Source organism: Enhydra lutris, unplaced genomic scaffold, assembly GCF_002288905.1.
Source record: "Enhydra lutris kenyoni isolate GAN:26980312 unplaced genomic scaffold, ASM228890v2 scaffoldscaffold17, whole genome shotgun sequence".
Classification (NCBI taxonomy): Eukaryota; Metazoa; Chordata; class Mammalia; order Carnivora; family Mustelidae; genus Enhydra; species Enhydra lutris.
In genome coordinates, this window is record NW_019154101.1 from 44,333,868 (window position 1) to 44,405,956 (window position 72,089).

A 72,089-nucleotide genomic window follows, 5' to 3' on the forward strand; every position below is an offset into this window, starting at 1 on the left:
ATCCCTCTCTCTCTTTGCCTGCCTCTCTGCCTACTTGTGATCTCTCTCTGTCAAATAAATAAATAAAATCTTTAAAAAATTATTCTATAATTCTTAAATTATTTTTTTAAGTTTTTAACCTATGTCTCATAGGGCTGAAGGAGTTAGGATGATGGATCAGGGGTAACCTTCAGACTTCCTCATAACTATGTTTTATGTAGTTATGGTTTTTGAACCATGTAAAGGTATGAGCAATTCAGAGACAATTAAAAATAAATACAAATGAAGAGGTTTTCTCAAATGTATTCTTTAGCTGCTCTCCAAATTTTGCTCAAAGACATTCTTGTGGCAAATGATGCAATAATACGCACTTATTAGAAGGAAAAGTGTATACACACACACACACACACACACACACACACACACACCCTCTATGTATATAATGAACAAAGTAACATCAAATGAAAAGATTTATGTAGAGTCTGTGACAGAAAGTATACAAGTCTTGGATTCTTACAATGAAACACCAAAATGAAGTTTCTATTGCTACTGTTTGTGAAGTGCAAAAGTACATTGCCTTCTATGCCAACAATAGTTTAGAGATAATATAAATGCTTTGCCTTAATTAGACTCTCCTAACAAATGTTCAGTGAATGAGTCAGTGTTGTCATTCTCTGCCTCTCCTTCACAGACCTCAGATGGCCTGTTCCAATAGAAAGGAAAGAGGGATGGAGTGTATTATTTTTGTTTTGAAGGGGGCGTGGTTGGTATGGTTTTATGGCAGCCTTTTCTTAGGCTAAAATACACTTCGAGTACATGAACTAATGAATTCGAGGAAACAAATTGGAGGGACCCAATGACCATAACAATCTCTCTATGTTTATTTCCTAAAATTACATTTCCATGTTTCGCTGAGAATTCAGTGGCAAGCATGAGGTTCTGAGTCTGCAGATTTGCATTTAGTCAATTGTACAGAATACTGAAATATTTCCTTTTACTTGGGTGAGCCATTGCATGCTAACTGCACTCTACTATGTGACTGAAGTTCAGATTTTAAAATCTGACCGTATGTACTAGTGAGGTTTTGCTGTTAACAGGGATACTAAGGTGCTTGTGTGCTTGGTATCTCTTCTGTGATCACAGACTGCTGCTCTATTTCTCTGCCATTCAGCAGGCAATGGTATCTTTATAGTACACTTTTTTGGTATTCTGACCATCTCATTTTACATGAATTTAAAATCCATTTGCCTCCCAAAAAAATGAAGTAAGATACTTCATTTTCCTGTCTTATACAATTATTCCATGTGCTTAGTGAAAACTGCAGTCACAATTTAGGCTAACTCACATATCTTTAGTGCCAGGGTACTTAAGGGCCATGATTTGCTCTGTGACTTTGTCAATACCCAAATCTACCTCTGCTCTCCTCAAGTTTGACTATAAAGCTGGGTTCTGTCAGCTCTTTATAAAACTCTAACTTCCTTCTGTAGATTTATAGACTGATTTCTGACACAGGGTTATGGAAATAGCAAATGTTTTTTGATCAGTATTTCTCACACTGTAAAGATTATTTGACTGGATCATTCCATCTGATTTTTTTTTAAGACACTTATTTATTTACTTACTTACTTACTTAGTTACTTACAAGAGAACAGGGGGATGGGCACAGAACCCAACAATGGCCTGAATCCCAGGTCCCTGAGATCATGACCTGAGCTGAAGTCAAGAGTCAGATGCTTAACCAACTGAGCCACCCAGGTTCTCCTGATATGTTCTTTTTCTTAATCTTGAATGAGAAGTTCTAGATCAAAATGATGATTTCTCTGGTGGGAAAATTTTACTCTTCTCCCAAATTTGTGTCCTTTCTATTCTTTTTAGACTACATTTCATCATGTCTTGGTCTCTTTGTGTCCTTAGTGAAAAGGCATTTTTTTCCTAGATGTTTTATTTGGTGTGTTTGTTATTGTTGTTATTGTATTTGCTTTTGTGTGAGAACATTTGTGTTGAATTCTTTGTATCGCTAAGTAAGAACTGAAAGATGAAGGATTCCTGAGTACTTTGAATCTCATATGTAAATTTGGTTATCTTTTGGACGTAATATTTTATTAATATCAGGATGTTGAGTTTACAACAGACCTAAATGAAATGAAATTTAAATATTTAAATATTCATTTTAATGGAGCTTCAGGAGCCCTGGTCCCACATGTCTACTTGAGTGCTGAGGAACGTCCTGTGGCCCGGACCTTCCCTACTCAGCTGTAACATTTTCACAACACACTTTTTGGGAGGCTCTGGTTTTGTATTCCCATCTATTAGTTAATTTTCAAGCATCAGTGGATGTGAGACATTTCGATGTTCCTATTAAAAATGCTGGTTCATTCACAGAAAACGACCTCAACCAATCAGAACAGACAATCTCGCAGGAGCAGGGTTTTGGAGGCCCACTGAGGCACTCTGGAGAGATCTCAGGATGCCCTAGAGGAGGGTACTGAGTGGCTGTTGTAGGAGAGGACCCCACTCAGTGGGCTTAGATGAGAACTAGCATCTAATGTGGAAGTGTATCATATTTCATTCAATCTAAGAAGCCATCAGTGGTAAAATGAACCTTTATTTTATGTACCACTAAAAAAAAAAATGCTACTGATCAAATTGTTACAATCCTTTCTCATCATTTAGAATTTTTATATCATTCGATTGAAAGAGCTCTTTTATTGAACCATAGATTTTTTTTCATATGTCACTTTCACAAGTACATACAGATAACTAAAATTAACTTGTGAAGGTGTATTCCTGAAATCTCTTTACATTAAGAATCCCTGCCTTCTGAATCACTTTCGACATAGTCATCAATTTTCATATTGTCCCACACATCATGATCTGTGTCACTCAGAGCATTAGTAATATAATATTGTTTATAAGAGTGCTTCACTATTATCTCTGCTATGTTTCCCCAAAGCAGTACTTTACCAGCTTTTTCTCAAGATGCATAAAAATAGTATAAAAAGTGATAACCATAACTATACAATATACCAATAATTATAAAATATACAATAATCATAAAATACAGCCTTATTTCAGAGATGTGCAAATGTAAAAAAATTCGTTATTTTATCAATATTCAACTTGATAAAATATGATAAATTCAATGTTTGACAGATCACATGACTACCAGCAGCTTTGCCTGCATATTCATTACAGTTGGTGTTTACATATGCCTTTTGTGTAAGGATATCAGAATATTTTTCAAATATTAATAGTACATATACTATTCATAAATATTTAAAACCTGTAAGTGATATTATGGCTAGCTGAAAAGTTTGACAAAGATTAAAATTTCATTGTTTATCTGCAAAGAGCCAGAATAAATATTACAAAACAAGAGAAGTTAGATCTAGGGATACCTGGTTGGCTCACTGGGTAAGCATGTGACTCTTGATTTCAGGGTTGTGAGTCTGAGCCCCACATTGGCTTTAGAGATTGCTCAAAAAAATAAAACCTTTGAAAAAAAAGAGAAGTTATATCTAATTTGTACATTATTTTGTAAGTCTTAATTCTGGTAACCTTACTCCTTGAGAGTGAATTAGAAAAAAAAATACAAAATTTTTTGGATTTCTAACAACAACAAGAACTATTGTGATTAAATACAATAGCATAGAAAGGATTTGTTTGCAAGAAAAGGAAGACAATTTGAAAATTGCTAGATACATTCAAAGGACGTGTAACAGTGTGGAACTAAGGTGAGGGAGGGGTCAATGGAAGGAATGGTTTATTCTGAAGCCAGAGTTCCAAAGAGTTTTGAATGAGGAAAGAATATAAGGAAGCTTTAAAGATTGTATTTATTTATGAGAGAGAGAGAGGGAGAGAGAGAGAGCAAGCATGGGGAGGAGGCGGGACAGAAGGAGAAGGAGAAGCAAGCTTCCAGTGTGGGGCTTCTGTTGCTAGGTTCAGTACCAGGACTGGAAAACCATGACCTGAGCTGAAGGCAAAAGCTTAATGAACTGAGCCACCCAGACACCCCAAGAATGTAAGGAAGATTTAAAACATTAATACACGAATCTAATTAAGAAATTTTTAAAAAATCAATTAAGAGAATAAATTGAGTATCAGCACTCAAAACTAATTAAGAAAAAACAGCAATGCCACAGAATATTGAGTCAGTGATAAAAAGTACAGAAATTAAGAATACCATAGAATGTAGAAAAAAGAAGAAAGAGATGAAACAGTAAATAAAGATGATGAAGACCAATGGGTATTATGGAGAAAGACAGCAGAAGACACACAATAGTCAACAATACCTATGTAGAAAATGTCAATGCATAGAAGAGAATATAAGTGTACTTATTAAAAGTGCTTATAAATTCTGGACCAATTAATGATAAAGGACATACATATAAATACAGCCTATCATGTTTCTTTTATTTCTAGGATAATTTTTTATCATCCTGTAAGAACTGATGCAGAGAAAAATAAAACCTGTTACACTGAGCAAGGGGAACAGAGCAGCTAGATGTTTCTTTCTTCAGTATTTCATCACCCGAAGATGGTACCTGTCTGCAGAATTTCGAGAGAACAAGCGTTCCCAAACCAGATTTCTATACCCAGCCAAATTGCAATTCAACATTGTTATGTAAAAGAAAATGAAGACCATCTTAAATATGCAAGAAATTGTACATTTTAAAAGAATATCAAAGTTATATTCAACTGAAAGTTTTAGAAGAATATGTGCCAAAATGTTAACCATTGATATTCTTTGGGTGGCAGAATTACAAATGATTGTCACTTCTTTATTCTCCTTTGAACTTTTTTTTCATGTGAAAGTATGATTTGTTATAATTTCCAAAAATAAAAAATAAAGCTATTTTTATTTTTGGAAGATATTCATTAAGCACCTTACACAATGTAGTAATGACATTACTACATAGTCCTCATCCTCAGAATTTACGTAGTATTACATCATAAAGATATTATTTACAGGGGGAAAAAAATCAGTTCAAATTTAACAGTTGTTGAAATTACACTCTATTTTTTAACCCAGGGTAAAATCTGCATGCCAAAACATAACTGAAACTCTATTTAAGTAAAGAGTGCTTACATACAGATTATGCTGAAGTATCTAATTTGTAAGCTTTTTAAATGTCTAGAGGAAGTTTTCTCCTTATGTGGAAATTATAGCAAGCATATGGATGTAAACTGAGCAGAATTAGGTTTAGTTTATTCCCAAACATGGAAAACGTACCAAAATGACAATGTTAGCCTACAGAAGCACGTTTTAAACATGTTTCCTCTAGTAGACTATGAGCAAAACACTGATTATAACCTGGCTCAAATTTTAATATCTTTAGTAATGTTTGCTGTGCATCTATGGCCTTCTGATACTTTAAAAAAAAATTGTGTTTAGTAATTGTGGCATATCTTCTATGTGTAGTCTAGAAAATGTGCAGCTTAGAAAATGTTTCCAGAAAGAGTGGAATAATTTAAACACTACAGAATTCCACCATAATTTCATCCTCATACTGACTGCAAATTTGAAGGAAATATTTTACATCTCACAATAAAAACTAACATTTCTTAGAAATAAAATAGCAGCTTCTTCCAGATTTCCAATTTTCTGAATACTGTATTTAAAATCATAACAATACGTTATCTGTATTTGAATGTCATAGCTTACCCAAAATATTTTCAACCACTTTAGTCTCAAATCTGAAAAAAAATATTTTTGTATAAAGCCTTTCCCTCCCTGGCATATTTAATATGTTCTTGCCGATTTTATTGTTTTTATGGGGCAGTTTAAACTTCAGCAATAACTTATTATTTTGTAGTTGGATATTAATATTTACTAACAAAGCAGAAATTCTAAGCTTTATGGCTTTATGAGGATGGGTGTCATGATAATCCACTTTCACACCGTAGATTCAGGGCCCAGTGTGATGCTGGGACCATAGGTGAAAATTCAGTAAATATTTGTGTCATGAATCAACAACTATGCTAAAACGGAGTCAGGGGACATAAAATTGATACTTTCTTCTCTGAAGATGTTTTTTTTTTTAAGATTTTATTTATTTATTTATAGACAGAGATCACAAGTAGGCAGAGAGGCAGGCAGAGAGAGAGGGGGAAGCAGGCTCCCCGCTGAGCATAGAGCCCGATATAGGGCTCCATCCCAGGACCCTGGGATCATGACCTGAGCCGAAGGCAGAGGCTTTAACCCACTGAGCCACCCAGGTACCCCTCTTCTCTGGAGATCTTTATGAAGGTGTTTTAAAACTTAATATTTCTCATCTGTCATTACAAAATTCTTTTGACATATAAACAATATATTATGCACTTTCTGAATATTCTTATGTTTCCACATAGGTCTAAAGTCTTTTCATAACTTCTTGAAATGTATTTGGGCTTATCCAAATATATCATTATGCTAATTCTCCAGTTTAGATAAAAATACCATTACTATGTACTAATATCTATTTATTCTCCTAAAGGGAAGGTAGAACAATGCTAAAAAGAAAAAAAAAGAGAGAGATAGAGAGAAAAATCAAGATATTTAGCTTCTAGTTGGCCCTAGGGATATTTAATTTATTAGACAGTATTTGCTGATTGCCCACATGATATCCAGCCTCCCTTTTTCTTTATTAAGAGTAACCCTGGTTGATGTGTCCAACTGACAAAGTACATTTTCTTATCTCCTTTGTAGAGAAACAGAGTAATATAAAAGCAGAAATTCTTGGATGGAGTTTCTGGGATCCTATTTTATGATGAAGATGGCTGGGTTTCCTGACCCCATCTTGAGCAATGAGAGACGCTTGATCGTGGAGGCCTAATGCTAAGGCTGCTAAAGCAGCCAGAGCCTAGTTTCAAGTTGACTGTGAAACTGCCACTTCAGCCCTGAACTGCTTACCTCCAGACTTCTTCAACTTTAGTAGGTCACTGCTGTTTCCAGTCTCTCAACTTGAAGCTAAACACAATTCCTAACTTACCTAAGATATATAATCTTGAGCCTTAGTAAGTACAATATGATTATAGTCTAGTCATAAAATACTTTGGTTATAAATGTATTAGTCATAATGTTAATTCATCTCACAATCCTCCTCTAAGAGATAACTACTTATACATTTTGCCTCATTCTCAATATATTTTTCTGAGCAGCCAGTCATTAGGGCCTTAGAATTCACCAACATATATTTTGAAATGTGTATGTTAAACTAAGGTGCTAAATAATTTTTGATTAGCCATGTGTAATAAATCAACAATAATAAGAAAAACAGTATAATTAACAATTTTTGTACTCATGTGATTAATTCAATCATGTAGCTAAATATATACTGCAATGTTACGTAGAATTTCCTCCTTTAATAAAAATGCATATTTGAATATTATGAAGATTTGTTTCTCTACAGTTATGAAAGCAATACACATTGTGTAATTCTTTTGCTTTGGAGAAAGTTACAGGATTACCTCAGCAAATATATTCTTTGTTTTTGATGAAACAATTATTTATTAAGGACCCTAACACAGCAACAGATGTGAAAGTGCTAGTCCCAGACAAAGGGAATTCATGATGTTCTCTCCATATTATATAATAAAAAGTATATAACAACTGTTCTGATTGTATGTTTTAATTCTTTTTTTTGCTATCATCAATTTCTTTTCTTTTCTTTTTTTTTTTTTTTAAGATTTACTTATTTATTTGAGACAGAGCGTGTGCGAACAGGGGGAGGGGCTGAGGGAGAGAATCTTTCAAGCAGACTCTATGCTGAGCACAAAGCCCCAGGTGGGGGTCAATCCCATGACCTATGAGCTCATGAGATCATGACCTGAGCCGAAATCAAGCATGGAATGGTTAACAGACAGAGCCACCCAGGTGCCCTGATTATTAGTTTTTTTTTTTCTAAGACATGTCATTTTCAACTGTCCAGGTACTTTCTACCTGGAAAAAACAACGACAACCTGTGAAAGCCCAAAATCTACATGAACTAAAATCTTGGAAATGTGTGCTGAAGACAATTCAACAGCATTATTCATCATCTGGACTCTTAAATTTATCTAGACACTTAGTCAAGAATGCTATCAACTGGGATTTTCTTATTGGGACAGAAAAAAACCCTACAATTACCAAGTTCTTCCTACTTGAATTCAAAACTTTGCCTAGAATTGAATCCTTTAAAACATGATAAAGTAGTTTTGAATAAATATTTAAGAAATCTTTATTTTTGAGATCTTACAAAGAATAAGTAACTTTGAAAATGTTGGCATAAAACATGAGAATATTTCTTTCCGGCACATCCAGACATCTAAATCAATATATGAAGTTTGTTTCATTTTTAAAATATAGTTCAAAATTAACATACACCTAAGTTTTTTAAACTTCCTTTTCTGAAAATATTTTTTTTCTATTCAAGTTGTTAAGGTCAGAATCACCTTTGAAAAATTACCAGTTGGTTATCTCTACAGTAGAAGATCTTTGGTTTGGTGTGACATCTGTCCCTTAGGATGACAGTAATTTTACTCTGTCACTTTGTATTAAAAGAGTTTTCAATTTCAAGTGATCAGGAGAAATGACTTTCAGAAAAAATTAATAACTCACTTTTTGGCTAAAAGATGTTGGTTTAGCAACATTGTTTATTCTTAATTCTTGATTTCCAGTAAATATATATGCTACCTGCCATGGGTGGATATGAAATAGCTGCTGGTAAGCTCTATTTGAAGTATAAAGCTATCTTAGCATCAAAAAAAAGTTCTCCCTCTAGTGTTAGTCTCTTGACTTTAAGGAGACCAGTGACTCCTATTTGTCCCTTTGTTTCATTTAACAGTGTACACCGGAAGACTTTAGCATAGTTGAATTCAGCAAAAATAAAAAATAATAATTTTTACAAAAAATATACAAAAATGTTTTATATAAAATGTATGCAAAAATGTATTCTGTGACCTAAAGAACAAAAACACTTGCATAGTTCATTTGACCAAAATAAAACATACATTTGATATCTTAGTAATTCTTAAGGGGAAAAAAAAAAGCAGGCATCAGTTAAAAAGAAGTATGGGTGGCTCCGTTGGTTAAACATCTGCCTTCAGCTCAGGTCATGATCCTGGGGTCCTGGGATCCAGCCCTGCACCTGGGCTCCCTGCTCAGCAGGGAGTCTGCTTCGTCCTCTGCCCCTCCCCGACCCATGCTCTCTCTCTCGCTATTTCTCTCTCAAATAAATAAAATCTTAAAAAAAAATTATCAGATTAAAAGTTATAGAACAGAAAATAATGGCAAAGTTTGAAGTTTGCTGGTTGTGTTATTGTTTTGATGAAAATCTGAAGGAAATTCATAGCTATCACACACCACGTAAAATGTGCAAATATTTTCTCATTTTACTTATTCTTAGAGATATGTATACTCATGCTCTCTGGGAAGAAAATTCTCCCCAACTATGAAACTGCTCAATTCATCTGGAGAACAGTTTTACCTGTCTCCTTTTCCTTACCATTATGCACACTGCACTGTTTCCGTTATTAAGAGCTTTATCTGAACTTAAAAAAAAAGAGGTTTAGAATTAAAGTGGTTGCCAATTTCTCTTTCATCTTTTAAATATTGAATTTAAAGGCTGTTCTTGATCTTGTCTCTTTAAAATATGAATAAAATTATTAACTAGCTTTTAAAAAATAGTTTTAGTTCCACTCTGTGTGGCTTTGATTTTTAAAACCATTCACTATACAGATCGAATGAATATAGTCCTTCAGAATTCAACTAAGCTATTACAACAAAAACATGAATCAGAGGTGAATACTTCAGTTAATAATCAGGTTTTCAAAAAATTTTTACATGTCATAAGTAACTCCCAGACACTTTTTCCTTTATTAGAGACTGTTAGATTTTTACTTTCTACTATGTCTTTTGCACATTTTTCAATGCCCTCTACACATGTATTTTTCTCATAATTCAGATTTCATCCTGTAAGAATCAGAATCCCATACTGATTTGTGAAGATAGTTTGGATTTTACCTTCTTGAATATTATCTGTCCTGGCTCAATGGACCGAGATTAAGAAGAAAGAAAAACCCAAGTCCTAGGACTTCCTCTTTTCCATCATTTTTATAGTGTTTCAAATCACTTGACTGAAAATATGACCCCAAGAAGGAATACTTCCAGTTCAGAATCAGCTCAATGCTAAGATACAACTGACTCCTGAGTGACAACCCCAAACCCCACTTACCAAAGGGTTTCAAATCACTGAGATAATATTTATACCTATATTGACATATATGTTCCTGTACTACAATTTTTACACATGCATAATAACATTGAAACATTTATTAATGATGCTGAGAAGCCAATAACATTCCTAGGTGTTTTTTCCTTATCTATAAAAAGAACTATCTCCACCAAATTAGCAGTAAAATCTTTTTCATTGTTAATGTTCCATGAGGCAAAGTAGAGAACTAGAAAATTCATAAATTAGGCTTCCATTTAAAACTTTCTGTTAAGGCTGATTATTTGATTTAAGAAAACTGTTTACTTTAATAGTCAACGAATCAAAAATATTTGTTAATTATACTGCATGTGCTACAAAGTGACATTAGCTGTCATTATGACAGCTAAGCCTCCGTCACCCCGAGGCTGGGGAACAGCCTGAACTTGCTGATGCTCTTCACCTCCAAGAAGTCGCTGGTACTCACCAGTGATTGTTTCAATGCCATCCAGTACTAGCCTAGTATCAGACGTGCTTCAGGAGGGTGGCTCATCTGAATTTCCTATGATTTGAGGTCTCATATTAACAATTCTTCCATTTCACCTGAGGTCACATTCTTTCTCCTTCCTTTTTCCTAATCCATTTTTCCAAAGAATGAATTCCAGTGGTCATTTGGTCTTCCCATATTATTATATTCTTTTTTTTTTTTTAATTTTTTTTTTTTAAAGATTTTATTTATTTATTTGACAGAGAGAGATCACAAGCAGGCAGAGAGGCAGGTAGAGAGAGAGGAGGAAGCAGGCTCCCTGCTGAGCAGAGAGCCCGATGCGGGGCTCGATCCCAGGACCCTGAGATCATGACCTGAGCCGAAGGCAGCGGCTTAACCCACTGAGCCACCCAGGCGCCCCATATTATTATATTCTTATTACATGAACAATGATGTTCACAAAATCAGTTTTGTCTCCTCATTGCTGTCTTCAAATTCTTTCATCCAGTAGGTCTTCCCCCCCACCCCCCACCCAGCTTCATTTTATATGTGCAAGCCTCAAACCAAGGGTATGCTCATGAGTCAGGCACAGTACTTGCCCTCCGTGGTCTCGTCGGCTACAGGCAAGGGAGAAGATAGAAACTGCGTAGATCTCATTCACTGTCATATTTTTGTCTTAGTTTCCTCGGACTGCTGTAACAATTTACCACAAACTAGGTAGGTTAAAAGAATATAAATTTTTCTCTCACAATTTTGGAAGTCAAAAATCTGAAATCAAGAGGATGAAGGGCCATGTCTTCTTTGAAAACTCTAGGGAAGTGTTCTTCCTTTCCTCTTTCAGGTTCTGGCCGTCTCACATGTTCCTTGGCTTACAGCGGCATCACCCCCATGGCTACCTCTGCATTCAGATGGACTTCATTCCCGCATGTATCTGCGTGGCCTCTCCTCTCATAAAGACGCTGGTCATAGGACTTAGGGCTCGTCCTAATTACATCTGTGATGACCCTATTTCCAAATAAAGTCCCTTTCTGAAGTGTCAAGAGGACATGAATTTGCAGGGGATACTACAACGCACTACGGTCCCCAACTCCCAGAATACTTCTTAGAACTCATGTTTAACATAGAACACTTGGCAATATTTAATAAATATTTGTTCAATAATGAATGAATCACTGAAGGAATAACTAATAAAAGTGTTATGGGAGCCCATTTGAAGAGTACTGACTCCAGTCCAGACGTGTCAGAAAGGGCTCTCAGGAAGAAGTACCCTCCAAAGTAATCATTTTTAGGATGAGTGAGTATTAGGATAAAGGGAGGGATGAAGGAATGGGGATAAGAGCAAAGAGTGTCAGGCTGTGTGGGCAGCACATACAAAGACACTGCTTGTTAGAAAACATGGAGCATATGCAGACGGTGTGACTGCAGTATAGAACAGCCAGGTGGAAGTGATGAGGATTCATCTGTGAAAGGTCTCATAATGTTTTCTGTACACACACACACACACACACACACACACACACATACACAGATGTTGGCCTCTTGTCCTCCAGCAACAACCTTTTGGCAGTTCTAAAGTTAGAGCTGAAAGAAGCTTAAGACCAGAGGTTCTTGAACTATTGAAGAGATGACCAGTTGTTTTGAGAATCTGATAAAAGCTATAAATCTTTTCCTTAGAAAAATGCATATATTGGCAAATAGAAAACTTTGAGATGAAATATGGGTCTATGGTCTATGAGTTCCAGGATAATAATTCTTAGGCAAGACTAGCACTGGGCAACTGTTCCTCAGAACTGCTTTTGTGCAAATCACATGGTTCTAAGAAGGAACTTAACGAAGAAATTGAAATTCTAGGGAGAAACTGACTTGTCCTTGGTCGTCTATGAGAACCTAAAACACTAAGGATGAGATTTCCTTAAGAAATTTAGTATCTTGGGGCACCTGGGTAGCTCAGTCAGTTCAGTGTCCGAATCTTGATTTCTATTCAGTTCATGATCACAAGGTCCTGGGATCAAGCCTCGTGTCCAGCTCTGTGCTCAGCATGGAGTCTTATCCCTCTACTTCTGCTCCTCTCCCCTCTTGTGCACTCTCTCTCTTTTACTTAAATAAATAAATAAATAAATGAAATCTTTAAAATAAAAAAAAAAATTTAGTATCTTATCAGAACACCTAGGTGTTAGGTTTGTTCTGCAGTAGTATAGGGCTATTGTTTTCAAAGTGAATCTCTCTGGTTATATTTGTATAATGCATAATAAAAATAAGACCTACCTCCTGGTGTTGTGGTGATGATTCAGTGAGTTAGTACAAATTAAGTTTACCTGGAACATATGCTCAGAAATGTCAGAGGTTATGATGATCATCATAACTATTATCATTATCTTTCTAATTCTCCTGAAATATTAGAATTTTCACTAACAAGATCCAAACCATGGGAATCTAAAACTGATACCATCTTTTCATACTCATGCCACGTGATCTGGAGCTCAATGGGCCTTGCATGTTCTTAGAATATCCAATGTCTGCTTAAAATTCTGCCATCCTCTACATCTGGCTATAAAAGCTAGCAAAGATTGTTCCTTAGAAGAGCTCAGCCCTGGTTCACTTCAAACCCAGGGTGTTGGGATAAGAATGGCCTGGCTTAGAGCTCAAAACTAAATTGATCTGGGCTCTGAGTTCCTGCATTAACTTCTAACGTCTTTCTTGACTCCAACTACATGGCTCCAGCAGGTCTAGACTGTGCAGAGAAATGGCTCCACACAATTTAGGCACTGATCTGGCTCTGGTGTACCAGAAGTGTTGACTCCTTTTTCATTTTTGTCTCCTCTTCCCTTTCCTCCTTCATCCTCTCCTCTTCTCCCTCACTTCCTTTTCTTTCTTCTCTTCCTTCTCCTTGCCTGCCTTTACCTTGGCCTTCACCTTCACTTTCAGCTTTGCCTCAGGACCTAGATCCTTAGGCCTAGTTATTATCAGGGTGTCATAGGCCAAGCATCCCCAAGTCAAGGACTCCCTTTCCCCCCAACACACACAATGGTTCAAAGCAAATCAACTCTTGTAGAACTGATTTTTTCCCCTTCACTGAAAATGGGGTACTTTGAAGATCACAGAGATTCATTGGCTCTTTGCTGTGTTAGTCCATGTTAGCTTGTTATAGATGTCATCCTCTAAGTCATATTTAAGGGCTAGTCCTGAATGGGATGGAATTACATTGCAGTGGGAGAGAGGAAGGGAGAGTGCAAACATGTTCTTGAGGGTAATTACAGAGGTGTCACTTAGTCACTCATTTGATCCCTCAACAAATGCTCTCTAGAAAACCTCTTCAGGTAAAGGAAATTATTTAGAAGATGCTGGCTTAGTGAAGCTAGTGACTGACAGGATTTTAAAAATAAGAATGTGACACTATTGTAGAGCTAGACCAAATGCATAGGCCAGTCCATCACCTTTTCTTCTTGTTCCTGTGCAGCTGGCCAGATAGTTGAGTTACACGCCTTCCCTCACCATCTCATCACCTACACTCCTTACATTCCCCCCTCAGGTCTTAGCAGAACTGCTGTGGGCTGTCAAACATGCTCTTCTAAGCATTCCCTTAGACATGGGAAGTGATGCAAAGGTCAGAGACATATATGAGTCGGGGGAGTCCTACAGACAAAGTGAGACTCCAGACTCACAGTAAGGCAGGCAGTTCCCTTGTTTCAGCTGAGTGTGTGAAGATGCATGCAGACTTGGAAGATGTGGGTAATGCTGCTGGCAGGGAAGCAAAAGCAGGTATCTTGTCATAAACACAGAGCTACTCCTTCATTTGGTCCATTTCATTATCACCTTTGTTCTCAGGTTCTACTGCAGGTGTCAAGGGATATGTTTATGACATTGACTCCTGGATGAGGCCCCAAATGGTCAGGGTCCCCATTAAACTGCAGCCCCATGCCCTCCTTATGGGGCCCTTCACAGGGGACTGTGTTATTTCCATTTATTTACTTGGCTGCCAACCCAGAATGAGAAAATTAGCTCTGGTTATGAACCTACCATATGGTAAGCCCACTTTCCATAAATCATTAGGGAAACTCAATGCAGCCAGCTATCATCACCATTCTAGAAAGAAGACTTAGGACATGCTAGTAAGTGGCAAAGCTGAGAGGCCAGCGTGAGTCTATCTGGTTCCAAAGCCTTTCAAATATATTTAGCTGTTTTCTTAACTGTTCTGTTGTCACAAACATGTAAATCTTGAGTCAGTAACTGAACGAAACTGCAGAGAAGCCATCAAGCAGTCAGGAGACTCTAATTCTATTCTTGATTTTTAAACAAACTTTGCAAATCTTATTAGACTACTTTCTGGGTGTCATTTCCCTTACCCACTCTGCAATGTAGTCAGCCCTCAATTGCTGAAAGAAATTAGAATAATTTTAGGTATAAATTATCATAAAATGATAACCAACAGTGTAGCGGCATCTAATTCCATTACATAATATTTTTCAAGTAGGAAAATAAAACTTGCTTATGTTATTCTAAAGGTTATACTGTTAAAAAAAAAAAAAAGTTAATAGTGTAACTCCCAAGTAACATTTTTGTTTGTCCAGGAAGTAAACGGACATGTATATATCACATAGTATAGAATAGTAACTAAGGAATCAACCTGAAAATTTAATTTCATTCTTTTATTCCCTATATGACAGACTGGAATATGAACCCCCTGTATATCTGAAGGCTATCTATTAAAATCTATACCATCATTCATCTCCCAAAAGCAGGGAGAGGCATAATGGGATGATCAGATTAAGTACATTAAACTAATTAGGAAAAGGATTATGTTGTACATTTTCTTCCTAGTATTAACTTGAGACTATTAACTAAAATGTGTTAATAGCAAAATAAAATATATAGCTACATCTCAAACCATCAGCTGTAACACCAAATAGATCAGAAGATATAAATTGTGGAAATAAAAAATACATTATCACATGCCCTAGGAATTTAAGGATAACCCTTTTCTTCAATTTTCTGTTAATATGGCACAAAACCATCCAGAAACTGAGGTAATGCCTTTAAAAGTTGTTTTAATAGTGGAACAATGCATTTTTAATCTTTTCTTTTTTCAAAATCAGTCCACAGCTTTCATAGGATTATTTTCAATATTTGTATATTTGTTTTGCAAATGTGAACACATTTCTTCCCATTGGGTGGTCTATTCATATTATGTCCTATTTCTGACATAGCTGAAAATATTGTTAATATCTTCATCATATTTCAAAAAGCATAATGTCATGTGCTAATTTTTAGCAGTAGTCAATATTTCTGACTATACTATAAAGTCCATCTGGCTGCTGAACTACTAAATGAATGTTTTCATTAATCATTTTCCACCTTCACAAACCTTTCTGTTTAGCCTAAATGGAGATTAACACAACTGTGTGAGATGGCTGCTGTTGTTTTTTCCCTTAGTGCATCTAATAGGAAAAGCTCCAGATACATACATTCTGGAACCCACATCTTGGCCCCTGTAGAACAACTGTAGACAGTAACTTAGCATCTCTGATCCTTTCCCCTTATTAATAAAGTGATGATAATAATACCTATTATTTCAAAGGACAGTTGAAAGGATCAAAGGAGAAAACAAATTTAAAACACTTTTAGTAGGTACTTAACAAATGTGGTTTTCCTTTGCTTTATCCCTTTGAACTTGCCTGTGTCTCTGAACAGGCTCTGTGTTCAGACACACAGAAGACTGGGGTTTTGACATCTTTTCTGACTCTTCTCTTTTACCCTCCACTGATTCTCTAAATATGAAATGAGCCTTGTTCTTTCCCAGGTTTTTATCTTTTCAATGATAAGATATTAGTTTTCATTAAGACTATTTTATGTGCCATTTCCCAATAACGCATGAAGTTAACATTTTCTACTTCCATCATCACAAGATTTGTTATCCTTTCAAGTCAATTTATTTGGCTTGGCCTCACAGACACTTCCTCAATCTTCCCTTCTATCGAGTTAGTGGAGATTGATAGCATCTCCTGAGCATGGGGGTACTCCGGTCAGCCCTGATCACTTGGCTTTCTCAGGAATCACTCTGTCTTTTTGACCAGAGGAATTTTTATATTAAACTGAATAGCCAAACCTGGAAAAATTCACTCTTGACTTACTTTGGGGGAGGCACGTTATGAGGAGGTTTTCTGTTTGTTTTTGGATTTTTTATTTTTAAGTTTTTCAGATGTTCTGGTGTCTACACAAGAATATGTATAGCAGGATGCCTGGGTGGCTCAGTTGGTTAAGCGTCTGTCTTTGGCACAGGTCATGATCCCAGAGTCCTGGGATGGAGTCCCTTGTGGGGTTCCCTGCTCAGGGGGGAGTCTGCCTCTCCTTCTGCTCCTCCCCCAACTCGTGCTCTCTCTCTCTCTCAAATAAATAATTTTAAAAGAATTATATATTTAAAAAATGATATGTATAGCATTTCCCAAATTCTACCCTCCAGTGGAAGAAAGAATGTGAGGCAGCATATTGTAAAAACTAGGAGTCTGTTGTTTACTTGCTAGCTTACATGGGATCACCACTACTTAATTATTCTCTTTTTTAAAATTCCTTCTCCATCAGTCACTATTACTGGCCTTCACTTCTTATGCTTGAGGAGGAACTTGCCAATAGGAAACATGATTAAGTCCCCAAAAGTCATTATCAGATATGCCAGTGGCCTACATTTATGGACAAACTGTACCCCACAGGTTAACTCTAGCTGCTGCTTGGAAGGAAATTTTCTGGAACACAACCAGGGTGTGTAAATTGTGTAAATACACAATTTACAGATTGTGTATAGCTGCCTTTGTGCTACAGAGGCAGAGTCAAGCAGTTACAATGAGAATGTAAGCATTGCAAAGCTTAAAATATTTCTTATTTGGACCTTTAGAGAAAAACTTGGCTGATTCATAGTTTTTTAGTAAGGTTGGAGAATGTTTCTTTATAGGGTGCCCAGAGATACAGGCCTCTTTCTATTTTTCAGTGTCCTGCTGGGGATAGCTGGTGCCATGAATTTCAATGCTCTGGGGTGTGGTGTAGTGGACAGATCTGGGTGTAGTACCAAGTCATGTGACCTCTCCAAACAGTTCACATAGTGAGCAGTCAGTACATCAGACTTTTCCTCTTTCCTCTATAGGGAAACTTTATGTTGAAAATATTAACATGTGAATCCTGCTCATGTAAGAAGTATTGGATGTCAGAGGTGTAAGGTCCCCCAATAATGGGTCCGTGATTAAAGGAGCGAGACTGATACAAAGCGAAGGTCAAGCAAAGCTTTATTTGGCACCAAGCATCAAGAATCAGACCGAACGTTCAGGGCCGTGCCTCTTACAGAGAGGGCGACCTCTCTCTGCTTCACAGACAAGCTTTTAAGGGCAAAGGCCATGTGGTTGGGCCTGGCCACACATAGGTGGCCAATGAAATTGTAACACACAGAGAAAGCTGCACAGTCCTGCTAGGTCACACATAAGTGACCAATTGAATTACAATTTACCCTAGTAGATATTTGAACTAGCCTATCACCTTGGTCAGAAATGGCGCCCAAAAGGTGCCCAAAGGGCGGGGTCCATACTCCTCGGTAACATAGGAGACAGGGAGTAATCTAATTAATAGGGAGTAATAGGGAGACATTATGCGCCCCCCACACACACACACTGATCAGATGTCTCCACCTGGCCTGACCCACCCTTGTATTTGGGCTTTGTTACGGACTGGTTTCTGGGACTTGTTTTTAAGTAAGTCCCCTAGGGAAAGAGGAGCAGGGACAGTTTAAGGGTTAAACAACAAGGTTATTGTTTAACCGGATGGAAGCGCTCTGGTTAAATAGGTCCTTACAAGAGGCAGATCTTTAAACACTTAACAACAAATGAACCAATTTTGTAAGGCCCAGTGCTAATGATAAATTTCCTTGCATTTAGTTGTCTTCAGGCATTTATTCAATACTTAGCTAGCTTTCTGATGATACTCCAGCTAAATCTGGAATGTCAGTTTTTATTTTCCTACTTCCACATCATCCAATGTTGTCCTGAAATACTGGCTACCTTTTGTTTGTTGCTTGATACATTTTTTGTATCTGTTTTCTAACATCATTTTCATCATTTCCACAGAAAAACAGATCTCCATTTGGGATGCCTGGGTGGCTCAGTTGGTTGGGCCACTGACTCTTGATTTTGGGTCAGGTCAGGATCTCTGGGTTGTGAGATTGAGCCCTACACCAGGCTCTGTGCTAGGCATGAAGCCTGTTTAGGATTCTCTCTCTTCCTCTCCCTCTGCCTCTCCCCAATCCGCAACCCCCTAAAAAAATAAAATAAAATAAAATAAAAAATCCATCTTACAATGCTATAGCATTTACCTCTTGAATTCAGATTTCTTCACTAACTCTATGTCCATTTTTGTTCCAAAATAAGATAAATAAAACAAATGTGCTCTCACCAAAAATTTTAAGTTTCATCTGCTTTTCCTTCCCTAAAAATGAATGAGTTTGAAAAATACTATAATTGTAGTTATATTCCTTAACACAAACAAATGTTTCTGATTTGATGTCTGAATTCCACTTATAAAATAGACTTCTCTGATGTATTTGGGTACAGCATTTAGCTTTTCAAATTCAGTCAGGTATATCTATCCATGGGTTAACTGGGAAAATCTTAACTAAATTGGGGACTTTTAGTAAGTTCTTAAATATAAAGTGTAACAGAAAAGAAGAAAGAAAGCAGTCTTTAAAAAAAAACTCTATTTGTTTTGTTTCTGTTTTTCCCTAGGAAAAAGATGAATGAGCCAATAGAGAGTGAATATCCTTATTCCACATCTGGATGAAGGGCATAGGCATGTTCAGGAGGAATCCTCCAAAGGAAGGCTACCCCAGAGGATGCACTTGAGCCATTTCTAATCTTTTTGATAAATGCTACTGCAGTTCAAGTTTCAGAATCAATTGGGGGAAAATTTGAATCAGGGTTTCTTCTGAAGCAGTGGCAGGTCTGTTCTAGACAGGCATACATAGTAAATCAGAGTTTTCACATTCCATCACCTGGAACTAACTCAAACTGTCAGTACGTGGCCAGGTATAAATCGTACAGTTAAAATGGAGGATCACAAACAACAGGAACTACAGTATTAGATACTGGAAAAGAATCTGAAGATCAAGCTCTTAGAGAAATAATCAACTGGGAAAAGTCAAACAATGCCAATATTAAGATTAAGATTTTAACGTTAGTGTCCAGATAGCAACATTAAAATTGAGCCATAGAGTAATTAGATTGTATCAATAATAATAATAATAATAATAATAATAGAATTTATCTCATTTAATCTATTAATTTGATTAAAAAGTAGTTGCTGGAAGGGCACCTGGGTTGTTCAGTCAGTTAAGCCTCTCACTCTTGATCTTGGCTCACATACTCACATACTCATGTAGGGCTGGAGCCCAAGGAGGACTTGAACTCATGACCTCTCAAGGAAAAGGGTCATGAGTTCAAGCCCTACACTGGGCTCCAGCTAGGCTAAGAGCCAAGCTTAAAAAAAAAAAAAAAAAAAAGTAATTGCTGGAATACGTGAGTCACCAAGTCTTACATGTAGAGATAAAAAATAATAAATATTATTCATATGAACATATAATTGTCTGAACATCTGAATGTGTCCTGGTAGCTGGAGTTCCTATTGCCTCTAATTTTTAAGAAATAATATATTTACTGATACAATCAATACATAGATCTCTGCAACTCATGCAGGATCAATATCTATGCTTCCTTAGGAGAAAGCTTATGAGTTCATCCAGAGGCAAGAATGCACACATTCCTTCTCTCTCACCTCGGAATTTTTTCAAACAAAGGAACACATTTAGAGCTTTAATGAGCTTTAAAATTCATCAAGTTCAAAAAAAAATTCATCAAGTCCAAGCTTTGTACTTTAGAGATGAAATAGCTGAGTTCAGATGATGTTTAATGACTTACTGAGGAGACAGCATGATAAGCTGGGAGCTGAATTTAGAGATATAGGAACAGCCAATGAGTATTTCTAAATTGCAGTATAGTACAGACTGGATTAATCTCTCCTTCCCCAGTTCTCCCTATGCAGTGGTTGTGCCTCTACTTTAGAATTTTCTTTCGTATGTGTTGGTTTTATAACTGACTTCCTCATGAGATTATGTGTCTTTAGATCTGGAGCCACAGATTCAATCACCAGGGTATCCCTCACTGTGGAGAGATGAATAGTGACCATATATATTAGGTGCTCAATAAATACTTTTGAATTGATACGGAAGATGTTCTTGGATTACTAAAAACAAACAACAGCAACAAAAAAACACAGAAAAAAATAAAGGAATGAAAAATTCCTTGAAAAGACAAAGTCAGCCTATTTTAATGAACATATGAAAGTTCCCTACTTATTACTACAGAAATTGAAGAGAAGGATTTTCAGTGAAGTCACCTTATTTCCAATCCTTTGATTCTCAAGAGGTGGGGTTAAGTGCTCTCTTTGTATGCTACCAGGTTTTAAATAAATAACGAGCACCACTATCGTTATTAGCACTGATGGAAGTTTTGATCCCATGCTTTGGAAATCGGTTTGTATTGTTTCTCAAGTCCTATGACCAGAGGTTTTGTAGTAAAGGAAAAGAGAATATTTGCAAAGACGTCCATTAATCTACATTGGCATATACCAGGAGACAGATTAAACAAGAATTTGCATCAGAACCCTTGCCTATATACATTCAGCCAGCTCTGGCCCCATGGTGAAGGGGCCTAGAAATACTGGAAATAAAATGAAGGGTGAAGATCATCTTTTTGAGGGAATGATAAATAAGTAAGCTTTATGCCAGTCCTTCGTACATTAGCTTCCTGATTCTCTAACTTGAAAACTATTCTGGAGTCATATCCCAGGTCAGCAGGAATGAGTGGCTGAGAAAGGCTGACGCTGGTAGAGGTGAGAGTCAGGTATTCACTAGGGAAGGAACTACAGAGGGTCACGTGGATGTTTATATTTGGCTCCAGACATTCAGCTCCCAATTCCCACAATGGAATTCTGCACCTGGACCAAATTGTGCCCGGGAGCACATGAGCCCATGAGGCAGTGGAATAATGATCCATGACAATGAGACCGTGATATGGTTTCAATAAGAACCATGTATTTTGTTTCTGGCTCAGAGTCTCTAAGACCCTTGTGATAAGTGATAAAAGTGAGAGAGGTGTCTTTTGTTATTTATAGCAAACCCCTCAACCACACCTGAGTATGCTAATGAGGTGACATTTGGGAAGTCCCCAGAGATGAGAGCTTCCAGGCTGGGGAATTAATTGGCAAACCTGTGATTAGAGGGTTGCCAATTAATGGCCAATGATTTAATCAATCACATCTATGTAATGAAGCCTCCATAAAAACTCAGAAAGGAGGGAATTCAGAGTTTCTGTGTTGGTGAACATGTGGAGATGCTGGGAGAGTGTCAGTCCAGAGTAAGAAGGGAATCTCTGGGCCCCTTGCCACATACCTTGCCCTATGCATCTCTTCTATCTGGCTGTTTCTGAGTTATGTCCTTTAATAATAAACGGGCAACCTAGTAAATAAAATGTTTTTCTGAGCTATGTGAGCCACTCTAGCAAATTTATCAAACTCTAGGAGTAGGTCATGAGGACCTCCAGTTTGGAGTTGGGGTCGGAAGCACAGGGAACAACCCGGATTTGGGATTGGTGTCTGAGTGCGTGGGTGGGGGGAGCAGTCTTGTAAGACTGAACCTTTAACTTGAGAGATCCCTTGCTATTCCCAGGTAGAAAGTATTGAAATTGCATTAATTTGTATGATATCTAGCTGGTGATGCACAACTGTTTGGTACTAAAAGAGGACTTCCATTGTGACCTCAAATTTTCTAATTGATTAAGTTCTTCTTCCAGCTTTTCTCTTGACTCAGAGAAAAGACCCTGTGGGCAAAGCGTTCCCTGTTGGAAATTGAAACTACCTTCCTCAAGCAAGAAGGACCACCTTAGGCCAGCAAGTCCCACCCCCATGACCCCAAGACAGTGACTGACCCGACCTTTAATACCCATCTGCCTATAACCACCAACCTTTGTCCCACATTTTCCTTACAGAAACCTAGAAGTATTTTCAGCTCTTTGAGACTTTTTTTTGAGACTTTAGTTCTCTGCCTTCCCAGTGTCTCACTGAAATAATTTTTTTTCCTTATTTTTACCACCACTCATTTCTCTGCATTTGGATTTTGTCAGCAGCACGTGGCTGAATCTGGTCTGTTTGGGACCCCTGGAGCCAGGTGCCCTTACACTCCTGCACCTTGACTACAATATGGGGAAAACCTCACACATTTGGTAACCGGAAGTGAAGCAGTGCTATGAGTGTAGTTGAAAAACACAGGAAAAACAAAGCAGAGTTGGTTTTTTTTTCTTTACAAAGACCTAAAAGGATTTCTTTCTAACCTGTGTCTCTGGTTTTATGCCTATTCCTTCTAACAAGAGATTCTGGCCTAGAGTGGGCAACTATTTACATGGTGTGAGGTACAACTTCCAATAACCTCAGAAAACATTCATCTCCTAGATGCTCAGGTGAAACTTTTTTTTCATAGTCCTCGGCATCCCAATGACAAATCCCAAAACCGGTTTAATTATAGAGTTATAAGTTAGCTGTTATTTTAACAGACTTTTTGAGTACACTCCCAAATTTTATGACTCTAAATCATTTTCTATTAACCCATAAGAATAAAGCTTCTCAGTCTGTGGACCTCACTGGGTTTTATTAATGTCACTTTCCTTCCCAACCCATACAACCCCAAAACACACAGCATGAAAATGACTATGGTGGGTAAATTATCTCTGCAGTAAAATACATTTTGTATTCTCATTCTTTTCAAATATTTCATTAAGCAAAGGTTACCTTGGTCAGTAAAGAGGCTAATTCTCTTCAACGTCACATCTCACTGTAACCTTATCACATGAGTTCGCTTCTTGGTAGATCACAGAGAGAAACTACACCAGGTGAGTTGTCACACAAAGGAAACTATTTGCAGCGAATAAGAAGGTAATGGGAATAATTTCCAAAGCCAGCACTCTCTGAACAAGAGTGGATAGGTTCCTTTCATTAGGGTTAGGAAGAATATTTAAAAAGGGGTCCTTGTCTCCATATGTAGAGGGGGAGCATAAGGTTGCACATGCACATTAAGGAAACATGCCTATTCACACATTGTATGTTATGTAAATGAGGCTGAAGTTCCTCCTTGGGTGAAGATTTTAGTATTACAATGAGGTGAAGGTAACTGTGGGTCATTCTAGAGGTCACCCCATGGTCCATCTGTGCAGGTTCAAATGCCAGTTCCACTCAAACTGGTCTGGGTGGTCCTTGTAGTCCAGAGGTCTTGTCAGGGCACTCACTATCACTTAAGGGGTGGTTTCCCTTTCCATTGCCTGAGTTAAGATGTAAGCCAGAAAGAAGAGCTCAAGGAAAAAGGCAGGACAAAGGTCAATGGGTGTAAGCAGGTGGGCAGTAAATGTCAGATCTTGGGGTCTAGCTGATGACATAACCACAAATTTGATAAGTTGGTTACCTACTTGGTATAGTATTGGCAAAAAATATTCTTCTGAAAAAAAATATTCTTCTGAAGAAAATAAAAGACTTCAACAAGTAAGTTTTTGTAAGAGTCACTAGGCCATGTTAAAAAAAAAAAAGATATTACAAAGCAAAAGGAATCACTAATGGTTGGGAAAAGAATCCAGTACATTGTCTTATGAGCTTGGAATTCATTATAATAAATACATCTTAATTTATTGACAAAGAGATTTTGAACTTAGATAGGAGTGGGATGAAAGACTGACCAGATTTAGTCATGACTTCTTTGACAGAAAGAGTTATGAAAATACATTTTATATAATCAGTTCATATATGTTCTTTCTCAATTCTTTGGCACAGAGGAGAAAAAGCACTAATTAGCAATACTGCACTTTCCTGGGAGACATATGTTGAGGTCAATGATTAATTACATTTGGGAACAAAATGCCAAATATTTCAACGATTTCATTTTTATCAGGTAGTGAATATTGAAAAGACTGTGCATCAATGTCCATTTAAAACTACTAAATATCCAGAAAAGAATGCTTTATGAAAAAGGGAGCATAAGCTATTAACTCTCAAAAACATAATGAATTTGGCTAAAATGGGAAGAGAAGACTATAGAATGTATATGATACTACAGCTAATAAGGACAAAAAAATTGATATTGCCCCCTGAAACTCTATATTGCCAATAATAGCTTTGAGAGTCCATCTTATCAACTAGAGCTTTGCTGCATATCTTTGGGCAGGTCAGTTACACTCAGGTATGCCTTGACTTGGGCATTATTTACCACAAGGATTCTGAAGTACTTAAAAATTTAAAGGAATATTTAGGACCCTTGTGGCACCCAAGAATTTGCCTCTTTCTCTCCCAAACTGCTCTGTTTGGGACTACACAAAACCACTAGCCTGCTTGAGACAAACTGGTAATTTTTTGCTCAAAGTCCCTCACACTCCCTATGTCCTATTTATTGAAACTGAGACCTGACACAGCTACCTACCGCATACCCCACCCACATTTAAATACTCAAACCAATAATGTAACATACCCAAATCACAGATTATGACTGAATTTGAAAACTCACATCGGCAACCAGAGGCATAGAGAGAAGGGTAGGACAATCGATGGATGCTGTTAGGAAAGCATATTTGACCACTGATGTTGCTTAAAAATGCTAGTGCATCAGAGTTTTGAAAAGCATTATGACTTTTTATTGGGTTTATTACTGTTTTTATATTCTCAGCAGACACGGAAGCCCATTATTGCCCGTGTCTGGAGTGGACTGCTCCCACCCTCCACTCTTTGTTTGCCATTGTCAGCATCTCTGAAGTATTTTCAAGATAATCATACTACATTATTCTCTTCATTTAACTCCTAAGGGGAAGACGGTTGCTTAAGCTCAGGGAGCATGAGGAAAAGGGGAAAAGCTAATATAAGATCAAAGTGTATTGTTGATGTTGATGTTGCTGCTGTGGCTTTGAAGGTTCAATTCCCTCAACCTCCTGAGAAGTACACAGAAGACCCACAACTGTCCACCTGAACTGTGGGCAGTGCAGTGTGTATCTATCAGCTTCCACACCAATTAGTGCAGGATTGCCTAGTACAATCATAATTCACTGTAATGTGGGTTTTTTTTCTTTTTTTTTTAAATTATCACTCTAGTAGTAATAGTAATAATAGTAGCAGTAGTAATAGTTTTATTATTATTATTATCAGTGCAGCTAAAACCAGACTTGAGCCAAAGGGATGTGATGCAAAGCCCCACTTATTGGAAAGCACTCTCATTTGGTAGAGGTAATATAAAGGCATTCACAATGCCTTAGAGTTTTATAGTGCTTTCTCAAATGCACATACATTTAATTTTTATAATAATACTATTCAGTTGGTATTTTTATCATCATCATCATCATCATCAACATCACCACTTAAGATACAAGAAGCACTTGCCCTAAATCAACACAACTAATAATCTGTAGGGCAAAGACCTAAATGCATGTGCTCTTTCTACATTACTTATTTCTTCTTTAAAAGAAATAAGGCACATAATGCACCTACCTTTGCTTGAGACTTCCACCATCTATATGTAAACTGAATATTCAAAAAACTGGTGATCAAAAAGTCGTGTTGATTTCTGAACACCAATTATAATAATAAAAATAGATGCAGATAGGACACCTGGGTAGCCCAGTCAGTTAAGTGTCTGACCCTTGATTTCGGCACAGGTCATGATCTCAGTGTCGTGGGATCAAGTCCTGAGTTAGGCTCCTTGCTGAGCATGGAGCCTCCTTAAGATTCTTTCTCTCGCCTCCCTCTCCTTGTGCCCCTCCCTTGCTCACATATGCATGTGTATGCTCTCTCTCTCAAAAAATTTTTTTAAATAGAGGCAGATAAACTATAAATGAGAATAGAAACTTCATTTAGCTATAGCTAAATTATTCATCTGATTTGATTTGCCATGGTCCATATAACATTATGATAAAGCCAGCCTTCAAGATTGGCCTTCAGTGTGTGAAGCCAGCCTTCAAGATAGGCCTCCAAGATTTTTGTGTCCTGGTAGTTAATGATCCCCTCCTTAACTGAATAGGCTGATATGTTTAACCAACAGAAATAACAGAGTGTTGACTTCTGAGGCCGTGTCATAAAATACATTGCCTTGTTCTCTCTTAAAAATACTTATGGCAGCCTATCACCTACCACGTGGTAAGGACTCTCCAGCAGCCCTATGAATCAGTTCTAATGGCAAGGAAATGAGGCCTCTGGCCCAAAGCAGCCCTGACTTGCTAGGAATGTAGGTCAACACTGGAAATAAATCCTCCAGGCCTAAGCAGGCCTTCAAATGACCACAACTTCATGAGGGACCCTGAACCAGAACCACTTAGCAAAGCCACTCCTGAGTACCTGACCCACAAAAACTGCATAGTCTAATCAATATTTACTGTTCCTTTAAGCTGTTAAGTTTGGGGGGCATTTGTTAGGCAGCCACAGATAACTAAATCAGGCAAGAATCTGAAACTATTAGATCTGCACTAGTTTTTATTACTTTGAGATTACCCAGCTGTGCTGCATTCTTAGGACTGATGCATAGAATCGTGACTCACAAATAAAGTCCATCTTCTAAAATACACGCTATGAAATTCCTTCCAGTGAGATTTCCTAATAAGGAAGTAAATTTGTTACAATAAATAACATACCTTTCTTATAGTGAAAAATGAATCATCATTCCATATCAACCTAGAAAATTCTACCCTGTAAACAAATAGTGGTAGCACATGTTTCTAATAATCTAATCTATGTTTCCGTGGCTCCCCATGGCATCTCAGCTAATACAAAGCACCTCTCTCAGAACCTGAGTGTCCTGGGCTTGCAACCGACGTGGTTTCCAGGAGATGACCAGCTACTCAAGGTAACAAAGTTTATCAATCTGAAATAATTCACCTGTGGATGTACACCTATATTCTAAAATTATGGGAAGGTATTGGGGTTAATGTAGAGCATGAAATCAGCCATAACACCTGGCTTGCTAAAATGTAACACAGAGGTCAGTGCGTGCAAAGGAAGGTTTCAGAGAAGGTCATAGGCCTTTGGAATGCTGAGGCCTACGTGACTGCTCTGCCATTGGAATGCTGTGCGGTTACCTTCCCAGAAGCTTTGTTAGCCCAAACAGCCACACTCTGATCTAAGAGATCCATGCATGTCTTTAGGCTACGTTTAGTAGAACATGCAGATTAGCATATGGTATCTTTCCAGTAAACAGATCCTCCTCATTCCAGAAAGACCCCTTGTCACACATCACATGCTTGAGAAACAGTGATAAGGATTTGTAATTGTCCTGAAGGACCAATAAAAGGGGGAGGAAAGAAGAGCAAAGGGTCTTTGTGTCTGAGCCTTGGCCCCCGTATCCTCTCCTCTCTTTCACAACAAGTTTGGTGTAATCTTTCGTCCCTTGGTACAGGGAGTGCTGACCATTCCCGGCAGAAGGAGGTAAAGTGAGAATTATTATATTTTGTAGAAAAGGTTGGTCAAATTGCAAAAATACAAAGTAATAGATGATTTTTAATAAGCAATTTTAAGACATTAAACTGAAATAACCTGTCTATGATAAAAAGCAAGGGCATCTATAAAGATAGTTGCAAGATGATGCCATAAACAATTATTCTATAGTACTTTGGGGGAAGGCAATAGAATGATACTAACACCTAATATCTATGGGGTTGTCCATGTGTTAAGTGTTTTATACACGTTATCACAGTTAATCCTCAGAGATTAATTTTAAATTCTTCCCCCTTCTCAATCATTCTCAACATCCATACAAAAATATTCTACAACTTCGCTCATTTAAAAACAAGCAAAAGAAACTCCTTTGACCACATGTCCCCTAATTTCATTTCTCACCTTGCTTTATGTCACATTCATAGAAAATTCCCTGTATTTGTTAATTCTAATCCCTGGGTGCTCCCCCACCCTGCCTTCTCATTTTTTTGTTGTTGTTGTTGGCACATTTTACAATGGTTTTCACCTTCACCACTCAACCAAAACTGCTCTTGCCAAGACACCAATGTCTACTACTTGCAAATCTTCCAGTCTATCCATAATGATGATCTTCCTTGACCCCTCAACAACACTTGATACCGCTGATCCCTCTCTCCTTGAAACACTCTGCTCATTTGGCTCCAGGATGCCATCCTCTCTGGTTCTACTCCTAAGGGCTATCCTCTTTCTTAGAATCTTTAGCTGGTTCTTCTACATTTTTCCAACTTCTAAACATTGGAGTATCTCTACGCTTGGTCCTTGAGCATTATCTCTTTTCCATCTACACTTATTCTCCTGGTAATTTCATCTAGCCTCACATTGGTAAACATCCTCCATACCCTGAAGACTCCCAAATTGACACCTGCAGAGCATACCTTATCTGTGAACTTCAGACTCTTACACTGAACATTTGCTTGATGTTTTCTCTTAAAGGCCTAATTAACATCTCAATCTGAACACATTCAAAACTTGAGCTCCCAATGCCCCCAGATGTCAGTGCCTCATCTCAGTTGATGGCAACTCATTCTTTTGGGTCCTTAGCTCAGAAACTTTGGAGCCATCATTGACTTTTCTCTGTCTTCTGTACTCCTCATCCAATATTCTGTTGATGCCACCTTGAAAATACATGCAGAAGCTGACCACTTACCAATTCTGTGGTCACCACCCTGGTGCATGCCATTACCTTCTGTCAGCTAGATTATTGTAATGGTCTCCTAACCATACACCTTTTTCCATCTTTGCCAACCCTACAGTTTATCTCAACAGAGTAGCCTGTTTCTCTTTGAGATATATGAGATCATATTGGTCCTCTGCTCAAAACGCTTCAGTGTCCTCACTCAGTTGAATTAAATTTTGAAAATGGCCTATATGTCCGACATGATCCCTCATTGACTTCCGCCTCATCCCTGACCTCTCTCTCTCCCTCACCTACAGCACTGCAGCCACATTATCCAACTTACACTTGGGACATGCCAGCACACACCTGCCTCAGGCTTTGTCTTTTCTGTGGCTTCTGCTTGGATGACCCTTCCTCAGACATCCACCCAGCTCCCCTTGTAGTCCCCTCAGGTCTTGGCTCAAACGTCTTTTTCTTGGTGAGGAGTTTCCTGACTATGATATTTTAAAGTGGACTTCACATCTGTATGGCTTAGTGAGCTCATCCTGATCCCAGTCTTAATTTTCTCCATCATCTTTCTCACTATCTAATATGCTGCATTGTTCACTTGTTCCTTTTCAGTGAACAGAAGCTCTATGAAGGCAGGGAAAAGAAACTTCTATATTTTGTTTGCGACTGTCTCCCCTCTGCTTGGCTTGGTGCCTACACACTTGTTACCTGACTCTATGACCTAGGTATTATAAGTAGCTGTCTTATTGCAGCTGCATTTGGGAGTTGAGAAAACAGGTTGCACAGCTATGCTGCTGCAGGGCTGGCTATGTCCCGCTCCCTACCACTGTGCACATACTACTCTGAGGTGGTGTAGAGCAGGCCTGACCTAGAATTCTGCAGAACTATGTTCAAATGCAGGTTTTTCCACTTACTTTTGATGTGACTTGAAGCAAAATACTGAACCCTAAACTTTAATTTTCTTAGCTTAAAATGAGAATTGCAATAAGATCTATCTCTTGGGGTTGCTGTGAAGATTAAATACCCTAGATCTTATCTCTCAATTAAAAATCATATTCAGCACATGTGATGTAAAACCCAACAGCAATGGTTTGAGAAAAGAGTTTATTTTCCTTATGTGACAAAGTGTTTGGTGGTAAGCTGTCCAGAACTGGTATGTGCTTAAGCAATCAAAACTTATTATGGATCCAAAGTCTTGTATTAAAGTAAAACATAAAACAAACAAAAATATAGGTCTCCTCATATATTAAAATGGCAAATAATAATAATTAATAATAATAGTTTCAGTGAGTGTGAAAAAGGAATAAATTTTGATTTTCTTTTTTTTTTAAAGATTTATTTATCTATTTGAGAGAGAGAAGGGAGCACAAGTGCGGGGAGGGGCAGAGGGAGAGAATCTCAAGCAGACTCCCCACTGAGCACAACACAAGGCTCCATCTCAGGACACAAGGCTCTATCTCAGGACCCAGGGCTTAATCTCAAGACCCATGAGATCATGACCTGACCCAAAATCACGAGTTGGACTCTTAACAGACCAAGCCACCCAGGGACCTCTGATTTTCTTCTTAATTTGACTCTCTTTCTTACCTATTTAGATTTCAAGATCTTGAGTTTTAATTTTGTTATCCATCATACTTTCTCTGCTACAAAGGCTGGTGTCACCAGTGAGCATGTTAACTGTCCTCCAAGTTCTTCATTTGAGCTATTGATAGAAATCATTAAGCAGCAGGACAGCACAGAATAGAGTCCTGTGGTGGGCTACTAAAGACCACTTGTCATTAGTGCTTTAGTGGTGCAGTCGTTCTACTAAGAATCAAGGTAGTTGTAATACTGTAATTCATATTTTCCATTTTTTCCCCTAAATTGTCATTAGAGATCTTGCCAACTTGCATTGATGAGATTCTGACACAGAATTTCCCTGGCCAAGCTTTTGATACTGAGCTTAATGTCCTTCTCCCTTCTCAATACTTTTCTTTCTGGTTTCCTCTAGCCCTTTCACTTATGCTTTGGACCAAGAAATGAGCTTACATTTATCACAGATGTAATTAGTTATTGCTTTCACAAGGAATGTAGCTCAAACCCTGTATGTCACTGGAAAAGTTCTCTTTCCATCCACACCTCTACTCAATTGCAGTGATAACTGCAGCCCCTGGGAACTACCACCACCACCCCACTGATGGTCTCTTGCAAACTCCTAAGAAAAGCCAACGAGTCCACATCCTCTCCCTCCACTGAATGGTTTTATGTATCCCCAGATAGTCCTCAGATGATGTTCCCTAAATCAGTGACACCAACCTTCTTTCAAGTTCCAGTCTTGTGTCACTCACTGCCTAATAAATCCCTCCACCTGGATGTCCCATAGGACTATTAGAGTTATCAGGTTCCAATCCACTAAGCTCCCTACTCTCTCCTTCATCACCAGCCCAATCTACTTGTCCCATCTACAAAGTCATCCATTCTTCAATGTCGTACAATTCAGTCCAGAAGTGTACAAATATTTCTCGGGTACTGATGTTCTGGGAGCTATTCTAAGCATCTATAGGGGCCAAAGGCAGACTGCCCCAAAATGAGCCACTTTGGCATATCGACGATTTTAAATAGAAGTTACTTAAGAAATGGGGGTGCCTGGGTAGTTCAGTGGGTTAAAGCCTCTGCCTTCGGCTTCTGGGATCAAGCCCCTCATCAGGCTCTCTGCTCAGTGGGGAGCCTGCTTCCTCCTCTCTCACTGCATGCCTCTCTGCCTACTTGTAATCTCTGTCTGTCAAAAAAATAAATAAAATCTTAAAAAAAAAAAAAAGAAGAAGTTACTTAAGAAATGACCAATGTTAAAAAGAACACTCTGGCTGCCCTTCCCCTCTTTATCTTCAGAAAGCAAGAGATAAATCTCCCATGTCAAAGGAATTCTCCCTGTACCAGGAGGTAAAGAGACAGAAAATTTAGAGCAGGAAAGGCTGTATAAAGAACCCTTGTTACTTTTTAATAATTTACTACCATAACCCAAATTCTGTTTAGAATTCCTAATTGAAGCTCCCAAAGTTACTTGACTTCTTTGTCCTGTCAGATCCTCACAGATTTATTGTCTCTTTGTCTAAAAAGTATAAAAATTGCCTGCCTTGGCCATTTCTTAAGGTCTCAATTTTATTATGGGGCCTCTGTGGGCACATAATAAAACTTGTTTTTTTTTCTCTTGTTAATCTGTCCTGTGTCATTGTAATTCTTAAACCAGCAGACCTTGAAGAGTAAAAGGAAAATTTTTTTCTCCCCTACACATCCCATGTACAAATCTCAAGGCACTTGGTCTAGGGAGATTAACACACTGAAAATGACTTATTTCAACAAAATGATGTAGGCAATAGCTTAAATAAATTAAAGAAAAATAGTTATTCATGTGTGCATAAGAGGAATATCTGAAGTGTTGTCACTTCAGATGTGTGTAATCTGTGTTTCCCCATAGAGGAGGTCAATCAGATTCAGCATACAGAGATATTTTCCAGCATCCAACACAGAGGAAACCTCTCCAGGAGGCCTAAATCACCACATCTGTCCTTGAATAACTTCATAAAACAAAAGGGATATATGACGTGGGCATTAGTCAATGTGGATGGAAAGAGAAGCCAAAAAAACAGCCACCGCCTTTTGACCATCTCAGTGAGCAGATTCAACATATTACTGGGTACTGAGAGGCTGAAAATTGTGAAAAATATATAGTTTCCTCACAGATGGCTTCAGGACTCATCAAGATCACTAAGAAGCTTCTTGAAATATCGTCTGCCGCTCGTACTCAGTGGAGAATTTGGTTAACATCATGTCATGTTGGTATTAGGTAAGCAAATATCTCCAGCTTAGTGATCACTAAGAAGCTTCTTGAAATATCGTCTGCCGCTCGTACTCAGTGGAGAATTTGGTTAACATCATGTCATGTTGGTATTAGGTAAGCAAATATCTCCAGCTTAGTGTGGCATTGACCGTCCTCATATATTTATGGATATTAATTGTGCCCAGTCCTGGACCACATTCTCTGGGGAGACAATCAGGAGTTCATAATCTTCTTTTTAAAGTGACCCATTCATTTGCACAAGCCCGCAAGCAATTATGCAATCTGCTCTACATTGTTGTATTTGCATATATGTGAGGAATAAAGTAGTGAGATGACCAAGAGAGAAATAAAAGGCAAAGTGTTATGTACAATGCAATTCTCAGTGGGCTATAGGCTTGTAAAGCAGATCTGGAAGTTTCACTTAAGGAGGCCTATTAAAGTGCTATTGGAACCCTGAAATGCCGTCACAGCAATTCCAGCAATAGCACCCGTCTCTTAACCCTGTGTCCCTGAGAGTGCCGCCTCAACTTTCTGATTCTTAAATTCATATTTTGTATTTCTAAACTCTCTTTTATATCGCACATCTGGTATAAGTTAAGCAGAGAAATGAGGATGTGAGAAATGGCAAAGCTAAGAAAGGAGAACAAATGATAAGGGAGGCTCAGAATTGAAAGGGTCTGAGTTAATTCAACCAGAAAGCGGTAATGGTTTAAGAAGCTGGATGTGGAGCCATGTCTTCCCCACACCATTCTGGAGCTGCTCGCCCACAAAGCTGTGGTTTCTCACCACAGTTGTTGGCTAAGAAGTACTCCAAACAGATTAGCTTTGGAATTTTCTTAGACTGCACCTTGCCCATAGCTGCCCTTCGCAAGTATCCATCAGGCTTGGACTCAACCAGGAGACAATCATTGGCAGTGTACTGGGCTACTGGCCTCAGACACAGACTGAAATTTGGGGAAAATAAAGAAAATGGAGGCAGGAAGAGTCATAGATGATCTCCAGGCCAAGAAATTCTCTTAAAACAAACTAAATTATACTATTTGCAATACTCAGCATGTGTTAAAATGCTCAGGGATTTTAATTTACGTACTCAGAGCTGTCAGAAGAGTACCTTTATTACACTAGTAATTGACAGATTGGTTTTGTTGATCCCCAAGACCTTGCTTACTTCCTAAACCGTAGGGCTTCTAAAATGAGGGATTGCCTGAAAAGAATGAAAATAAAATAGGGATCAAGGGTTTGGACTGGCCCCAGTTGCCGGATTCTTGTGAAGAAGCACAATATTCCCTCAGAAAAGAAATGGCAAGGTATTAAAAAAAAAAAGAAAGAAAGAAAGAAGGAAAGAAATGGCACGGTATATTTTCCTCTGGAGCCTCATTGGTGAATGATAAATGAGGCCAAATTAATCCTCTGTGGGTCTCATTTGCTTCCCTCTTCGGAGCTGTATTCCCCTACATGATTGTTTGTAACTGGAGACAGTCTCTTAATGGTTCTGTTAGATAAACTTCCGGAAGGTTCCAGTTTGATTTGGGGAATTCCGTGATACTGAGGCTACCATTCAGTGCCATCCTTACAGAAATAAATTGCTTAACCAAAGTGTCTCACATCCTGCTTCCCTGGATTTTTCTTCAGGGATCTAAGTCCAAATCACCAGTGTGTTTTTAAAAATTCAAACAAAAGCTCTTGAGTGTCACAATATCCTGCTAATTAGCGGCCATGTACTAATTAGCCATTGTTTGTAATGTACCCCCTGTCCATTTTCCCATATTCATTTCCCTTCTCCCCAGAGTTGTCCATCATCAATTTATTACTTGTGCTTTATCTCTAAAGTTTATGCTTAGAATTTTAAGACATTTCATAACAGACCATCAGCAACTTCATTAACCAGTGACGTATTAAATAAGCCATTTTATTCTCTCTCATATAGACAGTTCCTTTAGCAGGGTGTTTTTGTTTGTTTTGTTTTTGCTTTTGCTTTTTTGAGAAATTTGAACTTCCCAATCACTATAGAGTAATTCAGCAGTCTGTCTTTAAATTTGCACAAACCTCACCCAGAAAGGCCACTTCTGGAAACATAGCACCGAGCTCCATTGTTGCCTTGTCCCACCAGTGTCACAATGCATTTCAAACCTATCCTTTTCTCCTTAGAAAAATTGCCATATGGGGCGCCTGGGTGGCTCAGTGGGTTAAGCCTCTGCCTTCAGCTCAGGTCATGATCCCGGGGTCCTGGGATCAAACCCCGCATCAAGCTCTCTGCTCAGCAGAGAGCCTGCTTCCCTTCCTCTTTCTCTGCCTGCCTCCCTGCCTACTTGTGATCTCTCTCTGTCAAATAAATAAATAAAAATCTTAAAAAAAAAAAAAGAAAAGAAAAATTGCCATCCGAATTCACAGACACCTTGGTCCTATCTCTCCTCAGGAATGAAAGGCTAGCAGCACCGAAGTGAATGTGGGAAGGTGAAATCATAATCAGGAGGAGGCAGAGTCTGGGGGTGGTGTCAGTACTTTAAAAGGGCAGCCCTCGGGGTCCTGACCAGAGCTGATGTGCAGTGGGCATTACCCAGATGGGAGCAGGATCAAAGTCTTGGAGCCATCCAGAAGCAAAATCCAAGAGCCAAGTTATCAGGAAGGTGAGGATAGCATCAGAATCTCCTGGAAAATGGTTTTGAATTATTGGACTCCCTTTTGAAAAACAAAGGCCTGCCCTACACGCATACGCCGGGGTCATCTTCATCCTATTTTTTAATGTTTGATCCCCTGCAGTAGAGAATCTGGCACTCACAGGGTTGGTGGTGATGGTGGGGTTGGAGGAAAGAGAGATCCAAGAAGGGCTTCAGTGGCCATGTTCAGTAGTCTCCTCCTTTTCCTAAGAGCAGTGGAAAGTCACCAACATGTAGAGTGGCCATGAATTTCTAGTCACAAACTGAGTTGTGAGGAAATACGTTATTTCTGTAGTCTTCAGTATGCTAATTTAACTCCTATTTTAAGCCCATTCCACCAGATGGCAAATAATGAATTCCTATCAATTCACTAGAAATTTTATCAGTTCAGGGTTCCTTAATCAATATAAAGTTGCATCATGTCCCATCCCCAGACTTGTGTCTGCTCTTTAGGGGTGCTCTATTGTCAACTACATCTAGGGAAATGAATACTGCTCCATCTCTCTTCGTCATTAATCCACCCATGCCATTGTTGTTGGTGGGCATCTAGTCTGGAGGCATTAGGTTATGAATATCCCAAATGACCAAAAACAGCAAAACCAAGAGGTAGAATGCAGGATATGAAAATATTATTCTGCTATAAATGATTTTTATTTATTTTTAAAGATTCTGTTTATGCAGGATATGAAAATATTATTATAAATATATAAACATATTAAAATATATGTTTATGTAGGATATGAAAATATTATTCTGCTACAAATGATTTTTATTTATTTATTTTTAAAGATTCTGTTCATTATTTTGACAGAAAGAGAGGGGGAACACAAACAGGGGGAGTGGGAGAGGGAGAAGCAGGCTTTCCCATGGAGCAAGAAGCCTGATGCAAGGCTCAATCCCAGGACCCTGGGATCATGACCTGAGCCAAAGGCAGATTTATAACAACTGAGCCACCCAGGCACCCCTACAGATGATTTTTAAATATGGATGGTAATATGATCAGATTTCTCCTACAAAATAGATGATTCTATAGATGTTCTGTAGGTGAAGGATTGAAGAGATACAGCAATGGATGCAGGGAGCCCTTGGGATTTTATAAATAATTTCAGGTTTGTGGTTGATATAGTTTGGGCTAGGGTGATTGAGGAAAGATGGAAGTAAGAATATGAGTTCATAAGATATTTATAGGGTAAAAATGACAGAATTTGGTAAAATGTTGGATATTGAACTGAAAGAAAGGTTACCCTTTGGGCATTGGCTGGGTAAGAGAACAATAAAAGAAGATCTGGGAAAATGGCTTCAGTTGATTTTGATATGTTGAGTTTGAGAGGCCTTTCAGACCTTCAAGAATATTCAAGGTATTCAAGACCCTTCAAGGTAGCAGGGCCAGTGTGATGGGTGGAGACTAAAAGGAGAAGTATGAGCTAGAAATATAAATGAGACCTCTGCATGTGGATGCTATCCATATGATGGGTATGGGTGAGAGTGTTAAGAAGGCAAGTCTGCAATAGGAAAATAATGCAGACACGAGTGCCATCTTTTATTTACACTGGCACAAGTTTCTTTTTGGCTGATTCAAAGTAGAGTGAGTGAGTACCCATGGCACACCAAATGTCTTCCTCTGTATTAAACAGTCGGTGGTCCATCACAGAACACAGAAATATCAACATCTCCAACTTCAGAGTAAAACTGCCCACTAAGGTTCTTCATCTCTGCTAATGAGAGTTTCATTTTCTTTCATTTGCTCTCTTGAGATATTTAATCTCAAGGTTATTAACAGTGAGCCTCAAGCCCCCTTTCTTGTGCAGTGAGAATGTCTGGAGCCTGCTGTGGTTCATCATGATTCCCAAACTAGATTCAAAACTGATATCCCCACTGTAAAAAGAAGATGATAAGGTTTCTAATCTTCCGTATTAAATAAAACCAGAGAAACAATACTTAGAAGAGTTATAGAACTTTTTAATGATTTTAAAAAATGAAAGTTTATTCAATTGTAAACAGTTTATAATAGATTCCCAGTCTCTGTTCCCCAAGTCCAAAGTTCAATTCCTCTATCAAACTCTATACTAGAAAGATAAAAATATGGACACATGTTCCCAAAGTAAACACAACTTGTTTCTTACAAATAAATGTGTGCCAAAAGTCCTAGAATTTCTGATGGAGTAGGAAGTGTGGACTCATAGGAAAGATGCAACAATTATTTAATAATTATTCAAATAACAAGCCCTAAAATCAGTGTTACATAAATAGTGAGGTTTTAAAATTTCCTGTTTTTTTTTTTAACTATTTCTCAAACAAAAGGGAAAAGGTGATAACCTCAAATTCAATGAAAATGTGTTAAATGTAGTTTTCAAATGGGAGCACAAGTGATGAAAATAACTAAGAATGAAAGGAGGAACAACAGGTTAGCACTGGGTGACATTTCAAAATATATTTATGCTGATTTATTTTTAAAAGTTCAAATATTTACATAAATTGTACCTAACATTAATAAAACCTACAGAATGCCTGTGTTTCCATTTTCTAGGGATATAAAGGTAGGTTCTTTGTGTAGTGTGTCTAAGAATATTCTCCTCTTAGTTCTTTGGTCATCATGGAACATTGAGATGACAATGATTCCTGGGTGTTGTACTTCTGAGTAAAGGGGTAGCAATCTGGCCTCACACTTCTATCATGTAACCAGTTTATATTTCTAGAGTGTCACTGAGGTGATGCCAAGGACCCAGGGAGAAAAAATATGGTCAGTGAAACCCCAAAGCCAAAGGAGGATGTGTAAAGGGAAACCAAAGCCAAGGGTCATTGTGTGTACCATAAAGCCTAGAAGGGAAGAGGAGTCAGAAAGTGAGGGACGGCTGAAGTATTCCATGGAAGCGTCATAGAAGAAGTGGGGTTCAAAATGTGCTTTGGAAAAATTAAGTGCAAAGAATGCCAGGTGTTTTAAAGAAGAACTGCAGGAGGCAAGAATGATAACAATCGTATTTGTGACTCATTTACAAAATAAGAAAAAACTGTAAAACCCAATCTTGTTACAATAGGAGTTAGTTTGAATCAATTAGGAGTTAAATTAGCAGTAGGTTGGAGCCATTTAACTTCTTCCCATACCAGAAGACTATTAAAGGCAAAGAAAAATGTCATGGCTATAATTGTTTTTGTTCCAATGCCAACCAGATTTAGTATTTTTTTTCTCTTATAGGCAACGGATGTATCTTCTGATACCTCTCAGCACCTCATTATTCCAAATGTTTACATCCAAATAGAGCAGAGACACCTATCAGGTACCTGAGGAAAGAGGCCACAGCCAGAACTGCATCATACAAAAACAAATCCTTGCCCTTGGCTGTCCGTCCCCCAGGATGATCTGTGCAGAATATAAAGCCAGTACAACTTTCACAAACTTAAACTTGTTCATCTCAAATTCTGTCTCCACCACCAAATATATTGCAGGTCCTCTCCATCCATAGATAAGAGGACAGGAGGTCCTTCTTATCTAAAGTAAAAAAGAATAAGAGTACTGTAGATGGAAGTTTTAGATATTTGGAAGTAAGTATTGGATAGCTTCCATCAATAGTGAATAGCTCTGGATGAACTTGGATCTGGTATAAAGGATACAACACAAAACAGTTCCATCTGAAGAAGATAATAAGTCTTCTAGTCAAAAAGAAGAAGAGGCAGTAACTGAGATGCATGTCATTCATGATTTCTTTTTTATTCCTTTTTTATGTAAGCTCAAATATTTAAGACTTGGGAAGTAGAGATTCTGCTAGATCTAATATTTTGTGCTTTCTTTGAATTCAGTTTAAAAATGGAAAGGTCCCAGTTGTTATATAGCTCCTTGGATTTTGTAATTTAAGTGAAAAACACTGAAAATAAGGACTTCTTTAATCTAGACTGCAGTCATATCTACTTAATTATACATTTTCTCATGCTTCTCTAAGCTAGACTATTAGACTTAGCAAAAAGCTTAGTAGCATAATTACAGTGCTATAAAATACTTTCTTTTTTTAAAAACTATCATTTTCATATGGCACATTTCAAGATGCATCATTAAATTATACAACCTGACAACTATTAAGGTTTTGCTATACTTCATGAAATCAAGAAAAAATATGCATCATTTTCAGGGAAAACTATTTTAATTTTCCTAATGCCTAAAGTAGTATCTCCAAAATCTTTGAAGATGTTAAAATTATTTTGTAAAATCAGATTTTTCATAAAGAGATTTATTATGTATATTATTTTATACATGTTATATCTAATAATGAACTACTAAAATTCCAAACATTATTTTCTGAAAAAAGTCAGAAATATTAACTGAATTCAAAATATATAACTGGTTCACTGTATACAAAACTATAATCCAATATATCCTCTTCTAATCCTAAAAAATCACCGGGTAATCAATTTTTATAATATTTGCATGCTTCTAAAGAGTATACTCTCTCCTTCATGAGGATTTTTCCCCTCCTCCTAACAGATGAGTTTATTGTCTCCACTTCCAAGTTGTTCTTTACTGTTGTTAAGTCTTAAAAGTTGTCTTATCTCAAAATCTAGCCAACTAAATTTGTCCTTTTTATACCACTTGGTATTATATCAATTTCCTTTGTGTACCAAAAGAAAAATAGAATGTTTCCACTGTCTCCACTCATCTCATGACTCTTCTACACAAATATTTCAGATTGAACCATGTCTGTCTTTTTCCCCAACCATAAAAGCTGCGAAAGTATTTCCACAAGATAATTTGTCTTCAGTGGGATTCTGAGTTATACTTCCTTAGTCCATAAGCCAATATTAATATTCAGGCATCCAAAAAAACTATCATAAAAAAAAATCCGTGGTAGATTATATAGCTACTAGCCACAACTTAAAGTATACATAATGATAGAATACAATATTTTAACTCTTTATAGCATTAGATGAATCTCATAATACTCAATTTTATTTTTATCAGTGAAGCAAACATTTAAGAGTCTTTTATATTTAACTGGAATACTTTTTTTTTTTTTTTTTTTTTAGTTTATTTGAGAGAAAGAGCATGAGAGGGGAGAAGATCAGAGGGAGAAGCAGACTCCCCGTGGATCTGGGAGTCTAATGCAGGACTCAATCCCCAGACTCCAGAATCATGACTGAGCTGAAGGCAGTCACTTAACCAACTGGGTCACCCAGGCACCAAAACTGGAATATTTTTAATAGAGAAAATGTTCTAATAATTTTCACATTGTGAATTTTATCAAAAGTCAACTCATGGGGCACCTGGGTGGCTCATTGGGTTAAGCCTCTGCCTTCAGGCCAGGTCATGATCTCAGGGTCCTGGGATCGAGTCCCACATCGGGCTCTCTGCTCAGCAGGGAGACTCCCTCCCCCTCTCTCTGCCTGGCTCTGTGCTTACTTGTGATCTCTCTCTCTGTCAAATAAATAAATAAAATTTTTTTAAAAAGTCAACTCATTTAATTGTAACTAAACTTGACATTTTTAAGTTTTCTACTCATTTAATTGGTGCCTGCTAAGTAGATAATAGAAAATATATTTTAATATGAACATTATAAACATTATAAAAATGAGGAAAGAACATGGCCATAACCAAAATTAAATAAAATTATACAATTATCCCAATAAAATAATCTTGTAAATGTTTAAGTAGGTTTGTCTATTTTGTGGGTTTTTAAATTTTTAAATTTAAAATTTTGTTTTTTGGGGGGGATCATCTCGATATTTATTAAACTAACAATTGTGCTTTGGGTAAGTCTTATTAATGTAATATGCAAAGTTCTGGGCAAATGAAATTTTAATTCATTTATATCAGATGTGCCTGCAATCCACATTTTTGGCAATAAACATTTAATTAAGAGGCTTGGGGGAAAAGTGTTATTTTGAATATTATGTAGTATTTTTCTATCATTTAAGACTGTTGAGGGGCACCTGGGTGGCTCAGTCAGTTATGAGTCTGCCTTCCACTCAGGTCATGATCCCAGCATCCTGGGATTGAGCTGCATCCAGCTCCCTGCTCAGTTGGGAGCCTGCTTTTTTCTCCCTCTCTCACTTGCCCTGCTTTTGCTCCTGTGTTCTCTTTCTCTCTCTGCCAAATAAATAAATAAAAATTTTTTAAAAAGAGAGTTGAAAAATTTTATTGATTGTATGATTTCATTTATTTTATTTTTTAAAAAATTTTTTTGAGGGAGGGAGGGAGGGGCAGAGTGAGAGTGAGAGAGAATCCCAAGCAGGCTCTATCCCCAATGCAGAGCCTGATGCAGGGTTCAATTTTACAACCCCAAGACTGTGACCTGAGCCAAAACAAGAGTCATATGCTTAACAGACTGGAGCACCCAGGCACCCCTCATTTATTTTATTTTTTATTGAGGTATACTTAACATAAAGATTATATTAGTTTTAGCTAAACAAAAAAAAAAAAAAAAAGAAGAAGAAGAACGAAAAATTAATTGCAGAATCATTTGATCTTGAATTGACATTTTCAACAGTTGATGTGTTTCATACAACCAGAGTAACCAAAATTCAATAGTTTGGATTTATTATTTACAGAGATTCACTCCAAAGCAGCTGTACTATTGTATATACTAAGTACTTTCTACTGAATGAGCTTATTGAGATACTAACATATTTAGAGATAAAAGACTTGTGTTTAAGTGAAAATGCACCTTCTTCATGGCTGAATTTAACATACTTAATGTACTGAATTCAGCAAATTTTTCAAAACATATTCCTACCTTAGATAAGATTTCCAATCTTTCTATGAACTTGGTCCATGAGGTAACAGACATTTAACAGGGTCCTGGTGTCATAGAGCCTAATTCTTCAATTATGAAATATAGAGTAATTTTAAAAATTAATTGGTCACCAGTTAAGTGCAGTTATTAACATAGCAGAAAATTGTTTTGGCAACATTGTTTGAGAGAAACAGAGTGATTTTTCTTAGCCTTAGTTTATAATCTTGAGTCCATCGAAAAGATCCTTGATATCCATTAAAAAGTCCTTTGTGGAGATGAAAATGGTTCTCGTGTTGAGTCGTCTGTAATTTTTTTCTTCCCATACATAGCACTGTAAAACCATAGAATTCCTATAGCTAAGGTCTTTTTCTCATTTCTGCAACTCCTACCCCCTCAAGGCTACTTGTTGCTTTCCAGTTCAAATATATGCTTCTGAACACTGCCATCAAATCCACCTACTGGCTGGCCCCAAATAAAATACATATATCATATTTTTTTGCCTCAATAGCAGATCAAAATCAATACTTTGCAACAATATTTTATTAATGAATTCTAGTTATTTTCAATCTACAAGTATAATCCCTGCTATTCCATTTAACCCAATATCTATATTTTTGCCACTCATATCAGTTTCTTTTCTTCCTTGTTAATAAATTCCTCAAGAAATAATGTCAAGTATTCCTTAAATATACATTCCAAAATGTGGAAATCTTAAGTGAGTATTATCCAACTTGTTGGCAAACACTGAGGAAGAAACTTGTAATAACAAAATGAAAACTTTCAAAGCCTGGAAATTTACTAGAAAGCAAGACAAATGATTGAAATGGTTTTCCCATAACAGCAACAGTACTTGAGAGCAATAAAAAAAGTGATAATATTTAATGGCCCATGTTAATGCATCATAAATTTCCTAAATTGTAATTTACAATCAAAACAGTTGGTGGCACCTTTGAAACAATTTTTTGTTTTTGACAGCATCTATGTTTCCTGCAAATTCTTAGACAATCACATTAATATATAAAATCTTCATAATTATATTGGTTTGGATATATTTTCTATAATCCTATTTTAAAATAACTTCCATTAACATATATGCCCTGAAAGAAAAATAATAATAATAACATATGTGTCCTCAAGTAATGCTACTTAGAACTCAGATTTTTTTTTAAATTTATTTATTTGACAGAGATCACAAGTAGGCAGAGAGGCAGAGAGAGAGGAGGAAGCAGGTTCCCCACCAAGCAGAGAGCCCGATGCTGGACTCGATCCAAGGACCGTGGGATCACGACCCGAGCCGAAGGCAGAGGCTTGAACCCACTGAGCCACCCAGGCACCCCGGAACTCAGATATTTTTTTTTTTGCAAGGGTTTTAACCTGATAAAACTTTGACTTCCTCTTAAAAACAAATCAAGAATCCCTTGGAAACAGCTTTTCTTACCCAGACTTAAGATCAGGCTCAGTAAAGTAAATACAGCAATGTGGAAAGTGTTGAAGAGATATATTAACAGCTTCTTAAATATCCCTAACTCTACTAGATGCTCTTTCCCAGTAGGCTGTTATATGGCTTAAAAACTTCCCTACTAGAGAAAATTGTTCTTTGGGTTAAAATATTACAAACTCACTACAATCCTTTTCAAAGACAAATGTCCTAGAGAGGTATAACGCATCGAGGCTTAACCACTGTTAGCACCAAGAAAAGTTTAAGTGGGATATAATCAGCCTTTACATAAATAGACATATGGGTAAGGCTTTATAGTTTTTGTTGGGGCTGGTGAGGGATAGGTAATACCACTTCTTTCCTGAATTTGAAACCAACTAAGAGGTAGGTTCACACAGATGAAAAACAGACTCTATAAAATTGGTTTGAGAATGCAGCTTTGACCAACAGCTAAATGTACTTCTAAGCACTTTAACCCAGGATTCTATCGACCCACTCCCCAACTGCTCCAGAAGTTTAAACAGGGAAGAGTGAAGGGAAATGTACTGTTTTCTTGGGCACTGTAGTGACTAAGAGAAAAAAGCAAGACGCTGGAGTGGTAAGGACAGATTTTAATCAGCAATGTGCTACTGCAATTGGAAGAGGGTCCATCTTGAACTGAGCTCAACTTCCACTTGTTTAGAGGTGACTGGCTTTTAAAAGGGGGATGTAAGGGTGATCTGGCTGTGACATATATCACCCCATTGATGGCCTCGGGTTGATTTAGCTGTTCTGGCTGGCCAGGCGACACCATGTCCCTCCCTCCCTTCGGAAGTGGTACGCTCTTTCAAAAAGGACAACCTTCCCCGATGGAGGAGGGGTATTCTCTGGTCAAGGGTATGGGAGTAGGTGCGCTCTCCAGCTACACCCTCCAAACAAGCTCTCAAAGTCCATTTGTAGGAAAATGGGGTGGGGGGGTAGTCAAGATTGCAAGACTCCAGACACATTCAAATGAGGTGCTTTCTTTAGAGGGGAAAAAAAAAGTAAAATAAGATAAACACAATACAACACAATAAGAATGAGGGAATAGGGAGGGGAAATGGGGCCTCAGGGAAGTGGAGAATCCTTACCCATCCGTCAGTGTTATTGACAATTAAGCCAAGGGTGTCTTTTAGGGGACAATTACAGGAATTAAGATTCTATCCTTTCAAAATCACTGGGAGACAAATGTTCTATCCTCATGGGTGATTGCATTTCAAAGAAATGGCTTTCAGGTCATTGAGAAAGACTCCCCCAATTTGTAGGAGCATTTCTCTCTCTGGAACTAAGACCTCTAGGCCAGAAGAACATAAAGTCACAGGAACAGAAAACAGAAGTTTTGCTAGTGTTGTCACTAGGGATAATAGTGAGCGGTGTTACTCCCATTTCAACACCCTGATTCTTAGACCCATGAATCTTGGCTATGGGATAAACAGCACCATCTATTGAATGACTCAAAGGAAAACTGGGAAAAATCAGATAAGAATAAGTTTTAGACAGATCTTAAATCAGATATACTTTCAGTTTTAAAAAAAAGTAGAGAGGGTAACTGAAGGATGAAAAGCATAGACAGAGGCATAGTTTAACAAAAGATCATGGTGTGTTTGGGAATGGAAGATGTTCCTAGGGGAGTAGAATGCATGAATGGATGATGAGAGAGGAGACAAGAAGAGGGGATGGGCCCTTGGCAATCTGAGGAGAAAATTTAAACACAGTTAAGAAATAAATGGCAAAGCCTGAACTAGCACTATCAAAGGGAAAGAAGAAGAAGTCAAGTATAATTCTTTTCGTCTTTAAGGTTTTATCTATTTATTTGAGAGAGAGAGCATGAGTGGAAGGGTAGGGAGATAAGGGGAGCAGATGGGTAGGGGAGGAGTGGGAAAGGGAAGAAAGGAGAGCTCCCCACTGAGCTGGGAGCTCATGTGGAGGGGAAGGGATGGGGGAGTGAGGAGAGTATAGGGAGAGGAGGGGCAGAACATAACAAGAAGAAGAAGCAGACTCCCTTTCTGAGCAGTGAGCCTAGGTGGGGCTCCATCCCAGGACCCTGAGACCAGGGCCTGAGCCCAAGGCAGATGCTTAACACTGAACCACCCAGGTGCCCCAACAATCAAGTGCAATTCTAAAAGAAAACTCTTGCTGCACTCACAGCAGTTTTGACACCAAATGTGGCTTTTCCCTTCACATTAAGTAGTTCTGACCTAACTACCTGGAGTTAGTGCAAATCCCCCAGGTTAAGGGCTGGATCCCACAAGACTACTCCCACTTTGGATGCCAACTGAAGGTAGTGTGTCCCCAAGTTACCCACACCTCTGCCTAACTTGGCTACAAATCAGGAGTTCCCACAACCCCATCCATCCCATTTGACAATTGACTATCATGGCTCACAGAACTCAAGGAAACACTTTAGTTACTATTATTAGTTTATTATATAAGATATTACAAAGGATAAAAATGAGCTACCAGATGAAGACATACGTAGGGTGTATGTTTGGAAGGAACTTCTGTCCCTGTGGAGTTTGGGATATACCACCCTCAAGGCACATGGAGGCATGCACCCGCCCAGAAGCTTTCCAAACTTCTGCATTTAGAGTTTCAATGGAACTTCAATTTAGGCAAGATTGATTAAATCAGTGACCACTAGTGATTAACTCAAGCCCCAGTCTTATCCTCTGCCCAGAGGCAGAGAGGTGGAAGGGCAGGGATGAGATTTCCTCCTATCTTCTAATCGAATGGCAGGTTCCTCTAGCAACTAGCCCCCATCCTGCAAGTGTCACCTCATTAGCATAACTTGTGTATGGTTGAAAGGGGCTTCTAATGAATAACAAATGTGCTCCTCTTGCCCCATTACTCAGGAAATTCAACATACACACTATATATTTATATTTAATGTAACAGAAGATTAGAATCATAGAAAGAGTTTTAATTTCTCAAATGAGTGGCATAAATAAATCAGTGTTTAAGTAATATTTGGGGAGCAGTGAATGTAGGCGAAGAGAATACAGATTTGGGTCCAACCACCATCTAATGATGACCTACTTTTAATTTATTCCTTCACTGCATATTTATTAAATGATAAATATTTGTGTTCCAGGCACTGTTTTTGTCCTTGGGATGGCAAGGTATGCAACACAGACAAGGTCCTGACCCCAAAGAGTTGTCCAGTTTGAAGAGACAGGCAATATGCCACATAGTCACAAACGCATGAGAGGATGAGGCTACTTCAAATGTAGACCAGGAGCTAGGAGTAGGATGAGAGACAATAGACCATTATCAAGGGAAGACCAAAATTTCAAACTTGGAGAAATGGAGAAATGTTTGTCCTATTAGCACAGGCTGGACATTGAGAAATAAGCATGGTTCAAAATGGAAAATAGGTTCGCTTTGGGACATATTGAATATGATGTGATAGCAACACAATTAATGCAGTAGGAAAAGAGGTAAAAACAGAAAATTTAAAAAAAAAATTGCCAGGACCTATGCACGAACTTTTGTGAGGAAAAAAAAATGCATAAATTTTACCTCCAGTGAGTAAATTCTCTACTATGAAATAGGAAAACTGTGATATTAAATCTATTCTAATTTGCATTATATCACAACTAAAAGAAATTATTGAAACCTCCAAATCAAACATTTTACGTCTTATATGACTTGTTTTTTAATCAACCAAAAGATTACCAACAATAAGGACAGAAAAAGCCTGAATCAACAACCCACAGCAACATACAGCAAACCATTTCAATAGTGAGTGGGTTTATCAGGTAGGTTTTATGATTAATACAAAACCATTGAAGTTGTGCAGCCTCCTTTCTCCCATATATGAAAATTAATTTTGTCTAGGGAGCTGACTATTGTAGGCAGGAAGAACCTGACAGTCAAGGAAAGCATTCGCTCTTAAACCATGTAAGATGTTCCTGCCCTCTATTTATTGCTGGCTCTTTTACTTCCAGTGCCTTTTTCTCATATCCCAAACAAAGAAATGTTGGATTCTATTTGGAATCTAGCAAATATCACCCAATTTTCATGCCTAGATTTGGCTGCTGGAACTTCCATTGTGCTCTTCTGGGAGATAAGACAAGATGGGCTGCATGTTAAAATTGTCTTTTATATGTGACTGAATAAACTAATGGTGTAGACATAGCTCTTCCTCCTTGCCACCTCCAAATGGGGTCTATGCACGTGTGTATCATTTAGTTTGCCCCTCTTGCTACATTCCTAATCTGTTTCTTGGATCATGAGCATCTTGCTGATAGCTGCTTGTCTGGTGACTTCATCTTTACAATTATTTTTCAGGTGGGATTGGATTAACCTATCAGTTGACCAGCCACCTATCTACAGAATTTGAAAAAAAGTAATCTGTTCTTTAAATTGGGAAAGATAGACAGGTAGCATTATGGAAACATAATGATCTGCCTCTTGTTTCCACACTAACTGGCATGCAGGGCACTTGGCTGACCTGCTTCTTGGAGAAAGCACAATACCACAGCCACTGAGTCCTGCTGGAAGTCCACGTCACTTTAAAACTGAGACACTGCTTGTGTAGAGATTTGAGAGTAATGAATCCAAATATTCCTCACAATTCGTAAGCAGAACTAGAAAAACAATTCAGCTATTAACTGTGCTAACATCTGCCAGAATTTTAGCCTGAAAGGTTGCCTCACTGGAGGCAAGACACCTACTGGCATCAGCTTCCAGCTAATTAATTTAAGGAGACAACTTGCAGTTCGTCACACAATTCGCAATGATGTTGGAATTTGGGTGCATCTGCTGGATAAAACCAAGACAGCCTCATATTCTGCACAATCCAGAGTACAAGCAAGATAAAACACACTTTTTAAATTATCAATTGATGTTGCGTGGCCTAAAAACAAAGTGGTGCAAGTAGATAGCTAAAAATAACAATCCTCTTTTAACTAGGCAAAAACTATTTTTTTCCCAAGGACTCATCTTTGACATTATCAGAAATATATAACAATGTTCACAATCCATATTTATAAAATTTTCAAAAACATTAGGGGCACCTGGGTGGCTCAGTCAGTTAAGCGTCCAACTCCTGGTTTCTGCTCTGGTCATGATCGCAGGGTCCCAAGACTGAGCTCTGCATCCTGCATGGAGACTGCTTGAGATTCTCTCTCTCCCTCTGCCCCTCTCTTCACCCCCCTGGCGCTCACTCTCTGTCTCTGTCTCTCTCCCTCTAACACAAAATTAATCAACAACTAGTTATGTCATCAGGCACAAGGTTCCATGCTGTGCTGATGTTACAAAGACATTTAAACTTCTAAATTAAGTCAAGAATGACAAATAGGTTTCAAAACTCATGCTAACTTAAATTCATTGGTAGTGGCTTCTGGAACACTGTATTTTTAGAGAATTCCATGGTTCTTTCTGGGCTCAGTCAGAAATAGTGTCATGACTGATTAGCAAAGGCTACTGTGGGAATGGGAGGGACAATGGCTGCTCCCTTGCCATAAATTTGCCACCCCAACTTCAAGCAATGACAGACAAATTTAGCAGTTAGAGCAATGCCATGAAAACATGAATGAGCAATAGTTATCAAAGAGTCAGAAAAGTCCTATAATATTCCAGGGTGCCATAAAACCACATCTGGACTTCTGACACAACATATATGTCATGTGATGTTTCTCAGCCATAACTTAACAGGGCAGCATTATATTGGTAAAAAAATTATTAATTTTATCGAGTATCTCTTATGAGTCAAGTATTCAGCTAGGTTCTGGAAATTAGATACACACACACACACACACACACAAATATACTATATATACTAGGCTTCAAAGTCAGTGTTTCATACACTGCTCCTTTCAGTGGGTTGAGAATACTCCCATGATTTTGGAGTAACGATATTACATCATGTGAGGTGAAAACTAGTATACAGAGTTGACAAGCAACTACCGCCAATTCCTTAAGCCTTCAAAAAACATGCATTAAAACACCTCATGACACTAAAAATGTGTGCAAGTTGCTTTGGCTACACATTGAATCAACAACTGTGTGAATGAGAACATTAGAAACAATTAAGATAGTGAAACTCAAATTGTACAGTTGTATGCTAAATTTGAAAGATTAAATAGAAGTCCAATCATTTATTTTGATCTGGATTAATTTAAAATACTTTCTTATTTTTTCTTACATAATCATGGAAACCATTACAGCACTTCAAAGGACCAATTTGGCTATAATATTTTCTGGACTGAATTTTTCTACACTAGACTAAGTAAGTATCACTGAAATCATGTTTTAGACTATTTTCAAGGAGATTTAAAATATATGACACCTATTAATATGACTTTGGTTTATAATAGTTATTCTTATTTGTCTATACTATAGAAATCAGTGCCTGAAGTTGAGTGGAACTCTGTAACTCAAAAATTGGGCCAACTAGACAAGAAATCTTATCATTATAAGATGTATTGACTCTTTCAGGATTATCAAAATTATTTTTTATATGTGTTCTTATTAATCAGAGAAGTTTGGTAACTTAGATAAGTTTTTACATTCAAAAGATTAAGAAAACAGGAAATAATTAAGATAAAATAGTTTATCATTAGATTATAGACATATTCATAAAAAGATATAAACCATGTATGTAGACCATTTAAAAATTTATAGTAGAAATAACTTTTTTAATTTTTATTTATTTATTTATTTTTTATAAACATATATTTTTATCCCCAGGGGTACAGGTCTGTGAATTGCCAGGTTTACACACTTCACAGCACTCACCATAGCACATACCCTCCCCAATGTCCATGACCCCACCCCCCTTCTCCCAACCCCCCTCCCCCCAGCAACCCTCAGTTTGTTTTGTGAGATTAAGAGTCACTTATGGAGAGTTTTCATAAGCACTAAACAATACAAAAAGCAAAATGAAACTGAAATAAACTTAATTATTAATGTGTAGAGAATGTTGATATTATTTTACCAAAGCTGTAATTTATTTGAAGATATTAATTTTCTTATTGTCACCTATGCAACTTCCATTGAACCTAACAAAGGCTCTCAAAAACCTAAATTAAGAAACTAACACTAAAGAGTCAATTTAAAAAAATATCAGGTTACAGGTAGTATAATAAATTAAGTAAAAAAATGCTCTTTTCTTTCCTAAATCAATTGAGAGATGCAATAAAAGATGAAAAAGAATTACAAGAAAAGCTAGAAATGTTTATTATATAATACAAAATATATTTCTCATTGAGTAATGTCCATAATAATAATGATAATTTCTATAATCTTAAGAGGCGCTGTTCTGGATGGAAATATTCTGATTTTTAACTCTTATTAAAAGCATTCATTTAGGTATTGAACATTCAATCTAGTTGGTCTTATAGACCTTACATTTTTGTAAATAATAAATGCCAATACATTTATAACCACTTTAACTGAAATATGCAAACTGTTTGCAATACTTTTTTAAAATTAAGTATACACTTTAAAAACTTTTCACTATAATCTTTTTTTGTTATTTTAAGTCCAATTTATCACATTGTGTGCCAGTAATGTTCTTGGAAAATGTATCTAATGGAATTTAAGGTAATGATCCATTCTTGAAGTTAGAAAATGTTCTGCTATAGCTATAATTGTCTTTTTAGTATAAAGTGTTTAACATGCTATTCAGAAGCCACATGTGATGTACAAAATTGAAGTATATGTTTATTGGGGGGAAAAGTATCAGTCTAGTGGTTGAGATATTTTTCATCACTGGGCTTATCAATCAAATCTAAAATTATTTTATGCTGGTTATATAGTTTTGTTTATATTTTAGACACTTAAATGATAGCCTAATTACCTTATAACAAAAAAATATTTATCAAGTCTTTCTAGTAAATTATTGGCACAGATGACTACAATAATTCTTTCCATTCTTACATCAAGCCTCTCTTCAATGTAACTTTGTTAGTACTCCAATTAAGAGGCAGAATCTATTTCCTCACCTGGAGAGTCTGAGTGCACCTTGTGTCTTGTTTTGAACAATAGAATGTGGCAGAAGATCCACTGTGGGAGTTCTTGAGCCTAGGCCTCAAGAATCACCATGACCTCTGCTTTCTCTCTTTTAGAATGCTACTGTGACCATGTGAAGAAGCCCAGTGTAACCTTCTTAAAGAATGAGAAACAACATAGAGAGGCCTGGCTCTGTGGTGTCAGCGACCACCAACTGCCAAGTATGTGATGGGGGCCATTCTAGTGGCTAGAGAGCTGGCAAGTGACTCCAGCTGATACTAGCAGAACCACCCAGCTGAGCCCAGCCTAAAGCAATAACCGAAAGAAATATAAGTAAATAAAATGGTTGCTGTTTTAAGCCAGTAAATAGTAGGGTGATTTGTTATACAGAAAGAGAAAACTGACAAAATTCGGTACTCAGAGTGGAGTACTATGATAGGAAAAATCTAAAACATGTGGCATCAGTAAGAGAAGCATTGGTAGGAACTGGAGATAACACGAAGAGGCTGCTACGGGTAGCACTATGTTAAATGCAGAGACTTTGACAAAACTGTCAGCTGGAATAATTCTGAAGACAGCAAATAATTTACTTTGGTTAAAATGGCCTTTCTCCTCAAACTCAGCTGTAGATTCAATTCATTCTCAGTCCAAATTCCAGTAGGCTTTTTTTTTTTTAATATTTTATTTATTTATTTGACAGACAGAGATCACCAGTAAGCAGAGAAGCAGGCACAGAGAGAGGAGGAAGCAGGCTCACCACTGAGCAGAGAGCCCGATGCGGGGCTCGATCCCAGGACCCTGAGATCATGACCTGAGCCAAAGGCAGAGGCTTTAACCCACTGAGCCACCCAGGCGCCCCTCCAGTAGGCATTTTTGAAGAAATTGGCAAACTAATTCTAAAATGTTTGGGAAAGGCAAAAGAACTAGAATAACCAACCATTTTTTTAAAAAAAAAGGATGAGAGTGGAAGACTTCAAGAAATACTACACAACTGCACTAATCAAGATTGTATGCTGATGAAATAATTACAGACTTGTAGATAAACAGAACTAGAGAGCCATGAAATAGATCCACACTTCTAAGGGCACCTTATTTTGATGCATTCCAAGGTAATTTGGAGGGAAAAGGGTGGTCTTTTCAACAAAGCATGCTGTTGATTAGATAGATAGATAGATGATAGATAGATAGCTAGATAGATGACAGACAGATAGATGATAGATGAATAGACAGATAGATAATAGATAAAGATATAGATAACTATCCTTACCATTACTACATGCCATGCACAGAAATTAAGTCAAAATGTATAGTGGACCTAACTGTAAAATCTTAAATTATGAAAAGTCTGGAGGAAAACATGGGAGAAAATCTTCATGACATTGGGTCAGGGAAAGATGTCTTAAATAGGAAAAAATCATGAAACATACAGAAACTATAAAGTGGATTTCATCAAACAACTTTTGTTCTTTCAGGGACACAGTTAAGAAAATGGAAAGAAAAGCCATGGACTGGGAAGAAATATTTGCACAACACTTATCTAACAAAAACCTGGTGTGCAGAGTACAAAGAACTCTATATCATAATAATAAAAAGAAAAACAGTCCAGTTTCTTAAAATGGGCAAATTATTTGGACACACATTTCAAACTAGAAAATTTACAAACAGTAAACCCATAAAGAAATGTTCAGTATCACCAGTATTCTGGGAAGTCCAAAGTAAAACCACTGTGACCTACCAATACATACCCACTAGAACGTCTAAAATTAAAAAGGCCAACACTAGCAAGTGTTAAGTATGTGAGCAACTACAACTCTCACAATTTCTGAAGGGATTGAAAAGAGAGAAAGGGTCACTTGGAAAAATGATTTGCCAGTTTCTTATTAAGCTAAATCTGCACTTGCCATTGACCCACTCCTAGGTGGGTAGTCAAGAGAAATCAAAACATATATTCATGTAGACTTATACACAAATATTCATAAGAGCTTTTTTTAACATAGCCCCAACTTAACCAAATGTACATTGACTAGTGAATAGATAAACAAACCGTGGAATATCTATGCTATGAAAAATAAGCATTAGAAAGGAATGTACTACTGATATGTGCAACAAAATAGTTATTTTTTAAGTGTTATGATAAGTATTATGATATGCCAGAAACAAAAGATTGTAACACATGATAACATTTAGATGAAATCTAGAAAAGATGAAACTGTAGTAACAGGAAGCAGGTCAGTGGCTGCTTAAGCTCAGGGGTTGGGAGAGGGGACTGGATGCAAAGAAACGTAGGAATACTTCTTTGTGGTAATGAAAATGTTTTATATGTTGATTGTAGTGGTACGTAAGTATCTCAAGAAGGTGGGCCTTGAAACAAGTGAATTTTATTGTATTTAAATTACACCTGAATAAAGTTGGGTGAAAAAGGGATAAAAAGAAAGAGAAAAGGAAAGAAGGAAGGATGGAAGAATGGAAGGAAAGAAGGAAGGAAAAATGAATGGGTCATGGTGGACAGAGTTATTACTTTGGATGATAATGAAGAGGAAGATCAAATTTAGGAGGAAGCGAAAGTATTGCTTTTGGTGGTTTAACCCAATAAAGTTGCATAATATAGACAAAAGAAAAAATGCATGTTGATTTTCTTGGAAGACGCATTTTATCTAAATATTAGTAATATGTCTTGCTTTTTCAATTGATTCTATTCCATTTCAGTTTTCCTAACTCTCACCTCTGCCTTATATTTATCTAATTGTTGTTGTATGAACTCCAATGTCCTGTGAAACCTAAAAGGAAACCAACACTAGAATGAGAATCCAACTGATGTATAGCTCATATATAGATTATAAGTACCACCCCAATCTAAAAGCTCTCCCTACTCTAGAATGTTCAGTTGAAGTCCAGAATACAGATATGGCTTAAGTGAAATACAGTAACTAAGTGGTACCTAATTTCTAAAAAAGATGTTTCCTGGAAGCCTTTCTTGTCAGAATGATCACCATATATGACTTTTGCCTTGAAGACAATGAAAATTCTGTCAGACTAAGAACTCACCTTCAGATTAATACTGTAAAAATCAGACCTCTGACATCTGGTCTGAGGCTCAGCTCTAACTCTAACAAGGGAAGGGTCTTAGGCTTTGCCAGTAGAGGCCATGCTGGGAGAAGTAGGAGAGGAGGAAGTAACGTGGAAGGGAGAAGCTTGGGTTTGCAGTTCATCACAATGACTTTACAAATGTTTTAGCAAATGTGAAAGCAGATGGTGCTGGGCTGAGGATGACTGGTCAGAGCTCAGGCTTGCAGACACAGGGTAATACTGGGCAAAATTCATGGCCCCCAAATTCAAGGTAGATTAATGGAAGGAGCCCCATGGAGGGGCAAAGACCAAAGCAGGAAACTGTAAAATAATCAAACTCAAACTTCATTACCAGAGCTAGTAGTAAAATTCAGTGGTGGTCATGGCCTTTGCAAGTGATGGATGTGGGCTGAGCAGTCAGTAAGCTGAGGCTAATGACCTAGAAACAGAGGAGCTGTGCACCCCAAGCAGCACCATTGAGTGGAGCAGGAGCAACATCGCTTTCCTGTGAAACATATATTGATAACATTTGGGAGGGATGCCATCCTCTTAATGAAGCTCCCCAAGACTTGAGTCACAGTCTTGTGAACTCAAAGAGAACAAACAGACTTAGAGTGAGTCTTTGCACTGCAGAACGTCCAGGAAACAGACCTTAAATTCCATACGGATGTAATGAACCCAGAAAGAAGTTGGAAATGTGAAAATTCCTGTCTAATAAATATAGCGTGTTAATGGTTACATTACAAGAATTCCTAACTACATTTTCTTTTCTGTATGATTTTCCTTTTTCTTTCTTTCTTTTTTTTTTTTTTAATTGTGGTAAGAGCACTGAACACAAGATCTGTCCTCTTAACAGATTTTTGAGTGCACTATGCAATCTTGTTTACTACAGGTGCGATGTTGGATAGCAGTTCTCTAGATTAAAACTGAAAACATTACATTTTTATATATATGTATCAGAGAAATACATTCAGTTTTTAATTAATTAGAGATCGCTATTGTTCTATATGATGTTTACATTATGATAATTCCTGATTAAGTCAAAGTACTGAAAACATATTTGAGGATGGATACATAAATACATGCATTGATGTACAGAGAGTTACATAGATAAATAGGTATTCATAAATAAGCATACATAGGCATTCTTTTTAATTCCTTAGGGATTGCTAGTGATTCTGATTTTTGGAATTATTTATACATAGATATGTATATAATTCTTACACATTAAATTATATATGATGTTATATAATTTAACATCTAAACATTTTTTATAGCAATGCAGAAAAAGAGAGGGAATGATGCCTGAGAAGAACTTGAATCTCCTCAGAGGGGGACTTGGCATCACTAGTGATCCAACTGCTCCAGAAAGTAAAGAGCAGTGAACTGTCACATTTCATTTCTGGTCAAAGTACCAGGCAGCGGCAGGACCGCCCAGCCTCTTTTCTTCACCGTATTCTCAGTGCCTGCCAAAAGAAGCATGATGCTGAAAGGAAAGAGAAAATATTTACCTCAAACCCATGCCATCGAGAGTTACCGTGTGCCTAAAACATCAAATTGCTTTCCATGTTATTTGCAAAAACCTAATCAAAACCGAGAGAAGCAAAATGTGTATTGTTAGGATCATATGAATTTGAAAGACACAAAGAATATAGTTGTCCTTGCTCAAGAGAAGCAAGACGCTGAGGAATGAGAAATGGCATCTCTCGACACCCAGGAAAGAGCAATAATGTGGTCTGTCAAAGTTCTTCTAAACGAAAACATGCCGAATATCCCTTTCCTCCAGGAAACAGCAGAAGTAAAATGCACAGCAGACTTGTAATGAAACAGTACTGCATTTTTTTTTTTTAAATTTCAGTTGCTTCAGAGTCATGTACATTTTTGTCTATTACAAACCAGGGCCATTTTAAACAGAAAATTCGTTATGTTGAACATCTGCATAAACAGGTGGAAAAGTCTCTATTTTGCAGCTACAAGGGAGAAGTGACTTAAAAGATAAGAAATTTTTTTAGCTATGAGTACTTTGGACTGATACTACTACTACCAACACATCTAGTGGGTAAACCTTAGTCATAAATAGCATGAATTTGACAACTGCCAAAGAAACCCTCCTATTTTCTTAAGAACTCATTACCCAGGCACTTCATTCACTTCTCCATCTCTCCTAATAGATTACTTGGGAGCAGGGAGTACATTTTAGGTATGTTTATATCCTGAATGCCCAGCACAGTGTTTGACCACAAAAAGCAGGTGTACGGTAAAATTTCAATAACATAATATGCTAATTATTTATTATTCCAGTGCACATTGACCCACGGTCATTGGAAAGAAGCTGTGTTTTACTTTTAGTGAGGCTTAAAAAGCTTTGTAACAGGGGAGATGGAAATTAATGATTCTTTAATGTGATTACACATTCCATTTTAATCACAGACACTTTCTCCTTCATTAGCATGTATAATAGTATAGTTTAAATCAACAGATCCAGGCATAAAGTCCTTCTGGAGACCCCGGAAATGATCCAAGTAGTTTTGAATGAGGATATGGCTCCTCGTGGAAGAATGAGTTCAAAAATCTCAATAAGCAGACTTGGTAACTCCTATGAAGGGAAGGGTCCTGTTAACTTATTGGTGTTTCCATAATGCCTAACTTAATGCTTGGCAAATAGTGGGGGATCAATGTATCTGTGGCAAATACCACACAGTACACTTTATTTGCAAGGGAAACAAAAACGGACTGGAAAGTTTTCCATACAGGACACTGGTTCAAACTCCCTGTAGAAATGATGACTTCCTGAGGGTAAGCTGTTAGGTCCTAGAGAGCAAGGCACATATCTTATACATTTTGCATCTTTGGCATTTAGCATCATTTGGAGCATGTTTGCATCTTTTGGCCTTTAGTGCTTGCACATGGAGCTACTCAAATGCTTAGAGAATTAATCTATGAGTAACTGTTCCAGATGAAATGAAAGTGTAGTGTGACATTCTTTTCTCTTGATGTCCAGGCTGTTTTTGCTGTTATTCAAGGATGTGAGCAAGAGAAAACATACATTATCTTTTTAAAAAAAAATATTCTATTTAGGGGCACCTGGGTGGCTCAGTGGGTTAAAGCCTCTGCCTTCGGCCTAGGTCATGATCCTAGGGTCCTGGGATCGAGCCCCACATCGGGCTCTCTGCTTAGCGGGGAGCCTGCTTCCTCCTCTCTCTCTCTCTGCCTGCCTCTCTGCCTACTTGTGATCTCTGTCTGTCAAATAAATAAATAAAACCTTAAAAAAATTCTATTTATTTATTTGAGAGAGACAGAGATAGGGAGAGAGAGAGCAGGAGCAGGAAGGAGGGGGAGAAGCAGACTCCCTGCAAAGCAGGGAGCCCAACGCAGTGCTCAATCCCAGGACCCTGGGATCATGACCTGAGCTGAAGGCAACTACTTAACCAACTCAGCCCCCAAGTGCCCCGAGATAACATATATTTTCTCTCTCACTCTCCTTTTTATTTTTCTGTTCTCTTATTCTTTGATACTACTACTGTGTGTGACTTATTTAGAACAGGAAATTTTGTGCCTAAAAGCATCCAACAAAAAACCCCCAAATTCAAAGGTGTTTTGACCTTACAATTATATCACCTAGTATTTATCCCAAGGGTATGTATTGTGATGATTTTAAGATGCCACAAAACTTGAAGTTAAGAGGGCCAATTAAAGCAGAATAAATCGAATGAAATGGAACAAAAAGAAACCTGGATTTTCTCCGGTAGTTCTTACTCTTCACTTTCCGAGACTTTATGTTTAGAAAACAGATAAAAGTATATTTACCCCCATTTGAGAGCTCTGTCTTAGAGAGGTCACAATGATTTGATCGAAGCAACTTGGTTGATTAAGGTGAAGGAAGATTGATCTCCAGCATCTGTCTCTTTACTGTGCCTCAATGTCTGAGATCAAAAATAAAGATAAGTATTTCACTGGGTGCTCATGAGAAACAAAAGACAAACCAGAGCCAAGATTCTGGTCACAAGTTCACTGCCCAGACCAAAAAGTCCGTCTCTTTCTTCCAAAGTGTAGATGTAATGGCCGGTCATACGACATCTTTAGTCCTAAAAATTGGTTGCCCTCACTCTTTCCAGGTAATGACCCATGACAGAATCAAGCTCACTCTTGTATGATTGCTCACAGCTGTGGTCTACATGGCTTGGATAATACCAGCTCAACAGGTTTTAAAGTCCAGAGAATGAGTGTCTTTTGCAGCCAAATGACAAATCTGTCAGAGTGAGCTCTTTTTTTCCCTCTATACATTACCCTGAGCAACATCTGACCCATTGGAAATGTGGGTCCCTACGGGAGCGGGGAAGCCAAAATAACACTCACCTGGTGCCAGATGCTTGTTCCCAAAGAGTCAAGAGAGAATATGAATGCTTGCCTGTATTGATTTGGCCGTTATCCTCACAGGTTGAATTTATTAATAAAGTTAGGGTCAGTGGCTCTAAAAGCAATTCTCTGTGAAGTCTATTTGTAGTATCCCAAAGATGGCGCTTGGAAAGAAACAAGAAATTCCAATCAAAATTAAGGTATCGCTGGTACATAGATAACAATATTATAGCTATATAGGTTATAGATATAGATCAAGTCACTAATCTTTTAATCATTTTAGTTTTTCTTCTGGACTATTATTTTTTAGTGTCTCCATTTTAGTGCCTCCGAAATTATTATTTTTTTTTGTTCTGCCTATTCTCAAGTTGTGTTTTTCTCTTATTTTTGTAATTTTTTATTTAAAATTTATTTACCAAAGGAGTTTTATGCCCATGGTTTTTAAGCAAATATTGCTAAAAAGAACACAAAGCCACTACTCCCCTATCCTATCACTCTCCTCCCCTCACCTCAACATCATTCCTATTCCCACAAAGCTTCAACTTTCAACTCTCTTAGCTGTTTCTTCCAACACACCTGCAATCCTCAAAGGTTCTAATAATGTCTGCCAATGGTGCCAATGTCCAGCAAAGACAATACCTAGTCTACGCTTTGGACATAGCTAGTCCAACTACATACTCAGGCTGCTATGAATATTCTGGGCTCCTGTATGTTTCCACAGAAACTTAAAGTGGGGAAAAAATATGTTTCATTTCTCTTGTGCTGATGTATGTTGTCTGGATGGCAGCCACCAGACCCACCAAAACATACAGCTTGGAACTCAGCCTTCAGGTCATTTCAAGGTTGGAGCTTATTCACTCCAACAGAGAGACATGAAGAGACAGAGCAAGGAGAGAAGCCGAGACTCTGCTACCAGCCTTCTGTTGGATCCTAAGCCATGATCATACCAGGGGAGAGGGGATGTTCCCCCAGTCATGCAGCATAAAGTCCCAGAATCCAAACCAGACATTCAGCACTGCTAGATTTCTTTATGCTGCCTCAGGTTGTAAAGGACAAGGGCGACTCCCCCTAACCCTGCCACACACACACACACACACACACACACACACACACGTGTGTATCACTATTATTTATAGACATTTACCCAAAAAAGGTTGATTCAGATGGTCCTGTGTATGTGCTGTCTATTCACACAAATCTAATTGCTCACCATATGCCTTAAAGCAGTGTTACCTAGCACTCTAAATGATCCACTAGCTTTTTAGATCTTTCACTCTCCCAATATTATAGTCCTTTATGAGCCCTAGAATTTCAGAATGAAGACAATCTGAGTGAAAGCCATTGTGCTTTACACAAAATATCTTACTCCCCTACTCTGATTTTAAATCTAATTAACTCATCTGCCCTTACTTTCTGTCATGGTGTAATGTTCATGTTGTTGATGAGAATAATGCTGAGTCAAGTGGATGCTCTCATTCTTTGCCTTTAATAGCAGTGCAGAGTTAAAGTGATATTTTCATAATTATGTCATGAATCACCAGAATGTAAAATGTAAAGGAACTTCTTGTGTGGCTTTCTTAGTGATGTTGTTCATTAAGGGAAGATATATCATATCTCTTTGGTCTTCCAAGCTGTTTTCATAGATAGTGAAGAAATGAAGCACCAATTATAGTCAGACCTTTTGACTGTCAACAGCTCTATTGGTTTCATTTAAATTAGAGGGAGAGATATTATAGCTCCAAATACTTGAAATAAATTAAGCAAAAGAATCCATAAGAAAGATAGTAGAGAAGAGTAGGACTAACAGTACTGAGTGTGAGAAGACTCAGACTCATCTCTTCAGTCTAGCACAGCAATGCTAATCCATGGTATTAAAACCCACTGGGGACAGGAAGGGAGAGGCTGGTGATATAGGATAGCACAAATATCATATTATTTTTATTTTATTTTATTTTATTTTTAATTTTGAGAGAGAGAATGAGAAAGCAATCAAGCAAGCGAGTGGGTGAGCAAGCTCGCACATGCAAGTGCTGGGAGGGAGAAAGAGAGAGAGAGTCTCAAGCAGGCTCCAGGATCAACATGGAGCACAACATGGGGCTTGATCTCATGACTCTGAGATGATGACCTGAGCAGAAATCAAGAGTTGGACACCAAACCACTTAGGCACCCCATAAAACTGTATTATTAACAACAGTTATTAGTAGTTGTTGCTATCTGACATGGTAATGTGTTATTAGTCATAAGAAGAATACCACAGTTTTGGATGATATATATTTTTAAAAATAAATTAGAGTAGCTTCAAGTTTACCCTCATCACTCTAACTCACCTTCATGTTGATAGGTGTTGCACCCACTAAGATGAATTCCACAAACCACCTTCTACTTTCTTTATGCCTACAGTACAGATTTGTATCACTATAAAATAATGATGATCAGCAGCCTCCAAAGGGCCCTCACACCATCAGGAATTTGTACTGTTTCTCTTGTCAGTGCACTTTTCCTTTCCCCATAACAAACCATATCGAAACTCTCTGTTCTCTTTAAACTTCTAGGTTTGTTCCTCCTCTATTTCCCTAACCTACTTCCCAGAGGAAGAAAGCCGTTAAGGAGGAACACCCTCAGTTTTTTGTAGAAAACCTATAAAACTTCTTTCATAAGTATCGGTCTTCTCCTGCTGTGTTAGAGGAGATTTCCTTCCCCACATTTAAGTCTTGATGTTCTCCACGGTCTTTGCATTTCTTCTGCTCATGCCTTGACAGAAATACTACTTTGCCGATCCATTCAGTCCACTTTCTCTCAGTTGAAACTTTCCCACCACATATAAATATCACCAGGTGTATTTTATCTTTAAGAGAATTTTCCCTTGACCCCAAATCTGCTTCCAGCTATTGCCCTTCCTCTTTCAACTCCCCTTCACAGCCAACTTCTTGAAAAAGCTTCCTGCACTTGTGCCCTCCCGCTGACCTGCCCATATAACCTGTTCCAGTCTATCCACACCAATAAAGCCAACCATACGGCTGTCACTGACAATGATGTCCTCCTTGTGGCAAAATGCAATTGCCGGGGTTTTGTTCTGCACATGATGAAGCAATGAATATTGAACTTTATATTCCCACCCAAAACAATGAGGAAACTGGTAAAAATGAATGAAGAAACTATGTTCAGGCCTTGTTTAATAGCTAGAACAGGACTCTTATTCTGGAGAAAAAGTAGACTCGCAAGATGAGAACCATGTTTGCCCCAGTTTTCTACTTTCCCCAACTACAGTGACGAAGAGAAGTTTGGGCCAGGAATTGAGAGCAGGAGTGTCACCTGGGATCCTGAAGGTCTCCCCTCAAAAAGGATTTCCTCAAGGAAGCTGTACAGTTCCCCTCCCAGACAGCTGCTTCTATTATAGTTTCTCAGAATAGCTATGTTTTCCTGTCCTTCAGAGTAGCTGTCAGTTCATCATCCCATTGATTCGTGAGATCACTTGTTTAATGTCTCTCATTCATTATTCTAAGTTTCTGGAGAGCAGGGACCATTTTGGTGCCATTCGCCCCTGTACAGTCAGTGTCCTGCACAGTCCTGGGTGTATAGTCTATGAAAGAGTGAGTGGGTAACTGGATGAATACATGAATAAATGAGTGACTTCCAATGAAAAATGAATAATTCAGTGATATAATCTATAAAGTCAGCAGCTTAGAATAGCTTGGTAGCTTTCAAACACATTTTTAAAGCAGAAAATATTTTATTGAATAAAATCCTACGTTGAAGCCATGTTGGTCAGATATTAATCAAAAAACCCTTCTTGTGGTAGAATTGTGCCTGCTCGTGTGTGCACATGCATGCATGAATCCTCCAGTTTGGGGGGAGGAAGAAATGGAAATTATGTGGGGATAAATGGAGGAGCTGGAGCCCTGGGTATTTGGTCACTACTTGGGTGTTATGGGACACAATGTAGAAACCACTGATCCAGATTACATTTATGTTTATTCTGGGTATAAATTTACTAATCTTAAAATGTGTCAATATTATTATAGCCTGAGGATAAAATAAGCTAATTTTAAGCTAAACACTTTTGCTTCTTTATCTCATCACATTCTCAGCCTTGCGTTCAGTGAACGAGATACCCTGTACACAGTTATCACATTTTCTTTAATGAACACACTTGTATGGCTATCATCAAGATGGCCTTTACTTGGAAAGTAAGAGTTAAGCTTAAGGTATTCACAATATAAAAGTTTTCTGTAGCTAGTCATGATGACATGTTATTTATTTACTACAGCGTACATTTGCTGTGTGATAAGTTAGCTCGAAAAGAAAAAAAGTAAGTGAACTACATTAAAAAACTGAAACAAATAGAACTATAGAAAAGGAAACCAGTTGTCTTTAAACTCTTGATTTCTTATGCAGAGGGAGGGTAGGTGTAGGGCTTTTGTCAGACTGAACTATTGCCTGTTTTAGCCATTCTTTTGTTCTATCTAGATGGCTTCTCCTGACTGACACACTATTTCTATGAGCCCAAATCCCACTATCTTTCAAGGTCTGGCTAAAATGACATTATAACCATTGGCTTCTCTGAGTAACTGGTATGATCTTTCCTTGCTCTGAATTGTCTTTAGGATCTTATTTTTGTCTTACAGCACTTATCACTTTCTCACTTTTAAACTATCAAAATCTCTTAATATAATTATGTATATTTCTTATCTTCTACCTAAGCAGTAAACAATGTGATGCTAGGAACCCTTTTCATAGACACTTAAGAATCATGCAGATATGTTAAATGCTTCCTTGCCCTTTCCACCACTGTAATCATTACTTTGTGTGATTATCTATTTAATGCCAATCTTTTCCATAGACCATAATCTGTATTTCAGCAGAGACAATACATATCTTATTCTCTGGGGTATTCTAGCAATTGAATACAATGCCAGGTACATAATAAAAATTCACAAATGTATGGTGAGTGGGTGAGTAATGAAGACCCTAAGGAATGGTAAGATCTTAACATTCCTTCTGAATTTGAAATTAAGAGAAGTTTAGTATTGCTTTAGAATACTTTTTCACATGTTCATTTTTTAAAAATGATTTCCTTATTGCATATGTAAATAGAATATTCAACAAGCAAATTTTGTAATGTGATAATCAGAAAGAATCCTTATTTTTGTCTTCACTCTCTCTTTAAAATTTATTCATATAAGGGTGGGAGCCTTCCACTGAAAGCACTCAGTTGTACTTCCTGTGACATGTGCAATCTGTTTTCCTTTGACTGCCACTCCTGTAACCCTGTTTTGAGGAGCGTAATCCAGATCTTCTCTGTATGGGTCCCCTCACCTTTCCTTTTCCAGATGACCCTCTTGGAGAATGCACAAAATAGTTCCAAGATAATATACATCTAGTCAGGGAAACATACCTCATTTTCTGCTATCAGTGAAAATATATCTGGTTTCCAATTTCCTATGCCTTTGTCCTGATACTGTGGAACAGCAGACATAGCCTCTATAATGTAAGTTCCCACGAGTAAGATTGTAGTTCACTTGTGTTCATAAAATTGAGATGATATCTATTAAATTTAAATAATTATTTCTATTAAGTCTCTCTCTGGTGGCTTGAGGTGAGCAGAAAGCCCATCTTTACCTCCACTTTGAGCAGAATGGGTTGGCTCACATAGCATAGTTTTCTTCAAAGAGTTCCTCTTCCCAAGACCCTTTCCTTTCCTTAACAATAACCCTTTTGTATCCTCTGTATGTCAGTTTTTTAATGCTCCAATATTGTATAACAAACTGTCCCAAAAGCAGTGGTTTAAAAAGCAAGTGATCATTGAACTAACAAACCTGTAATTCAATGGTCTAGTTTGGACTTGGTTGAGCTGTTCACTCATAGGTCAACTAGATTTGCTCATAAGTCTATATTCAGCTATAAACTGACTGATATAGAATAATTCTGCAGAGGTGAACAGGATACTTCAGCATTATTATGTGTGTTTCATCCTCCAGCAAGTTAACCTATTCATGTTCTCATGAAGAGCAAGAGAGAACACAACTGTGCATCATATTTCCAGCATCTCATTGGCCAAAACAAGTTATATACTCAAGCCCAGAATCAGAGTGAGAAGGCATTATAAAGCTACATGTCAAATCACTTGGAAGCATAAAGGGTAAAAAAAAAGTTGGGGCTACTAATGCAAGCAATCTCCCACAGTCCAATGTGGTGGAATCAGCTAATCAATTCTTGGCCATAATGGATGTTGAAAAGTTCACTTGGGAATATAGTTGCTAATTTGAATGTACTATTACAAATATATGCCAACATTTAATTTAGAAAATTAACTAGCCAATTCATAAGAAAATAAAATTGGGAGTTTTTTTAAGGCATGAACAATTTAAGAATGCACAGTAAAAGTGAAACCGCTATACCAATGTTATAAATGGATGATGGCTTAACTACAACATAGACGGATGAGCAGAAATGCGGTTTCAGAATATCATTATAGTAAACAAATAATTGGGGTATTGTTAATCAGAGTACTTCATTACATGCAAGAGAAACCACCTCTGGCTAATTAAAGAATAAAATGAATTTGTTGTTATGACATCAGAGGATTTATAGATCTGTGGCAAGAGTAGGGAACCAGAGTCAGAATTTGGGCAGAAAAAGATCTGGGGCACCTGGGTGGCTCAGTTGTTTAAGCATCAAACTCTTGATTTTGCCTCAGGTCATGATCTCTGGGTCGTGATATCAAGCCATGTGTTGGGTTCCATGCTGGGCGTGAAGACTGCTTAAGATTCTCTCCCCCTCCCTCCCTGCCTGCCAGAGCTTGTTCTCTCTCTCTTTCTCTCAAAAAAACAAACAAACAAAAAAAATAAATAAAAAAAATAAAAAACAAAAGAGGATCAAGTCAAGATGCTAGGAACATTCTAGCTAAGATGCCACCATCAGCACTACTCTCACTGGAACTTCAAAACCATCATCACAATGATTAATTTCACCATTTCCCTACAAACTTGCATCAGTTTCTCAAGTTTCAAAGTCCCAGGTAAAAGTATGCAATTGCTGTACCTGTATCACATGTCCACACACTGGCTGTCAGAATTGAACAAAGGAATGGTTGAGCCCTTAGGCTTCTGTGCAAGCACTGACTGAAGAGAGGGTCAAATGGTAACAACTTGTAAAAGAACACAAATGCTCATTGAGTGATATAGAAAAGAGTAAATTTGGTTCTCAGTAGCCAATTTGGAAAGAGGAAACTAGGTAACTAGGGTATAAGGGAGGAGGAGAAAAAAAATTTCAGGCAAATATATAAAATATAAAAAAGCTTAAGAACAAACTGAAGAGATTCCCACACACAAAAAAGTACAATCATGTAATAAAACCACAGACTAAAATTCTGTCTCAATGTTTACAAAATCTTAGACTCAGGGACTAGATATGAAACAATAACCCCCTTTTCATATATTTTGAGTTATGGATTTGTATTGGGATGTCTGAACTGAGAAATGTTGGCATCAGTAAAATTCAAAGCAAATAGACAAGACAAAATAAAACATGGTATGAGCAATAAACATACCTTTTAACTGGGTATAAGAAAATCAAATTGGGATCATGCCTTTATGCAGCTGCTACAGATTAGGTCATAGGGAATAAAATATTCAAGATTAGCTTTTCTGTGTGTGCATACACACGTGCTAAGCCTCTCTAAACCTGGAGCATCTGGATTAAGGTGAGAGAATAAAATAAGCAAATAAAGTAGCTATAGATCTGTCCACAGATATTTCTTTCAACTCTGCCCCTACCCCAAGTTCTGGTAAATTTATACAGATAGCAGAGAAAACATCAAAAAGGAAAAGGATGGCAAAATACAATTATTCAAATGGCTTTGACCATGGCTCCATGACTTGTGAAAAGGATGGGTGGGATGCAGAGTTTGGGCTGGCTGGTTGAATGTTATCTGAGGAGATCAAGATGCCATGCGCTGCTCTGGGGGCTGTGTCTGGACACATTGCCTCTAACAGGCCCCACTGAACAGCAGCCTCAAATCGCTTATCATTTGGATGTGGATGGAGATGATGATACTTTATATTGGCGAGTCCCAAATCTAGACAATTCTTGCTACAGAACATGAAATCAGGAAAAGCTTCTACAGTGGCCTCAGTTTATCACTTGAGATTAGTAACAGTAGCTCCATATATGAAATTCTGTATAAACAAATAATGACTTTTCTCTGCCTTACAGGTCCATTTCTATTCATTTTGTTCACTTACAAAAATATTTTTCATGGGGCGCCTGGGTGGCTCAGTGGGTTAAGCCTCTGCCTTCGGCTCAGGTCATGATCCCAGGGTCCTGGGATTGAGCCCCACATTGGACTCTCTGCTCAGCGGGGAGCCTGCTTCCCCATCTGTCTCTCTGCCTGCCTCTCTGCCTACTTGTGATCTCTGTCAAATAAATAAATAAAATCTAAAAAAGATACATTTTTCATAAAATAATTTTGTGATGAAGTCCCAAGATAATTTTGTGATGAAGTCCCTAATCAACATCATTTTTATCAAGCTGCTACATGGCTCATTTATTAAACATCATAAGTAAGGTTATAGAGATAATTTCATTTGCATGAAATAACCATGAGGAAATTACGCAATTAAAATGATGTTTAAGCTTTATTTTCATTGCATTAGAGAATCAGCTGTACCACTATAAGTACTTGGTTCCCCTATCTCTTTCGTTTCCCCTGATTCACAATTAGGGAGCACACTTTTATACGTTTCCTTGATGAAACACCTTCAAATGATTAACCATGTCATGCCTCAGGGCATGTAACGTTTCCTGACATCTATCTGCCCTTAGTGGACAATTCTCATATTATGATTAATATATTATTTCTCAATTATTTCTCAAGAAATGCTAATAGATTTTTTTTTAATTCTTTAAAGATTTTATTTATTTGAGAGAGTGAGAGACACAGAGAGAGAAATATCATGAGTGGGGGAGGAGGTAGAGGGAGAAGCAGACTCCCTGCTGAGCAGGGAGCCCAACAGATGTTGGGCAAATCCCAGGACCCTGGGATCATGACCTGAGCTGAAGGCAGATGCTTAACTGACTGAACCACTCAAGCACCCTAGTCCTTGCAAATTTTAAATTTGTATCTTTTATTCTACAAATTTTCTCTATTTAGTTTTTTCGTATAGTTCTTTAATTCACTTTGAATTTGGTATGTGATATAAGGAATATAATTGATTTAATATTTCACAAATGCATATTAGTTAATTGTGCCAACAATATATGTTGAATATATTACACACAGATTTAAAAAGGCACTATTATTGTATTATAAATTTCCTCAAATCTCTTTCTGTTAAAGAAATTGTGCATTTCCCGGGGTGTTTGGATTAAGCGTCCGACTCTCAGTTTCAGCTTAGGTCATGATCTCAGGGTCATGAGATTAGGTCCTGCCTCAGTCTCTGCCCTGAGTGGGGAGTATTCTTAAGATTCTCTCTCTGCCTCTCCCCTCTGGCTCTCTCTCCTCTCTCTCTAAAATAAATAAATAAACATTTTTTTAAAGAAATTATGCCTTTCCATTAATTTATTTGACTATTGATGTGCAAATATGATACTTATTACTTTAAATGTAATTATACATTTTGATGAGTGGTAAAGCAAGTTAGAACTCGTTCTTATTTTGAAAAGAAAAATGCTATTTACAAGCATTTTCCTTTACTCCTGAACTTGCAAATGAATAAGATAGTTTCATGAATATAATATTTTGAGGGTCTTGGTTTATGTGAGCACATTAAAGCGTTGCCAACAATCTTGTTGTGCTCATCTAAGAAAATTGTGGATTCATTCATTATTTTATTTATTCCTGTTTTATATGCTTTAATACAATTGTATTGATTTCTCCAGACATGTCTTATACGTGAACATTAGCTCTCTTCATACATATTTTATTGTTTTGTATCTATTGCGAATGGAATTCTTTTCCCACATATTTTGAAATTAGTTATTTTTGATGAACATGAGTATATTAAGTAGCTTTCTAAGTATAGCATATTACAGGAAGTGCATCAAAGCGTAAATGCCCCATTTAATAAATTTCTGCTAATGAACTTATCCTCAGAATCACCACCAGCCTGTTCAGGAACTAGTATCGTAGAACTCCAGTCTTAAAAATTCCTTGTAATTATTAATTCCCAGTCATTATTAATTCCCAGTCATTATTCCCACAACTCTCCTCAAAGTTAACTACCATCCAGGCTTTGCTTAGTTTTGCTTATTTTTTAAGTCGATGTAAATGGGATCATAAAAATCTGGCTATCTTTGTGCAACATTATGCTGCACGCTTCACCCAGCCTGCTGCCCAGGGCAATACTTTGTTCTTCTCCTACTGGCAGTTGAGCTCTCAGCAGTTCTTAGCTATTATAAATAATGTTGCTGTAAACAGACGTGCTCTGGGTGTGCACATATCTGCATTTCTGTTGGCTTTATACCTAGAAGTGAAATTTTGTAACTGGTAATTCATATGTAGCCAGAGTTTCCCAAACTTGTATCCATTTTGCTGCTATCAGCAGTGTGTAAAAGCTCCACTTCGTTAACATTCTCACCAACTATTGTATTGTATTGTATTATATCGTATTGTATTGTTTGGTTTTTTTAAGACATCCTGGCAGGAAAGTCATGATTATCCCACTATGAAACTAATGTACATTCCGATGATGGTTAAGAAAGCGAGATGTATTTTCACATTTTTTTTTTGGCCATTCAGAAATTACTTTGTGCAATTCCTACTCAAGAGTTTTGTCCATTTTTCACCTCTTCTTGATTTGTAGAATTTATTTCTATATTATACAGATAGGTCCTTCATCAGACAAATGTATTGTCAATAATTTCTACTCCTGGGGCACCTGGGTGGCTCAGTGGGTTAAAGGCTCTACCTTCTGCTCGAGTCATGATCCCAGGGTCCTGGGATGGAGCCCCACATCGGGAGTCTCTGCTCAGCAGGGAGTCTGCTTCCTCCTCTCTCTCTCTCTACCTGCCTCTCTGCCTACTTGTGATCTCTATCTGTCAAATAAATAAATAAAATCTTAAAAAAAATAATGTCTACTCCTTGGGTTACATTATTACATGGTATAATATCTCTAACACAATACTATATACAAATGGTGATAAAGGGCATCATTCTCTTGTTCTTCCTACCAGGAAGAAAGATTTCAATAATTTCATCATTTGATAGGATGTATACTGAAGATTTCTGTAGCCCTTTATCAGAATGAGGAAGTTCCCATCTCTTCTTAATATAGATAGGGTTCCTATCATGAATAGGTATTGAAATGTAGCAAGTGATTTTATTTAAAAATCTAGGTGATCATTTTCCTTTTTTCTTTTATTAGTGTCAGAATTGACATTGATTAACTTTTGAAAGTTAAAATAAATTGTAATTCTGAAGAAACCTCTCTTGGTAATGAGATTTATGATTCTTTTTATAGGTTGGTAAGTATATTTAAAATTAATCTATGTTTATCAGAGATATTGGGCAGTAATTTGTTTCTTTTCTTTTTGTAATGTACATTTCAAGTTACAATAATGAGACTACCTTAGCTTGATTTTTAAAAATAAGAGTTTTTGCTCCATTTCTATCCTACTGAAAATTTTGTGTCGTGTAAGTTTAGTATAGTTTTTAATTACGGCTTTAAATCTTGATTGGTTAAAACTTGGTATTTGGTATTTTTTTTAAAGGTTTTATTTATTTATTTGACAGAGAGAGAGAAATCATAAGTGGGCAGAGAGACAGGCAGGGTTGGGGGGAAGCAGGCTCCCCACTGAGCAGAGAGCCCCATGTGGGGCTCTATCACAGGACCCTGAGATCATGACCTGAGCTGAAGGCAGAGGCTTAACCCACTGAGCCACCCAGATGCCCCTGGTATTTTTTAGTGCATAAGTTTGGTAAGATATTTTACATTTTCAAGGGTTTTATTTTTCCATTTAAATTTTCCTATTTATCAGCATCAACATAGGGATCTCATTTTATTCTCTGGATATCTAAATCTGTATTTTTGATCTTAATAACATCTGCTTTCTCTCATTTTTCTTCATCAGTCTTTGATAGTTTATTTTCTATTTTCATATTAGTTCTTATCTCAATTATTCTCTTGTTTTTAACAGCCTTTGGATTTAATTGTTATAGTTCTACCCTTTAAAGATGGATTATTAATCATTGATTTACAGATTTTTTTTCCCCTAACATATGAGTGGAAGGCTTTACATTTCCTTCTAACCAACAATTTAGCTTCCTTTCACAAGTTTTGATATGCCATATTGTATTTTCATTTGTTCAAAATATTTTTTGGAATTTTTATTCTGATTTCTTCCTTGAAACTTAGATTACAAAGAATTATATTGTATTGTGACTAGAGAATTTCTTCTTAAAGAAATTAGTTGAAATTCTTCTTTGTGATCTAATTATTATCAAAGTTGATGACTTTCAGGAAATTTTTTAAAGTAATTTATTTTCTCCATGTATTAAAAACAAGTCTATAGATATTTATTATCTAGGTCAATTTTATTTTTTTATTTTTTTAAAGATTTTATTTATTTGACAGACAGAGATCACAAGTAGGCAGAGAAGCAGGCAGAGAGAGAGAGCAGGAAGCAGGCTCCCTGCTAAGCAGAGAGCCTGATGCAGATGCGGAGCTCCATCCCAGGACCGTGGGATCATGACCTGAGCTGAAGGCAAAGGCTTTAACCCATTGAGCCACCCAGG